General features: G+C 43.4%; 2 protein-coding genes across 2 annotated transcripts; one reads left to right on the top strand and one right to left on the bottom strand.

The window, feature by feature from the left end:
- The first annotated feature begins 12,170 nt into the window (after positions 1-12,170).
- Positions 12,171-20,386, top strand: pole4 (polymerase (DNA-directed), epsilon 4, accessory subunit). Its single transcript, XM_039767033.1, has 4 exons — positions 12,171-12,531; positions 18,137-18,221; positions 18,312-18,353; positions 19,696-20,386. Exons 1-4 carry the CDS (start codon positions 12,268-12,270, stop codon positions 19,707-19,709), a joined length of 405 nt encoding a protein of 134 aa, XP_039622967.1. The 5' UTR covers positions 12,171-12,267; the 3' UTR covers positions 19,710-20,386.
- Positions 20,387-25,355: 4,969 nt separating this feature from the next.
- On the bottom strand, positions 25,356-69,670 carry LOC120538274 (growth hormone receptor-like). Its single transcript, XM_039767736.1, has 9 exons — positions 69,626-69,670; positions 66,151-66,249; positions 56,910-57,039; positions 52,001-52,173; positions 44,480-44,658; positions 36,279-36,444; positions 34,378-34,462; positions 26,974-27,043; positions 25,356-26,039 (listed from the first exon to the last, which is right to left on the bottom strand). The coding sequence occupies exons 2-9, from the start codon at positions 66,221-66,223 to the stop codon at positions 25,356-25,358; spliced, it is 1,560 nt and encodes a 519-aa protein (XP_039623670.1). The 5' UTR covers positions 66,224-66,249; positions 69,626-69,670.
- Between the last annotated feature and the right edge of the window lie 2,419 nt (positions 69,671-72,089).

The following is a 72,089-nucleotide window of genomic DNA, read 5'->3' as shown; positions in this document are numbered from 1 at the left end:
TGCAGGAAAGCCGGGCGGTGCTGGCACTCTTATCAAATAGTAGGCTAATCCTCCACAGAGACGGCTCACTGACAGGGTTGGAGTTAAAACGACAAGGATTACTTTTCAGACAGTAACCTTTTGTCTCTAACAGACTGGCACAATGAGATTACCGTGACATCTTACCTAAAGACACTTACCTAAGCAGCTGATGTTAAGCCTACTGGAAAACCTGAAGCGAAAGCACAGGCTGAGGAAGAGGAGGAGAGAGACAGCACACACTTGTTATACCCTTCTGGCACATCAGGATTCTGAGTTTTAAATGCACCACAAGTCCTGGAGGACACAAGAAAACAAACACGTCTGTTAGAGAAAGTCAAACAAAGCAAACATTTACAATCAGTTTTAATTACTGTTCCAAATCTAGCAGCAGGGGCAGTGCATTAAATAATACGGACAGAGGAAAGGAACATTTTTGCCTTATCTTACATCTTTACTATGCATGAGTTAAAACACTTTAGATTTAGATTAGATCTTAACTGTCACATACATTGCAAGAGCTTAGGGAAATTCTTGGGCCACAGTTCCTGGGTGGGCATGCAGGGAAGTATAGACGGGCAATAAGACAATAAGATTATGTATGGGAAAATACAGCGCCCTCCATGATGTTTGGGACAAAGAGACATTTTTCTAGATTTCCCCCCTCTGCTCCACAGCTTCAAATCAGAAATCACACAATTCAGACATCATGATTTAAAGTGCACATCACAGACTTTTATTGAGGGGGATTTGCAGATATTTTGGTCACACCAGAAATGACAACATTTCAGGGCACCACAATGCTTGGGCCATAGCAGTGGCAGGTCTATTAAAGTTGTCATATTTAGGACTTTGCCGCATATCCCTCACATGCAACGATTGCTTGAAGTCTCTAATTCACTGACATCACCAGGTGTTGAGGGTCTTGTCTGGCGATGCTCTGCCAAGCCTCTCATGCAGCCATCTTCAGCTCCTGCTTGTGTTGGGGGGACTTGTCCTCTTATTCTTTCTCTTCAGCATTTGGAAGGCCTGCTCAACTGGATTTAAAACAAGTGACTGGCTTGACCATTCAATAATTTTCCATTTTTTAGCTTTGTTAAACACCTCGGCAGTATTTTTGGATCATTATCTCTTTGTAGGATCAAGTGTCATCCAGTGAGTTTGGAGGCCTTTTCTGGAACTTGAGCAGATCAGATGTTTCTGTACACTTCAGAATTCATTGAATCACTGCCATCAGCAGTTCCATCACCAATAAAGAGAAATGTGCCAGGACCTGTGGCAGCTATACAGTATATGCCCAAGCCTAGCACCCCCCTCAACCATGTTTAACAGATGAGGTGGTCTGCTTTGAATCTTGGACAGTTCTTTTTTGTCTCCACACTATGTTCTTGCCATCACTCTGATCAGGTTCATCTTTGTCTCATCTGTCCACAAGACCTTTTCTATTGTTTTATTCATGTTAAATCATCCATTTAGTTATTATGAATATTATTCATTAGTGTGGCAGATGGCTGGGGCCCCTGACTGGCTGGGACGCCCCCATGCTGGAAGGACCAGGGGATCTAGCGTGGCCAGAATGTTACCTCCCCCGGATCGCTAGATGGCAGCCCCTCAGGTTGCAGCGGTGCCTGGGACTCCCACAGGGCTCCATGGGAGTTGGAGTTTGATACAGCCCTGTCGGGGTCCGTGGGTGCCGCCAGAGGGTGCTGCAGTGGCTGCTGAGACCTGAAGAGCAGCTCTTCCGTCACACCCAAAAGTGCTCCTGGAAGTAGGGCAACGAGTACCAGAAGCACTCCCGGGTAACATAAAATGGAACCAACTGACACTACTCAGGAGCGGGAGGGGGGAGACAAAGCTTGCTGAGGAAGAGGGGAGGAGGAAAAGAAAGAGAAAGAGAGAGGAAAAGTATTGTATTGTGTGGGCTTGTACTTCTGGACTGTGTTTAACTTGTGGGAACGGGGAAGGCATTGCCCACAAGAGAGAAAAGAAAATAAAAAATCACGTGTGCTTTTATAAGTGTGCCTCTTGCGTCTGTCTGTGTTGGGTTGGGGTGGTATGCCCACTACTGGTGTCACATTAGTTGTTATTATTTATTACATGTTCATAAATCTATTAATGGTTTCTTTTATTTACAAAGTTATGTATTGTTATAGGGCAGCACGGTGGCACAGTAGTATTGAGACCTGGGTTCATTTCCCGGGTCCTCCCTGCATGGAGTTTGCCTTTTCACCCCGTGTCTGCGTGGGTTTCCTCCGGGTGCTCTCGTTTCCTCCCACAGTTCAAAGGCATGCAGGTTAGGTGGATTGGCGATTCTAAAAAATTGGCCCTAGTGTGTGCTTGGTGTGTGTGTGTGTGTGTGTCCTGCGGTGGGTTGGCGCTCTGCCCGGGATTGACTCCTGCCTTGTGCCCTGTGTTGGCTGGGATTGGTTCCAGCAGACCCCCGTGACCCTGTAGTTAGGATTCAGTGGGCTGGAAAATGGATGGATGGATGGATGTATTGTTATTGTCCCTTTATAAGTGTCTCAAGGAGCTGAGCACCTAAGCATGTCACTGCATATTGTACTGTGTGTATAAATTGTATGTGACAAAGAAAGTTGGATTTGATGATACTGTGGTCCCTTGTGCCTCCTCCAGACCGCGAGGGGGCATCCGTCCTGGTTATGTTGGGCCCCCATGCTCTCCCAATCTGTCTACTGACTTCATAGAAAGAGTCACCAGAGACATGAATGTTACTGCTGAGGTAAGTAAACCTCTCAACAATTTCGACACTCTCTCCGCAGACACACACCCTGCTGATGGCTGTGCCTAAGAGGTCATTAAAGGCCTGGCTCTTGGACACTCACAAGCCCAGACACTCAGACTCCTTGCTCAGTCTCTTGAGAGCCCCGATCAGAGCCTCCATTGACTCTGAGAACATCACAGCATCATGGGCAAAGTCAGGATCAGTGAATCTTTCTTCACCAACAGATGCCCCACACCTGCTGGACCCCATTACCCTGCCCAACACCCAGTCCATACAAGTATTGAACAGAGTAGGAGCAAAAACAGACCCCTGATGAACCCTAGAATCAACTGGGAATAACAGAGAGGGTCTGCCTCCACTCTACACAGCACTCACAGTACCAGTGTACAGGCCAGTCATGATTTCCAGCAATCTTGAAGGGATCTTGAAAAGTCTCAGTATGTCCCACAGGGCAGCTTGATCAACTGAGTCGAATGTTTTTCAAAAATCGACAAAGGCTGCAAAGAAACTTTGCTGATATTTGTGTTTGTGCTCCATGAGAACCCTCAGTGCCAGGATACTGCCAATTAAGGATGACCCTAGCGAAGACCTTACCCGGCACTGACATCAGTGTTATCCCCCTCCTGTAGATGCCACAATCCAGGCGATCACCCTTACTTTCATAGATAGGGATGGCAAGACCCATTTTCCAGTCAGTTGGGATGATGCCCATCTCCCATTGCAAAGTTTGCTTGCACTGCCAGAATGACAGCCTGATGACCAGCCTGGAGAAGTTCACCCCGGAGACTACAGATCCCTGCAGTCTTCCTCACCATATATATATATATATATATATTTCTATATATTTATATATACATATTGTCGCATGCGGCTGGGGGTGGAGCCCAGCTGGGACGCCCAGGAGGACCAGAGGAGGGCTTGTGCCTCCTCCAGACCGCGAGGGGGCGTCCGTCCTGGTTATGTTGGGGGCCACGGGTAGAGGGCTTGGAAGCCCAACCCTGTAGGGGCCCGTGGCCACTGCCAGGCGGCGCTTAGGTGCCTGACGAACCCTGGAGCCCAGCACTTCCGCCACACCAGGAAGTGCTGGGGGGAAGACGACAGAGGACACCCGGATGGCTTCCGGGTGCGCAGCCGGCACTTCCGCCACACTGGGGTGTGGCTAAGACTGATTGCTGGGAAGCAGCTGGAGCCCATCCGGGTTCCTATAAGAGGGGCCGCCTCCCTCCAGTCATTGGTGGATGTCGGGCGGTAGTAGACAGAGCTGGAGAGAGGACTGGAGGCGGCCAGGAGAACGGCACAAGGACTGTGAGGCCTGGACTTTTGGGGGAACGGTGCAGAAGGCACTGGGTAGTGCACTGAAAATATAATTGTAAATATTGTAAATAAAAGTGTGTTGGGTGAACTTACGATGTCCGTCTGTCTGTGTCCGGGCCAGCGTTCACAATACATAAAACTATTTTATGATGTCCTGCCCTACCCCCTTGTACAGATGTACACTGTGCTGAAAATGTTCTGTTTTTGTGCTCCAAAAAAAACGTACTTTTTTTCCGAAGTTTACAGTATAAAGCATGACTTGAAACCCCCATGCAGTTAATGGTGTGACATGTCCTCTAGGCATTGTCACTTTTCTTGCTGCCTAGACTAATCACCCAATAAGAGTTATGAAAACAAAAGCTTGGCCAGGCTGACCAATCCAATAAGCCGATTGGCATTGGCTCAGGGAAAGCAGTTCACCTGATAAGCTTGCCAGTCCTGCTGAGTCTGCTGCCCTGTGTCCGGCAAAAGATCCAATCAGAAAGGTAATGAGCGTGCGTGGAGCTTCTCAAGCGACTCTTTAATAACGAACACGATGGACTGAATGATCCGCTTTCTTCTGTCAAACTTATTTTCTCATAAAATCCCTACTGTGCACTTTATCAATCATACCGTATATGAGATGTTTCCTTACACTTAGAGTGAATTCTTTAAAACTCATTTTAAAACTCCTCCACAGATTTTATACTATAAAACTATAGTAGTGGTGTTTTGTACCATGTTAACCATTATGAATGTAGTGAAAAGTCAAGCAAAATGACACCTTTTATTGGCTAACTAAAAATTTACAATATGGAAGCTTTCGAGGCAACTCAGGCCCCTTCTTCAGGCAAGAAGAAGAAGGGGAAAGCTTGCATATTGTAATCTTTTTAGTTAGCCAATAAAAGGTGTCATTTTGCTTGACTTGTCACTACTATAAAACTATACATTTGGCATAATATTTAAGACATCTGCTTTGTGTAGGGACAAAAGTATTTTATTTTTCAACAGTGTTCACAGACAGAGTAATTCACTTTGTAGGCTTATGTTACCCCAACCTGAGTAGAGTTGATAAAGGAAGGATAGATGGATGGATGGATGGAAGGAAGACTGCATCCTAGTCAGTTTGGTCTTGTTTGTTGCTCACTGTAAATATATTATATTCTCAAGAAGTGGACTTGGTGCTCCAATACTGGTGGTGCGATCCCATCCTCGTGGGCAGACGCTGGAGCAGATGTGGCCTCAGGGGTGGGTAGGGGCCTAGGGCTGACCAACCCCACATGGGGTCATACGTCAAACGGTGTTACCAGTATGTGTGGACTGTATAAACTTGTGCGCTGTGAATGCCAGGGGTCACTGTTGCCTCATTAAACCCAACAGACAAATATGCAGACAGAAGGTAAAAGCACGAAGAAGCTCTTTAATTTATTTTTCCTTCTTCAAAGTGCCTTTTAAGCACTACAGCCACCATAAACAAGTAAACAAATAATACATCTACACATTACTCTTACCTCCACACCTCCCAGCAAGTTCTGTCTGGCTCACTTGCTGGGTCTCCAGTAGTCCTTTTTATAGTCCTTGACCTGTAAATGCTTCTGTCCCTGTGACTATGAAGTACTTCTGGGATATGTAAACAGTAGGGAATCCCCAATCTCCTTGCAGTGTCTCCTGGAGGCACCCACAGTATCTAGCAGGGCTCTGTTGCAGAAGTCCCATAGTGCCCTGCAGACATCCGGGGCACTGTTGCAGTCCAGAGAAACTGCCATCTATCATCCTTGATAAGCTGCCTTCCCCCATCCTTCCATTACAGGGGCATTCCGGCCGGGATAAACTGCCGGCCGTTCCTTACAGCGCAAATTTAATAAAAATAATGTTAACATATACCGGATTTTCTCATTACAGTATTCAGACTTTATCAAAATATAACGATATCTCTCTATTATAATCTTGGGAAGAGAGACGAGATGCGATTTTCTCAGAGAGACACTTTCACGTCCCGCAAGACAAGACTTTGTGGCAAGAGATTTAACCACACCTGGGGACGGAAATAAAAGACAAAGAGTAGATGACAAAGTAGAACGTCGTAAAGAATTCAAAAATGTTGTTGTGATACACATGCAGAGAAGGTTAGAGAATGGAAGTACGAAAATTCAAAGTCTCAAAAAATGATGACATTAGTGCAAACAAATGGAAATTATTACTGGGTGAAATAACGGAACAGCAAAAAGAGATCGAAAATATTGTTCGGATTTAAACTTTAAGTCGGAGACTTGCAGATTGTCGAATTCATGTTGCCATTAGGGAAAAGCAGTGTTTCTTTCCAATGAAGAGGCGTATCCACGAGAATTAAAAGATTTGTTGTTTGTTGAAAGTGAAATCATGAGAGATGAAATTTCAAGCCCCGTGAGAAAAGACTTTATGTAAAGTGATTGGAAAAGTCCTGCCCACATCTAAAACATTTACAACCATGCACACGTTTCAATCATTTCTCATTTGTGTGACTGCTATTGTCAGACACATTTCTTGTAGAGAGAAATTCACTCACGGGCAGTTATACGTTGTGTTGTCACGATGTAATTCCACACACGGAGTCAACATTCAATGCTGACATTTGACGAAAAGGTAAAAGCGAAAAGAGATCGAATATATGGACATAGGTGATATGACAGAAGTATGTAGATATTGTTCGGATTTAAACTTGAAGTCAGAGACTTGTAGATCATCTAATTCATGTTGCCATCATTGTAAAGTAGTGTTTCTTCCCAATGAAGAGGCAAATCTGAGATAATTAAATTATTTGTTGTATGGTGAAAGTGAAATCCACATACGCGAGTGGCAGAGACGTGAAGTTGCTGGCGCGTAGCCCAGGCATGGGGGGTTGGCAAGCGAAGCGAGCAGGAGCAAAGCCCCCTAGTACTCTATTAAAAAAGTGCAATTCATAATTCATGACAATACCACGATAGTGCGAAATGTGATCCGGTGTTGCATGGAAATTAGCAGGGCCTCTTCTAGAAAATACCCAAATTGCAAGTATACTCTTGAGTGTCGATATGCAGGATGTCATAGTCATAACTCACGATGATGTCATGTCAGCCGGTTATCATGTTTTTATGCATTAATATTTGGACTATGGAATGTTTTCAAAGACGTCCATGTACGGAATTTGACCTTGAAGAGAGTTTAAAAAGGTTCCTCTTAGAAGCATCTCAAATATATATATATATATATATATATATATATATTGTCAAGTTATATTCTCCAATATACAGTATATATATATATATATATATATATATATATTGTCAAGTTGTATTCTCCAATATACAGTATATATATATATATATATATATATATATATATATATATATATATATACTGTATACTGTATATTGGAGAATACAACTTGACAAATCTGCTCCAATGGGACACGTGGACCTCAAACTACAGAATCTAAAGAAGTGCCCAGTTTGTGAATTCCGACCACAGACTTGTTGTTGCTACTCTGAAGATCTAGTTTAGGTCCAGTGACCAACCACTTACTAGGAAAACGAGACTGGACCTGACGAGACTTCAAGATCAGGCTATTTCTAATGAGATTGCGCGCTGTTTGTGTGAGGAACGCATGGATTTGGGAGCGACTGCTGATCCTAGTGTGATGTGGGAGACCTTATGTGACAAGACACGGAAAATTCTTGAGGGTTATGTTGGTGTTACCATTGTTCCCAGAAGGAAGCGTTTCATCTTGGAAGGCACCCTGGATATCATCTCAGCACATGGCTTGATGGCAACTCTGGTTTGTACTGGGAACTGACAAGGATGGCAGCAAGGGCTCTGAGGGCAGATAAGGAGGCGTTTGTTAGAGGAATCTGTTAGCAGGTGACACACCATCTATGGTCTAGTGACTCACATCCTGTGTACAGAGGAATCGAAGCATTACTCACATTCAAATCTGTTCTTTGAGAGTCACAGTCAGGGCGGGTGATGGAATGGTCCTTATGGATAACACTGAAGTTGTGTCCCACTGGGTTGGATACTTTGAGCAGTTGTTCAATGCTGATCCTGCAGTTAGAATGTTGGATCCACGGTTCTTGAGGCTGATCCTCCAATTAGGTGTGAACCATGCAAATCTCACTGAGAGTGCACAGGTGGTGAGAAAATATATATATATTTATATACAGTATATATATAGTGGAACTGGACCCAGACACAGACAGGCGGACATTGTTTCTTCACCCAACACACATTTTATTTACAACTCTATTTACAAGTGGTAAAAGTTCACAACCCAGTGCCGCAGCACCAATCACCCCTTAAAGTCCTGGCCGCACAACAATGCCTTGCTCAGTCCTCAGACCGCCTCCACTCCTCTCCTCTGAGCTCCATCCTCTTCCACCCAACTCTTGCTACTGAATGAAGGGAGGCGCCCCTTATATAGGAACCCAGATGGGCTCCAGCTGCTTCCCGGCAATCTTCTGCGGACACACCCCCGTGTGGCGGAAGTGCCGGCTGCGCACCCGGAAGCCCTCCGGGTGTCCCTGCTCCTCTTCCCCCCAGCACTTCCTGGTGTGGCAGAAGTGCTGGGCTCCAGGTTTCTTCAGGCACCGGGGCGCCGCCTGGCGGTGGCCACGGGCCCCTACAGGGTTGGGCTACCAAGCCCTCTACCCGTGGCCCCCAACACAACCAGGGCGGTCGCCCCCTTGCGGTCTGGAGGAGGCAGAAGCCCTCCTCCGGTCCTCCTGGGCGTCCCAGCTGGGCTCCACCCCCAGCCGCATGCGACAATATGTATATATAATATATATATATATATATATATATATATATATATATATATATATATATATATATATATATATATATATATATATATATATATATATATATATATATATATATGGTGAGGAAGACTGCAGGGATCTGTGGTCTCCGGGGTGAACTTCTCCAGGTTGGTCATCAGGCTGTCATTCTGGCAGTGCAAGCAAACTTTGCAATGGGAGATGGGCATCATCCCAACTGACTGGAAAATGGGTCTTGCCATCCCTATCTATGAAAGTAAGGGTGATCGCCTGGATTGCGGCATCTACAGGAGGGGGATAACACTGCTGTCAGTGCCGGGTAAGGTCCTCGCTAGGGTCATCCTTAATTGGCAGTATCCTGGCACTGAGGGTTCTCATGGAGCGCAAACACAAATATCAGCAGAGTTTCTTTGCAGCCTTTGTCGATTTTTGAAAAACATTCGACTCAGTTGATCAAGCTGTCCTGTGGGACATACCGAGACTTTGCAAGATCCCTTCAAGATTGCTGGAAATCATGGCTGGCCTATACACTGGTACTGTGAGTGCTGTGTAGAGTGGAGGCAGACCTTCTCTGTTATTCCCAGTTGATTCTAGGGTTCATCAGGGGTCTGTTTTTGCTCCTACTCTGTTCAATATTGTATGGACTGGGTGTTGGGCAGGGTCATGGGGTCCAGCAGGTGTGGGGCATCTGTTGGTGAAGAAAGATTCACTGATCCTGACTTTGCCCATGATGCTGTGATGTTCTCAGAGTCAATGGAGGCTCTGATCGGGGCTCTCAAGAGACTGAGCAAGGAGTCTGAGTGTCTGGGCTTGTGAGTGTCCAAGAGCCAGGCCTTTAATGACCTCTTAGGCACAGCCATCAGCAGGGTGTGTGTCTGCGGAGAGAGTGTCGAAATTGTTGAGAGGTTTACTTACCTCAGCAGTAACATTCATGTCTCTGGTGACTCTTTCTATGAAGTCAGTAGACAGATTGGGAGAGCATGGGGGGTGGGGTGGGGGTCATGATGTCACTGGAAAGGGGTGTGTGGCGCTCCCGATATCTATGCAAAAGGATGAACGTCCAGGTCTTTAAAGTCATGGTACTTCCTGTTTTGCTATATGGTTGCGAGACATGGACGCTATCCAGTGACCTGAGATGAAGACTGGACTCCTTCAATACTTTGTGTCAAATGAGCAGTTGCTCATGGAGTCCCGAATGAGGCACGTTACCTGCATTTTGATGTAGTGTCAGTTTCGGCACTACAGCCATGTGGAGTAATTCCCTGAGTGTAATCAGGCTCGCAGGATCCTCATTGTTGAGGACCTCAGCAGCTGGACCAGGACAAATGGACACCTGATTGCGACAGATAGAGGGTCATTTTAGGGGGGTAGGACTGGACTGCATGTCTGCCTGGGGGGTTGCCAACCAGGATCCCGAACTGTTTCGTCGTGAGGCCGGTGCGGCACCATGCTATACCAGTGCAGGCTCCCCAACCTTACCTGACCTGACCTCAACAAGGGAGACAAAGAATTTTTTAGATTTGTTGCTTTTCTTTCAAAGGAATAGATAGATAGATAGATAGATAGATAGATAGATAGATAGATAGATAGATAGATAGATAGATAGATAGATAGATAGATAGATAGATAGATAGATAGATAGATAGATAGATAGATGTGAAAGGGTCCATCTATGTGCAATCAAAGTGTCACATGATGTCTGTATACACAGACCTCTTCCGAAAAAGCCCATGAACCTGCAACACCGCTAAGCAAGCAACATGAAGTCCAAGGAGCACTCCAAACAGGTCAGAGACAAAATTGTGGAGAAGCATAGATCAGGGTTATAACAAACAAAGAATATCTCAAAGAATAGCTCAAACTTTGAATATCCCACAAAGCATCATTAAATCCATTATAACAAAGACTCCAAGGATAACACTGAAGGAGCTGCAAAGAGCCACGGAGGAGATAGGAGCATCTGTCCATAGGATCACTTTAAGTCATACACTCCACAGAGCGGGGCTTTATGGAAGAGTGGCCAGAAAAAAGTCATCACTAAAAAAAAAAAGTAAACATGCTTGGAGTTTGTCCAGCCGCATGTGGTACCCCTCCCACAAAAAAATATACACATAGAAGAAAGTTCTCTGGCCAGATGAAACTAAAATTTAACTTTTGGCCATCATGGGAAACATCACCCCGAGAACACCACTACCACAGCGAAGCATGGTGTTGGCACTAAATACGGGGCAGTTCTTGAGTAATACCTGTTTCACTCTGCCAGAGATTTGAGACTTTGATGAAGGTTCACCTTTTTGGCAGGACAATGACAGACTGCTAAAGCTACACTGGAGTGGCTCAAAGAGAAACTCATGAAAGCTCGTAGCTCAATCCAATGGATAATCTCTGGCAGCACTTGGAGATGGCTGGACACCAATGCAACCCATCAAACCTGCAGGAGCAGTTTTGTCTTGCAAAATGGGAAAAATTCCAGTGGGTAATAGAGATGTTCAACAAGAGACTTCCATCCTTCCATTTTCTAACCCGCTGAATCCGAATAGGGTCACGGGGGTCTGCTGGAGCCAATCCCAGCCAACACAGGGCACAAGGCAGGAACCAATCCTGGGCAGGGTGCCAACCCACCGCAGTCAACAAGAGACTTGCAGCTCGAATTGTGAATACCTATGCACCCTTCTTCTTTTTTTGTCTTATAGTTTTTCCCAATCGGTTTGACTCATTTTTACTCACAGCACAAACGCCGTTCTCACAACTGTTCACCAAATCCTCACAGCAACAATGTATGTGGTCACGGCCCACTTATTTTTCTCTCTCTGTTTTTTTTTTCAAACTGGGCACACACTGGCCAACTCTAAACGCATTCTTCACTCGACCTTCTAAGAAATTTATCATAACGGTTAGAACATTCATCAGTCAACTCAAAAACTGTCACACTGAAATAGGAACTCATTGCTATGAATGCTATACGTATATATTTATGAAATTAATGTACTAGTTACTGAATTATGTATCCATCCATCCATCCATTTTCTAACCCGCTGAATCCGAGTGGATTAGAGTGGATTGTAAATTAATCAAATGAATCAAAACAGTTGATTCACTTAAATGGGTTTATTCGAAAGAACCGATTTAGTAACTGGAACCGAAATGCCCAACAGAAGTGTTGCTTAGGCGCGCTTCCGAAAAACGGAGCGAGTGGTCCTGTTCGTCAATCCTATTGGACAACCCACTAGGGGTGTTCCCGTCTTTCCCCGCCCCACTTTTGACTCTTTCGTCGCGCGACTATGGCGGGAAAGAAGAAAAAGCGATTGGTATTCTTTAATGCGGCGTGCGCAACATGCGTAGCGCTGGCCTATGAACCTAGCCGGGTGTATGATGGGACTACTCACATAAACATTTAAGTCCTCTACTCCACCAGTCAGCATGGCGGCGGCAGTAGTAGCAGCTGTAACTACTTCGGTCTCGCCGACAGACGCAGAAGCGGAGCGCAGCGGGACGGAGGATGAGCTCAGAGATGTGGTGGCCGAGGAACTGGCGGCTGCGGCGGTGGCGGTAGCAGCAGCAGCAGCGGGACCGCCAAACCGGCTGGTGAAGTTGCCGTTGGCGCGTATTAAGGCCCTTATGAAGGCTGATCCTGATGTTGCTCTGGCGAGCCAGGAATCCGTGTTTGTCATCGCCAAAGCCACCGTACGTGTCACAGTGAGAGTGAATTTAAGTGGCGCTGGGGTGTGTTAGTTTCTGCATGCCTTGTTATGATGAGCAGCGTGTGACACGGCTAGTTAATTGTAAAAGTTACGCATCGTTGTACTGTATACGCCTCTCTAATCTTATCATTTTACAGATCGGTTTGCGTATTTCTTTAATTCTTTACATCGGTTTGCACATTTCTTAATCTGGCACATTTTTACTGCTTTAGCAAAAAGAGAAAGTCAGAATGCGCCTCATGTGGTGCAAGTAATGCCAAGTGTGTACTGTATTTTAGTTAACTTAGCGGAGTAAAAGTAACAACACCCGCATGAAGTTAAATTTGACGAAGGTCGGGAGAATAACACTTCTATACAAGTGTGCAATAGCGAAGATCACTTTTCAGTGTATTGTTTGTTGTCATTGTACTTTCGTCCAAAGAAATTCAGATGACATCTTTTCATGTGCAGAAAATAAAAAAAGATACCAATGAAACATAACAATAAGACAGTTATACAAGTTATAAGAAAATGAAGAATAGGTAATGAAGGAGAACAATGAGGAAAGCAGCATGTATTCAATTACTATATGCAATGTGGCATTTATTATGCTCAGCTTTTAAAAATGCTTTATTTGTGTACCTTCATTTATAGCCCCGTTACCATGTTGCACTATTTCAATACAATATTGATGTGGAGTGATCCGTAAATTAGTTATATGTACTGTAAATGACACTATAGTGTTGCTGCAGTGAATCATTCAACAGAAGATTTTAGGATAATATGCAGCCGTTTGTACTGTACAATAATAGTGCATTAACATATATAATATTATGTATAATGTAGAGTAAAATGAACAGGAAATTGAATCACTTGAAAAATTTAATTTTAATTTGAAGCTAAATTAAGTAGACAAGCTGCAGTGATAGACTGGTACAGTGATGGCGTAATGTGTCAGTTTGCGTTGATCTTTACAGATCTCTTGTAGTGTTTATGTGTTCATTTCTTTCTTTTCATCATCAAGTACATCGTTTGGTAGGGCAAAAGCGGTGTCAAAAATCTTTACTGTAGTTTCTTTGAGCGGGTGTGTACTTGCATATTTAAGTAAAATTATCTATTTCCAAATCTACTTTAGCAAAAATTTTGCAAATCAATAGGCCTGAACCCATGACCAGACTGCAGAAATCCTAGTTAAACGAAACAATTTGGACAGTGGGTATCATTGGCCACGTGTCAAACTGACTTTGAAGGATTTTGGGGGAGAAGTACTGGAAAAAAATGGGATCAGAAAAAAATAGGCCTGGAGCTTGTATCAAAGGAAGAGCGGTGCAATTTGTTTGAACAAAATCAGCCCCTTTATTTTGTTAGAAGTTATCATTGTACATAACGCCTTGGTATTCAGAGTGGCTCTCTTGGAAAACGCTTGTTTTCTTTGTGTTTGGATGTATTCAACCAGGAGTTCTTCTACATAATGCAAACAACTGCATAATTCTACATGCAAAAAATGGTCATTTTAAGGCATGAAAATCAGTTTTGATTTTCACAGACACACATAGGCTAAAATCAGCTTTTCTTGATGTTTTGAACACCGCAAATTAAATTTTAATTTCAGTCAATAGCGAAATTTATGACCTCATCAATAAAAATCCATTTACACGGAAGTAAAAAATGGTAAGTTTCTTATTGTGTTTGTGCTGGGGTGCTTATTTTGGTACATTCAATGAACAGTAAATACTACACATAATGTTCACCAAGCTGCATGGGTCCAAATTCCTGGTTTTGAAGTGACTAGCTGTGTCGCGTGCTGGTTAAGGCTTTGGACTTTAGACTCTCAGGTTGTGGGTTCAAATCCCACTTCTGACACTATTGGCGCTTTTCCACTGCATAGTACGGCACAGCACGGTTCAGTACAGCTCACCTTGGTTCAGCTCGGTTTACGTTTCGACTGCAGTTTAGTACCGCTTTAGAGTGGGCGGGATTATTCACATGTCGTTATGATTGCGCCGCCTCTACTGCCGTGACATTATCGTAAACGCGCCACAAATACTCCTGTAGTCGCTCTTCATTTTTTTTAACTTGTCCCTACACTGTTTGTAAGTCCGATGGTAGCCGTGTGCGCCCAAGAGCTTGGCGACCTACTGGAAAACTTTTTCATTCCGCGTCGCCCCATCCAGCTCTCGCTGGATCCGCTCCTCGGCTACCAACGAGAGGAACGTCTGTACTTCCTCAATAGACTACGAAACAGCCATTTTTGGTTAAAACAAAATGGTGCGTCCGAACCTTCGCTGGCTGTGCTAAAAATCTAGCGGGTCTGTTGTGTCTCATGTCGCAAGTTCAGTGACGCAGTAATGACGATTTTCTCCGGCCAATCAGTGACCAGCAGAGTTTACACGTCACGCTTTGGTAACGGTTCGGTGCGCTTGGAACCTCGGCTAAGGTGGTACTAAAAAAAGGACCAGGTACTGTTCCCAGTGGAAAACACCCCAAAAGTGAGCTGAACTGAACCGTGTCGTGCCGTACTATGCAGTGGAAAAGCGCCATTTGTGACCATGAGCGAGTCACTTCACCTGCCCGTGTTCCAATTGAAGAACAAACAAAATGCAACCCAATTTATATATTTCCTGGATAAAGGCGGTAACCAAATAAATAAATGTAAGTGTAATAGGCATAGGCCTTGTCACTGCCAATGTGGAGTTTGCGTGATTTTCTTTAGGCTCCTGTTATCCTTCCACATGCAAAAAAAAAAAAAGGATGACTTAGTTACGTTAAATTATTTACAAATGAGTAAATGAGGACGTATGCTGTTGTGTGTCCTGTCCAGGGTTGGTGGTCCCAGGTCACGTGTAGGTTGGTAATGAATGGCCTGCTCAAGTTGTGAAGGCCTAAGAAGCAGCACATTTTTATTCATGCAAATTTCCCAGTTTTTTTTTCTTAATTATTTGCGCTTGTTGCTTAGTTTGTCGGCCTACCTTCCGTTTGGCCCTGCAAACTCAGGAAGTAATAAAACTGGCATGTCTGGTACGTTTTTCATTTGCAATTTAGAACGATGTTAATTTTTCCACGCAGGAGATGCACATGAGTCTCTTTTTGTTACACTCTCTTTGTAAGTATGTGATTATTAACCTACAGTTTCTTTACAGTAAGGGACAAAAAAAAAAAAATAGTGGGAGCAATCTAGTTATTGAACCAGGTACGCCCCCCATTCCTTACAAAGCAGTTGTTTTAGTAAAGAAATAGCAGATGAATCCCCACCAACTTAATCCAAGTCAAGGTTGTGTGAGACTGGAGCCAGTTTTTTCTTTCTTCTTCTTTCTCAGTGCTGGAAAATGGTGCCTGACTTGGCACACGTCCATTACAGTTCCATTTAGATGCGGGTGATTTGGAATTGACAGTTCGGCTAACACACTTGGGGTTTGGTATCTAGGAGGAAAGAAACCAACTTGACCAGACTGCACACAAACAATAGTGAGGTGCTTGATTTGCACTCTGGATGTGGGATCTTATAAGGCAGTAGCTGTAACTGCTCCAGCATAGAGCCGTCCACCTGGCAGTGTTACAGTAAAACAAAATGAAAGATTTCTGAATGTGCCATTGCAGGGGTGCCCAACTCCAGTCCTGGAGGGCTGCAGTGGCTGCAGGTCTTCATTCTAACCCTTTTCTTAATTAGTGACCTGTTTTTGCTGCTAATTAACTTGTTTTTAATTCATTTTATTTGAATTGCTCTTGAAGACCCTTTAATTGTTTCTTTTTCCTTAATTAGCAGCCATACAATAAAGAGATCCAAAATGAGCCAAAACAGGACCAGCAAACTGTGACCATCATACAATGTCTCAATGTAAAGAAAGATGAAGATCTCAGGAATGCTGATCTGCTCTTAGAAAAGAGAAAATCCACAATTTCGGAAATGTCTGCTTTTGCATAATGAGAGCAGCAAAAAGCCATGGAATTAAAGAACGGGTTTAATTAACGACCAGACTCAGCGCCTCATTAAGCAACTGGTTGGAGTTTGAGGCCCTGACTTAGGTGATCTTTTGTTGGCTCACTCGTTTCACATTTCTTTTCTGTTTGGGTGCCATTTAAGGAAAGAAATGAAGCAAAGGAACGATGAAGAAATTCAGGGCAACATTTCTTAAAAACCAAGTCAATTAAAAAGAAGTTAATTAGCAGCAAAAACCGATCACTGATTAAGAAATGGGTTAGAATGAAAACCTGCAGCCACTGTGGCCCTCCGGGACTGGAGTTGGGCACCCCTGTGCTATTGCAACTTATTCATCATTGACCTTGTATTTGGAGGGGAATGGTATTGCTGTGTCACACTCTTAGGCATACAGCTGCTATTTGTGAACGGCTTTGTTGTGCAAAGGATAGTGTGACAAGTGTAAAGGGCATGGCAGCCACTCAACCCGACACAGACAGACGCAGGAGGCACTTATAAAAACACAAATGTCTTTTATTTTTTTCACCTCATGGGAAAAACCTTCCCATTTTGCACAGGCACAACACAGTCCCACTAAGCACAAACGCACACGATACTTTTCTTTTTCTTCTCTCTCTTTCTCTTCCACTTCTCCTCGGCATGCTTTGTCTCCCTCCTTCAACTCGGGTGTCTGGTGGCCCCTTTTATAATGCCCCCGGAAGTGGTTCAGGTGCTTGATGTACCGTATTTACTCGCATATAAGTCGGGACTTGAAACCATCAAAATCAATCATAAAATCAGATCCCGACTTGTACGCCCATTCAAAAATACATCATCTTTCCTCCTCCAATCTCGCACCAGTTTCTCAGATGCATCGAATTTTGTTGCAGCAGCGCACTTACCAATTTCTTTCGCCATTCAGTGACGTTTAATTTAAAACCAGCTTCATATTTTCTTCTGATCGAACGCTCCAACGTAGATAAGGCATGCTCTTACGATAAAGGTGTATGAGGATGTGAGATACATAAAAAAACAAAACAGTGCAAACTTTGCTTAGGAATAGTTTGGGTATTACTGTGTGGTCATGTAGGCAGGATACATAGAAAAAAAAAGGCAGCGTCCGCTCTGGTTACTCTCACAGGTGGGTGTTAGCGTATCATAATCTATTGGACCAATAGCGTGAGTTTTCCACATTTGACTTATACGACCGACGTTATAAACTATTGGAAATTATACGGTAAAATCAAGTCCCGACTTATCCACGGGAGAACTTAAACTCGAGTATATGCGGTATTTCGGGCAGCACTTCTGGGTGTGGCGGAAAAACCTCCCATAAGGGTCAAGCAGTTGCTGCAGCACCCCCTGGTGGCACCCACAGATTCCAACAGGGTTGCACCAAGCTACAACCCAGGGGGGCTGCCATCTAGCGCTCCAGGGGATGTAATGCTCTGGTCATGGTTGCTCCTCCGGTCCTTCCAGCTTGGAGGCGTCATGGCCAGACAAGGGCCCCAGCCACAACAGACAAGATAAATGTTGATCTCAATGTTTAGGCAATTGGGAACAAGGCAGAGACGAACCCTGGGGAGTGTGTTGGTTTATTGCAGTTCTTTATTCTAAAAATGATTTTTTTTCTTTATCTTACCATGCTTTTCAAACCATGTATTGCACATTAAATATGTTGCTTCCTTTGCAGGAGCTGTTTGTTGAAACAATAGCCAAAGATGCCTTTGTTTATGCACAGCAAGGAAAAAGAAAAACGCTGCAAAGAAAAGATCTAGGTAAGGCTTTTTATTACAACATACTGTGTTTGCAAGCTCCAAACATACTGTGGTACACTAACTTTTTTGTTTTTTTTTTGTTTAATTTAGACAGTGCAATAGAAGCAATCGATGAGTTTGCCTTTCTTGAAGGTAATATCTATATTTCTTAAGATAGATACTTTATTAATCCCAAGGGGAAATTCACATAATCCAGCAGCAGTATACTGATACAAAGAAACAATATTAAATTAAATAGTAATAAAAATGAAAAGAATTAAAATAAAATTAATGTTCGCATTTACTCCCCCGGGTGGAATTGAAGAGTCGCATAGTGTGGGGGAGGAACGATCTCCTCAGTCTGTCAGTGGAGCAGGACGGTGATAAAAGTCTGTCACTGAAGCTACTCCTCTGTCTGGAGATGACACTGTTCAGTGGATGCAGTGGATTCGTCATGATTGACAGGAGTTTGCTTAGTGCCCGTCGCTCTGCCACAGATGTTAAACTGTCCAACTTTAATCCTACAATGGAGCCTGCCTTCTTAACAAGTTTGTCCAGGCGTGAGGCGTCTTTCATCTTTATGCTGCCACCCCAGCACACTTAAGTGTGGTGTACTGATGTTAAATCAAGTTTGTTCTGTGATATGTAGATGAGCAATTGTGTCTAACATAGAAAGTCTCAAACTAGTTTATCAGGGTCATGTAGATCACCAGCTTGTCCCAGCAGCTCAAAGCAGAGAATGAACCTGAGCAGGACACCAGTGTGTAATAGCATATACTGTATAAAACACTATTAAAAAAAACCCACAGTAAATTCTTAAATGAGTTTTCAAGAACATGTGCTTAATGGGCCAATTGCAGGAAAAGAAAATGTCCTAAAGGAGCAGTCTACATAAAAATGATATGTATATATTTTTTTAGTATGTTTCTTAGCCCCTGCAATTTCCAGTAAAGGCTCAAAAAGGTTATCATCTCATTTTTATTTGCAGAATAGATACTGTATATAATGTTTGATGGTGAGGAGTACGGTACAACGGCAAATGAAGTGAAAAACGTACAAGTATTTGCTAATGCAAGTCATATGAGATTGACTTCTTTAATTTGAATCTAAGACTCTTGACCAGTGAAAGGGGGAAGAAGCGCACATTAAATTCAATTCTTAGATAGATATATAGATTTAGATATATATACTGTATATACACACTGCAGTGGGCTGGTGCCCTGCCTTGCACCCTGTGTTGGCTGGCATTGGCTCCTGCAGACCCCTGTGACCCTGTAGTTCAGATATAGTGGGTTGGATGATGGATATATATAGATATAGAGATAGATAGATAGATTGAGATATATATATGTGTATATATAGATATATAGAGATATAGATATACTGTATAAGGAACTCGTTTCTGCCATACAAAATGATATTGATCAGAAAGAAATGTATAATTTGCTACGAAGAGTCTGTGTTAATTGTTTTTCTTCTTATTTTTTTTATTTAGGGACTTTGGATTGAGTTAAGATATTTGCCAGGACATCATCATACTTTTGTAAGGTCTATGCTCTGGAGTTGTATTTCATTTTTGTAAAATATTTGTACAGCTGTGCATAGTTTTCCTTGTAAATATACATTTATACATTTTTTTTTTTGAGTGTATTAATTGGTTTTATCGGACAGCTTTCAATGTGATATGGCACAGCTCTTTCTCATTTGGTTTTATAAACACTGAGCTGATACTATCTATATCTCTTGGGCCCACAATGTGGAGTAAAGACTACCCCTTTACCATAAAGCAGAAAGTGTGTAAAGTGTTAAAAAATGCAGATCATCTATTTTTCCCAGTGTGATGATGGGGTCATACAGTGCATGAGGATAATATGGCTTTTTTTAGCTCGTTTCAGGTCAAAATGCCACTGATTTATTTTGTGGTAATAGTGAGCAAGTAGAAGTCCAACTTGGGTGCCTCTAAGAGGTTTAGCATTGAATAAGATGGACGTCTGCCAAGAACTTTTGGCTGCTGGCAGAGTGTGATGCTGTGTTACTGTTATGTAGGGGGAAACTTGTAAATATGATTTGTCATTAATGACATTTAAATTCTAAACGTTCAACTAACTGCGTTAACATTATAACCGATTCGTACAAACAAACTGTTCTTTAAATCTTATTAAAATAATCTGTTGCTTTTCTTACAACTGCTTACTTCTTTGCTTGTGTGGGTGTTGGACGTACATGCTAGAGGTTTAAGGATGATGCCTAGGACCCCATATAGTTAATAAGTCATTTAGTCCTTCAATTTGATTTACTGTTGGTTTCCATCAAGTCCCTAATGCAGCACACACTGTAGGTTTAAGATGCACGTTAGCTGCCTGCCGAACAGGAATTTTGCTTTTTAACGTTTTTTTTCCCCCCAACACAAACATTCTGTGTTCTGGTTTTGAGTAATTATTTTCCTTATGTGGACTTAATGAATATAGAATTTAGAACAAAATACATACAAATGTGGGCTGCATGGTGGCTCAGCGGGTTGCACTATTGCATTACTGTTACAGCAGTCTGGGTTTAAACCCTGCTTTTGCCAATGCATGGGAAACAATATTAGAGAACAAAAGAAAAGCTCACCTTCCTATCTTTGCCTTTCCTACAACTACATTACGGCCAACAAGATGAGCCTGATCAGAGGCAAACTGTTTTATGAAAGAAAACCCGCATGGGCACTGGAAAAATGTGTAGACTGCACACAGACAGTAACTGGGCTGGGATTTAAACCAAAGACTCTGCAGCACTAAATACTGTGCCACTTTAAATTTTTTATTCATTATCCAGTTGCTTATGGAAGCCTATGGGATGTTTTGAGGACAGCATTTAGTCCTCTGCAGTGATTAACTTGTAAATAAGGTGACTGGCCGGGGCAAAATGGGGAATTGGAAACGGTGGCAATTTGGACACCGGAGCTCAAAAAGGTTAATATTGAATTACGTAATACGAATTTCACTTGGATTTCTTCCAATCTTAAATTGTTCTGTTATCCACACTCTGTGTTGTACATTTAGACTGCAGTTTTTGCATTCCTCAACCTCTTGTGATGTGCCTTAGTCTTCATTGCCTCGGGTTGGGACCTCAATTGTGTTTTTTTTTTGGTTTTTTTTTAGTATATTTATAGAATATATACACATAAAGTGCATACTTTAGAACAATCTAGACAAGGACAGGTTATTCAGCCCAGCTAAGTTTGCCAGATATATCTCCTTAATTCTTTTTAAATAACGTTGAGTTTTGAAGGTCCCTTAAATCACTTATTCCATGTGTCTGTGGTTCTCTGTGTGAAGAAAAACATCTTAAATGTTTGTGTGAAATTCACCCTTGACAAGTTGCCATCTGAGTCCACATTCTTGTTGAGCTAATTTTAAAGTCACAGTCTTGATCCACTGACTAACTCCCATTATAATTTTAAACACTTCAGTCAGATTTTCTCTTAATGTTCTTTAGCCTAAACTGAAGAGGCTCATTTTTTTTCAATCTTTCCTCAAAACTCAACCCCTGTAGCCCTGAGTCAGCCTTGTCACTCTCTTCTGGACCTTTTCTAGCACTGCTGTGTCCTTTTTGTAGTTTGGAGACCAAAACTGCACACAGGACTCCAGATGAGGCTTCGCCAATGTGTTATAAAGCTTGAGCAGAACCTCCAGTGACTTATACTCCACACATCAAGGCGCTATATAACCTCACAGTCTGTTAGCCTTCTTAATGGCTTCTGAACACTGTTGTAAATGGCCACAGAATGCCCAGTTTCTGGTCAAGATTGTTGTAATCCATAGATGTTGCCCCCACTTGTGTTGTATCTCTGATTGTCTCATTTCTAATTCTGTCCTTTATTGTAAGTCCATACATCCATCTCAACATTCTCATTTCTACCACATCTAACTTCTTCTCCTGCCCTTGTCTCGTCTCCATATATCACGGCTGGTCTTACTGCTGTCTTAAAAACCTCACCTTAATTCTTCGATCACACAGTACTCGTAATACCTTCTTCCAGTTGTTCCATCAACACTGTGCTCTGTGTGTTAACTCTGCATCTAATATTCCATCTTGAGTTTCCATTAATCCTAGATATTTAGATTTCTCTATTATTTTCAATGGAAATCCCTGCAGGCTAACTTCTGAATCCTGATTATCATTAAACCTCAGATATTATGTCTTCCTCTTCCTATTTATCTTCAACTCTCCATCTTCCAAAGCCCTTCTCTATCCTTCCAGCTTTGCCTCCAGTTCTCTTCCTCTTTTCTGGTGCTAAACAACACACAAGCCTGGATAAGTAGAAAGGGTTGGTGTCAGGGAGGGCATCCGGCTGTAAAACATAACCAAACACTTAATAATAGAAAGAGTGCATCTGCTTTAACCTCTTGAGGTCCCTGCCTGTACGAATTGTGTGTGTGGTTAACATAATTAGGCTCACAAATCATAATATCAAATACAGTGATCCCTCGCTATATCGCACTTCGACTTTCGCGGCTTCACTCTATCGCGGATTTTAAATGTAAGCGTATCTAAATATATATCACAGATTTTTTGCTGGTTCGTGGATTTCTGCGGACAATGGGTCTTTTAATTTATGGTACATGCTTCCTCAGTTGTTTTGCCCAGTTGATTTCATACAAGGGACGCTATTGCAAGATGGCTGAGAAGCTACCCAATCAGAGCATGTATTACGTATTAAATAAAACTCCTCAATGATCTACAATATGCTTCCCGTGCGGCGCTTCACATACTTGAAAGCCCAAACAGCACATATTGATTTTTGATTGTTTGCTTGTCTCTCTCTCTCTCTCTCTCTCTTTCTCTCTGACATTCTCTGCTCCTGACGGAGGGGGTGTGAGCAGAGGGGCTGTTTGCACAGCGGCTGTTTGCCTAGAGGATACAGACGCTCCTCTAAAAAATGCTGAAAGACTACCTTCACATTGCTGCCTTCCTTGTAGCTGCTTTGTCTGGCGGTGCCTCGCATACTTAAAAGCCCAAAAAGCCCTATTGATTTTTGATTGTTTACTTTTCTCTCTGACATTCTCTGCTCCTGACACACACTTTGAAGAGGAAGATATGTTTGCATTCTTTTAATTGTGAGACGGAACTGTCATCTCTGTCTTGTCATGGAGCACAGTTTAAACTTTTGACTAAAGGGTGTTATTTCATGTCTAGAGGGCTCTAATGTTAGAAAATGTATTTAGAAGGCCGTAAACCGGTTTTCTATGCTCTAACTGTGAAAATATTCGATTTATAAATAAAGAATCCTACTTCGCGGAAATTAATTTATCGCGGCAGAGTCTGGAACGGATTAACCGCAATAAACGAGGGTTGACTGTAGTTCTTTTTCAATTCTGTAAATGCCTTGTGCCCTGATTGCTATGATAGGCTGCAGCTTCCCGGTGGCCCGCCCTGGATACGCTGGTTAAAAAAAGGGATGGATGGATGGCTGTTAGGCCGTGCCCTCCATAATGTCTGGGACAAAGACACAGTTTTAAAATTACAAATCAAAACAATTCGGACATCGTGATTAAACTGCACATTGCAGGCTTTGATTAAAGGGGATTTGTGTACATTTCGGTATCGCCATGTAGAAATGGAAATACTTTTCTTACAGGTGATGTTTGTGATGCGCCATCTATTGGAATGACAGGAACATAGCAACTCAGTAGACACACAGATACACAAACACACATCATTAAGGTGAATAGGTACTGTTTAAACCATAGGTGCCTAACCTTTTTTGGGTCAGAGCCCACTTTTTCAAAGAGTGATTCGATAGCGGCCCCCCTTGGGTGAACTCTTCTATACTATGTATTGAAAAACAAGCACAGATTTTTATTAGAAGATATTTTACAATATTAGGGTATTGCTCAAAGTAAGATTAAAAATATATATATTATTAAAAAAAATTAATATATTATTAGTGAGAGGGCTGAGCTTGGTGTGATGACACAAATTTTTTGATGTTTGGTGCCATTTTTGTCATCAGCAATCTTAAATTGCCACATTCCACGTTTGGCAATCTGTTTCTTTTCTTTGTTAATAGATTGTTGACCATGCTAAATATGATGATGGGAGACTTTTAGATCATCTAATTCGTGTTGCCATCAAGGAAAATGAGTGTTTCTTCCCAATGATTTGGCCAATACGCGAGAATTAAAAGATTTGTTGTTTGAAGGTGAAATCCACATACGTGAGCGACAGAGACGCAAAGTGGCTGGCGCGTAGTGCAGGTTTGCCGAGCGAAGCCCCCTAGTTTTTAATAAGTGGGTCCACGTAAGTTTTTCTTTGAATGTGATCTGCAGGTACTGCACTGTAATTTTAGGTTTACACTTGAACTGAAGGAATTCCAAAAAATGTCTTATGTATTTATAGTAATGTTCAATGAACCTGCATAGATTCGGTCCTCTGCACGTGCGTTAATCTCGCAAGGACTTGTATGCTCTGAGAATGCATGACTTGTGTAAACTTGTAAATATAATGTACCAATGCCTACTATTTAATACGGACGGGTCTTTCTCAGTGGACATTTAGAATAATTGGTTGAAACATGCGTTTAATGATTTTTAGTATTAATCAGCACGTTCTTGCGAGTATTGCCCAAGGGGCAGCGGCTGGTCCTCAACGCCCCCTTAATATGTCTTAGACCAGAAATGCCCCCTTAGGTTTCTTCAGGGCCCATTGGTGGGCGGTACCGCCCCTGTTGGGAACCTTAGGTTTAAACAAAGACCACAAATGCAAAAAAAAGAATAAAGATCACATGGGGTACTTCCTTTTGTCACATGACTGTTTATACATTGTACAATTATATACAAGATCACCATTTATTTTGTAACCATACTGACAAGACTGCATTTCAAGACAACATGTAGCACTTGACAACAAATCCAACAAAAAAAACACAACACGAAGCTCAGAGTCCCATTTCGCTTCTTAAAGAATTATTAGAAAAAATGCGAGATGTCCTCAGTGGTCTCAGGATGCAGAGATTGCTGGTGAGCCTTCTTGACAACAGCCAAGATAAGTTGTTGCCCACCACATTGAATTGTATTTAGGGTCAAAGTCAAGTGTGCCCCCTCTTTATTGAAGTCAGTGTTACTGCTCCTTCTCAAAGCTGTCATTCAAACATTGGCCAACCTCTTGGGCCTACAGGGTGACGTAGAAGCTCATGTCAGTGCTCTCTGGTCTCATTATGCTTTCAGGCTGTAGCTGCTTCGAGCAGATGCTGGTGGTGTGGCAGGGACCTCTAAGTCCCAGCAGCAGATTACCCTGAATGTAATCACTGGAGACGGTGGAGGTCATTCTGTGCTGGTGCAGATTGTGCGTTGCCTGGATGTAAAACCCTGTGCTCCGCTCAATGCTCTTTCTGCGATCGTGAAGCAGAAGTTGGTTAATTCGGCGTCTTTTGGGTAGCAGTGAAAGGACAGATGGACAGAAGCTCTGATACTTAACAAGTGGCACCTTGTTGTCATTTTCCTTTTGAGACTTGGCATTTGCAGTGTGCAGTGCAGCAGGAGTGACATCGTGCTCCAAAGAGAGCCCACGGGGGAGACTGTGGGCAGCAGGAGATGAGGAGTGGCAGCTCGCCGAATTCTTCTCATCCTGGTCACTGAGGGACTCCACCTCGGCGCTGTTGATGCTGTCGCAGCCCGAGTCGCTGGTGTCCGCCAGGCCTGGAGAGGCTGCTGCTGCCACATGTTTACTGTTACTGCTGCTGGTGACATCCGGGCTCACCTCCATGAAATCTTCCCAGTTTTCTTCTGAAAGGCCCCGGCCACTGATCTCGTTCCAGTAGTCAAATGTGATGCCAAAGTCGGGTGAGCCACCATTCTGTGTGGAACAAAATTTAAGTTATGTGCCTCTGTGTGTTTGTGTAACGTGTGAGGAAAAAATCTAATAAGGCAAGAAGCGCGTCGTCACAAACCATCAAGAAGAGTCTGGACAAAAGGAAAAGACCGTGGAGCTCTGCATAATACCAAACTCAAAAAAGTGGTTAGGTGAATAAGTTAAGTGTGCCTGGAATAAGAAAATATTACAAAAGTACTTGACAATTAAAAATTATAAATCGAAAAAAAAGATAGATGTGTAAGGCAATATATAACATATAGATGTGAAGGGTGCTGTATAAGAAAAAAATGGATATGAAAGACTGTGTGTATTATATTTAGAGAAATGTGAAAGGCACTGTATAATATATAGGTAACTGAAAGGCACTATAGTATAAATAAACAGATTTGAAAGGCACTATGTTATAGATAGACAGATGTGAAAGGCACTATATAATATATAGATAACTGAAAGGCACTATATAAAGATAGATGGACAGATGTGAAAGGCACCATAATATAGATAGACATGTGAAAGTCACTATATAATATATAGATAACTGAAAGGCACTATATTATAGATAGACAGATGTGAAAGGCACTGTATTATATATATAGGTAACTGAAAGGCACTATATTATTGATAGGCAGATTTGAATGGCACTATATAATACATAGATAACTGAAAGGCACAATATTATAGATAGACAGATGTGAAAGGCACTATATAATATATAGATACATGATAAAGGTATTATTATAACAGAAATATATACTGTATGTGAAAGGCCCGATATGATGATGGTACCACTGAACCTTCTTTATGACAGTTAGGAGGGAGGGGGGGGTGTCTGCACCCCTTTAGTATGGTGTTGGTCCTGAGACTTGCATTCCACCTCCAGTGTGCCTGCTATAGCTGGCCAAGTCATATACAGTACCTGTAGAGAGTCCATGTTAATCCCCACTATCTTCGGCACAGGAACGTTTGGCAGGATCTTTTCTTTCACCCTGAAACACACACAGTGCAGTAGCAGCAACGTGAGACTTGTGGGTAAGCACAGACAACTCTTCACACTCCACTGGCTTTCAAAAGCGATTAAAAAACCTTACCTCCCGTACTTGGAAAGAAGGGAAAGCACCGATCACAACCAGAGTTGGCCTTCATTTTTAGTTAGCATGGCATAAAGAAAGCCAAGCAGAGGCCATTCATTAAAGGGAGTCTGAGTGAGGCATGTGGGGTGTGGACCACAAGGACGTGGGAGACCTCAAAACCTCCAGCTGTAGCGTGACTGTGGCCTATTGGGTTAACAGACAGCTCTATTGTGTCGTCCCTGAGGAAGTGAGTGTGTGTCCCGCAATGGACTGGTGCCATGGTCAGATGAAACCAAACCTGAGGGGTATCAAATGGTAAGGGGACTGCAGAAACATCTTCAAAACATCCAGAAAAATCCTTGAATACTGAAAAAACACTTGATGATCCAACCTATGAGCCTAGCAACCAGGAGGAAACTGACAGTGAAGAGAACCACACACATAATGAAACAAAGTGACATTGAGGTGGAGAATAAAGATGGGATAATTATGATGGAGTACTCGCAGGAGGATGTGCTGAACAGTGGCAGTCCTGATAACAATGAAGACCAGCCAGATCTAAGACTGCCATTTCCACCCCAGGTGCCTAAGATTTGAGGGTTGCAAAGAAAAATCTACAGGACGGTAGTGAGACCAGCTATGTTATAGGGGCTGGAGACGGTGGCACTGACCAGACATCAGGAGACAGAGCTGGAGGTGGCAGAGTTAAAGATGCTAAGATTTGCATTGGGTGTGACGAGGATGGACAGGATTAGAAATGAGGACATTAGAGGGTCAACTCAGGTTGAGAGACAAAGTCAGAGAAGTGAGGTTGTGTTGGTTTGGTCATGTGCAGAGGAGAGATGCTGGGTATATTGGGAGAAGGATGCTAAGGATAGAGCTGTCAGGGAAGAGGAAAAGAGGAAGGCCTAAGAGAAGGTTTATTGATGTGGTGAGAGAAGACATGCAGGTGATGGGTGTGACAGAACAAGATAGATAGACGGATAAATCTTTATTGTAATCGTCACTTTTACAAAGGAACAAGGAAATTAAAAGTACTGTCAACTCAGTGTGAGGCATAAAATTTAAAAAAAAAAACAAGAAAAGGAATACAGTAGTAATAAAAGTATGTTACAAATATATACAAATTCCACTGGTTGACGAGGTCTATATTAAACATTTAGAGAATGATATGGAGCAGTTTTATTGACTTCAGGGAAGAGATGGAACAAGATGATCTGCTGTGGCAACCCCTAACTGGAGTAGCCGAAAGAAGAAGAAGAAAGAAAACTCTGTACTATGTTTGGTACCTGGAGGAGTACTAGTCTTGCACTAAATGCCTTTTTGTGTGTGCGTGTTTTTTGGGGCAGCACGGTGGTGCAGTGGGTAGCGCTGCTGCCTTGCAGTAACAGTAAAGAGACCTGGGTTCACTTCCCGGGTCCTCCCTGTGTGGAGTTTGCATGTTCTCCCCGTGTCTGCGTGGGTTTCCTCCCACAGTCCAAAGACATGCAGGTTAGGTGCATTGCCGATTCTAAATTGTCCCATGTGTGGGTGAGTGTCTGTGTCCTGTGGTGGGCTGGCGCCCTGCCCAGGGTTTGTTCCTGCCTTGCACCCTGTGTTGCCTGGGATTGGCTCCAGCAAACCCTCGTGACCCTGTGTTAGGATATAGTGGGTTGGACAATGACTGACTGACTGACAACTAAATATGAAGGGTTTTATAATAGACAACATGGGAATATATGATAGCTTTATTTTTCATTTAAGTCTAACCAAATTAATACTTTGGTCACATTGGTTGATTGTCTGTCTCAGGTTAACGACTGGCTCAGTAGTAATTACCTGCAGTTGAATTCAGGAAAAACTGAGGTACTAATTGTTGCTCCTCCTGTTCTTCATTCTGAGATCAGTTTAAAATGATCTTCTGTGTCTACTGTTATTAAGTCAAGTCTACATAACCTTGGGGTTATTTTTGACCAGTCCCTGACACTTGATGAATATGTAAGGTCAGCCAGCCGCTCGTGTTTCTTTCATTTACGAAATCTCTCAAAACTAAGAAATGTTGTTTCAAAGTCAGAATTGGAGATGCTTGTTCATTCTGTTATTTCCTCACGGCTTGATTACTGTGATGCTCTCTTTAGAGGTTCGAGCAAGTCCTCTCTCTCACGTCTTCAGCTAGTCCAAAATGCAGCTGCCAGGCTCCTAACTCGCGCTAGCTAGCCGGAGTGATCCTATCGCCCCCATTTTGCACACACTGCACTGGCTCCCAGTGTTTTATAGAATTCATTTTAAAGTTTTGATACTTACTTTCAGAGCTTTGCATGGACAAGCTCCTGAGTACCTAACCAGCCTGCTCCAATGCCATACAGCTTGTCGGACTCTCAGATTTGGGCAACAGGGCCGTCTCGTTGTCCCACGCACTCGGCTAAAAACCCGTGGGGATCGTGCCCTCCAGTCTGTGGCACCAAGGCTATGGAATAGCCTGCCATGTGGTCTGCGTGGAGTCGAGTCTGTTGATTCTTTTAAAAAACAACTGAAAACATTTCTTTTTAAACTGGCTTTTAATCAGTTCCAGTTTGTTTATTTATTGTTTTTATTGGTTTTTTTTATGTTTTGTTTTAACTGTTGTATTTGTACTGTATTTGCTGTTTAGCGCTCTGTGTCCTTTTGTCTGTGAGGGATGCTATATAAATAAATTACTACTATGATGGATAGATAGATAGACACATAAGAGGAGGTTAGGAGCCGCATTGCCGCACCCGCCACATCACAAACCACCTCAGGACCCCAGATTAGGACCCGAGAGCAGCCTTGCGACAGCTGACACCTCAGCACCACACCAGTTTAGATAGAATGGAACACTGGGAGGTTTTTAATGGTGGCTTGTGGTGTTATGGGTCCACAGCTTGTTGAGCAAAGGCCATTCATTTTAAATAAATAATCACCGCACCCGAGGCAGCTTCGTGAGGGGGGCGTTGTTGTAGCGAGCCGCGGGGCAGTTGGCGATGTGGGCGTTTCTCACGTAGTGCACAGGTGAGGAACTGCCCACATCCGTGATTGCATTTTAAAAAGAAGCGCGAGTCGGTTGTGAGGTATGGAAAAATGAAAAAAAAGAAACGAAAGAAAGAGGACGGAGGTTTCCGGGAGCAGGAGAGGAAGCAGGTCGGTGAAAAGGGAGAGAGAGCGAGCGAACGAGCGCTCACGGACAGCTGCGAGGGCCCTGGGGTGTTGGGCCTACACCCAGGCGTGTGAGTTAGATGTCGCTCCCGCTGAGCGATTATGTAGCGGGAGTGACCAAGGGAAGGCGACTGGCCGCAGAGAGGCCGTGGAAAGGTAGCGGAAGTCGGGAGGCTTGGTGGTTGGAGTCCCCCCAATGTGTACGTCCTGGCCATTGGGGTAATCAAGTCTCCGAGGCTGGGATGAGTGCCATACCGGAGCCAGGGATCGGGAGGTCTCCAGTCTCGAGTGTGTAGAGGAGGGCAGCTGCAGAGAGCGTCTTGCCTGCTGCTAAGCCCAAACGGGATAAGCAGGTGAGACGCTAACAGAAACGATGCACTGGATTTGTTGTTTTAAAGACTGCTTCCATGAGAAGATTTTAACCTCTGGATTTTAAGGATTGTGTTTTTTTCTATTTATTGGTTTTACCTCCACGTTTTTTTATTGGATTATTTATTGAACTTTGAGAACTGCACTATTTATTTGAACACCTGTTTTGTTGGATTTTTAATAAAAGCACTGTTTCACTTTTAACCATCCCCTTGCTCAGATGCTCAATTATTGCCTTCACTGACTAGCTCACCCGGTTTCATTATCGACGGTGTTGGGTTCAAGTGCTTCCAAACAGCAATGGGAGTGAGGAGCCCGAACCCACATCGTCACATGGCTGCAGTGCCAATTCTGCCAACATCCCTCCCAAGTTTTCCCTGCAGGATCTCCTTGCAGGGCTGGCTGCAGATTAACGTCATACCCAGGTGAAGCCATTGCAGGTTAAGGGTTTTGCTCAAGGGCCCTGTTGTGATGTGAGATTTTTTGCATATACTGTAAGTTGATAAATATTTTGTATGTCTTTATTTGTAATTTAGGCAAAGCAATGTGATATTAGTGTTACATTAGTGAGGTGCATTCATGTTTACCCCTGCCTTTTAGGAATGAGTCTCTTTGAATTTTATGACAGGATTTGGGGAAAGTACCTTAAACCAGTTTGGCAAGTGTTTCTCTGCTAAAGTCTCTCTCTCAAGAAAGTCAGGCTGCCTAACTGCCAAGCTTTACCTTAACATATGGTTTTGGGGGATGGCAGGTGTGAAGATGTTCTATTCCCCTATTGGTCTGAGGTATGGCTGTTTGGAACTGGCTTGTATCAGAAGCCTTTAAGTACCATGATGTCCTATTGGCTCTAGGGGTTGGACAGAACATCTATAAATTTGCTCACTCCCTCACTCTCTCTGTCTCTTACCAAACTGATAAAGGAGCATCTCACACACCATGAACTGAAAAGAACAACACAATGAAGAGCACAGCTTGGCAGCCGTATTGAGACAGGCATGCAGCCTGTTCTGAAGAAAGCTGACCACAACTGATGCCTTAACTAGAGACATTTTTAAGTAACTAACAAGTCTGTGTGCCGCCTGAAACTACACATTTACAGTGCATCCGGAAAGTATTCACAGCGCATCACTTTTTCCACATTTTGTTATGTTGCAGCCTTATTCCAAAATGGATTAAATTAATTTTTTTCCTCAGAATTCTACACACAACACCCCATAATGACAACATGAAAAAGTTTACTTGAGGTTTTTGCAAATTTATTAAAAATAAAAACTGAGAAATCCCATGTACATAAGTATTCACAGCCTTTGCTCAATACTTTGTCGATGCACCTTTGGCAGCAATTACGGCCTCAAGTCTTTTTGAATATGATGCCACAAGCTTGGCACACCTATCCTTGGCCAGTTTCGCCCATTCCTCTTTACAGCACCTCTCAAGCTCCATCAGGTTGGATGGGAAGCGTCGGTGCACAGCCATTTTAAGATCTCACTAGAGATGTTCAATCAGATTCAAGTCTGGGCTCTGGCTGAGCCACTCAAGGACATTCACAGAGTCGTCCTGAAGCCACTCCTTTGATATCTTGGCTGTGTGCTTAGGGTCGTCGTCCTGCTGAAAGATGAACCGTCGCCCCAGTCTGAGGTCAAGAGCGCTCTGGAGCAGGTTTTCATCCAGGATGTCTCTGTACATTGCTGCAGTCATCTTTCCCTTTATCCTGACTAGTCTCCCAGTTCCATCCCCACAGCATGATGCTGCCACCACCATGCTTCACTGTAGGGATGGTATTGGCCTGGTGATGAGCGGTGCCTGGTTTCCTCCAAACATGACGCCTGGCATTCACACCAAAGAGTTCAATCTTTGTCTCATCAGACCAGAGAATTTTGTTTCTCATGGTCTGAGAGTCCTTCAGGTGCCTTTTGGCAAACTCCAGGTGGGCTGCCATGTGCCTTTTACTAAGGAGTAGCTTCTGTCTGGCCACTCTACCATACAGGCCTGATTGGTGGATTGCTGCAGAGATGGTTGTCCTTCTGGAAGGTTCTCCTCTCTCCACAGAGGACCTCTGGAGCTCTGACAGAGTGACCATCAGGTTCTTGGTCACCTCCCTGACTAAGGCCCTTCTCCCCCAATCGCTCAGTTTAGATGGCCGGCCAGCTCTAGGAAGAGTCCTGGTGGTTTTGAACTTCTTCCACTTACGGATGATGGAGGCCACTGTGCTCATTGGGACCTTCAAAGCAGCAGAAATGTTTCTGTAACCTTCCCCAGATTTGTGCCTCGAGACAATCCTGACTCGGAGGTCTACAGACAATTCCTTTGACTTCATGCTTGGTTTGTGCTCTGACATGAACTGTCAACTGTGGGACCTTATATAGTGTGGCGGCCGGCTGGCGTCCATGCCCAGCCGGGATGCCCCTGCACGCTATATTCAGGGGGAGCAGCCCTGGACAGTGCAATACCTCCCCCTGGATGCTAGATGGCCACCCCCCTGGGCTGGAGTGGTGCCTTGGTTTCTCACAGGGCTCCCTGGGAATTAGAGTTGGGGGCAGCCCTGTCGGGTCCCGCAGGTACCGAAAGGGGGTGCTGTGTTTAGGACTCCTGAGCCTGTGTGGGCAACTGATTCATCACACCTGGAAGTGCCACCGGAACCCGGTGATCAAACACCTGGTTCACTTCCAGGTGACCTATAAAAGAAGCCAGCGAACCACCACTCATCGGCCAGAGTCGGGTGGAGGAGGACAAAGTTGCTAGGGAGGAGTGGTGGTGCCAAAGGAAGAGAAAGGTGCTTGTGCTGTACTGGTGATTACTGGTGTTGTGACTGGGGGGATTACGGGGAAGACGTGCCCTCCAGCTGAAGCGAAATAAAAGTCTTTTTATTTTACACGTGCCTCCCGTGTCCAATGTATGTTGGGTCAGGCGCTATATAGCGTCTTTCTTACAATAGACAGGTGTGTGCCTTTCCAAATCAGGTCCAATCAACTGAATTTACCACAGGTGGACTCCAATGAAGCTGCAGAAACATCTCAAGGATGATCAGAGGAAACAGGACGCACCTGAGCTCAATTTGGCACTTCATGGCAAAGGCTGTGAATACTTATGTACATGTGCTTTCTCAGTTTTTAAATTTTTAATAAGTTTACAAAAACCTCAAGTAAACTGTTTTCACGTTGCCATTATGGGGTGTTGTGTGTAGAATTCTGAGGAAAAAAATGAATTTAATCCATTTTGGAATAGGGCTGTAACATAACAAAAAGTGGAAAAAGTGATGCGCTGTGAATACTTTCCGGATGCACTGTATCGGGTTGTATGGTTGTCAGTATTGAAATGTACTTTGCATATTGTTATTATTTATGAATATTACCAGAAATACATTGTTTAAATTGTAACTTTATAGATGTAGAAGGGAAGGTGGGGAGAAGTTGTATGGTACGATACCTTATAAACAGTGGTAAGTCTGTGAGATATGAGGCATTCTGACAAAGGCTACTTATTAATAACACAAAAGGGGAAAGTAGAGCAATATATTACTCTACCAAGACAAAACTGGCCCGATGGAGTAGAGTCACTTCTGGTTTTATGGGATTCAAACATGCAACCTTCTGATTGCCAGTGCAGATCTCAGGGGCACCACTCTGCCCATAGACACATAGAAAAAATATTACATAAAATAAAGAATGAGTCAGATAAGTAATAACTTCAAACGGTGGTTTTATACATGGTGACCTCATTGCACTCACCTATCCAAGTGGCACAACAGAAAAATGAAAAGAACAACACACATGAGCGTTGCAGCCATTGTTACAGCAGCAAATGCCAGAGGACCTGAAAGAGAAGAACAGCAGAAATATTTGCGTTAAGTGGCATTCATTTGTTGAAGTCTCACGCCATTCATTCTGCCAGTGTTTACTCCCATCTTGGGCACTCGCCTTAATTATTCTCTGAGGGAGCTTGTGCATGAGGCAATGAGAGCTGCTAGTGGCATCACTCGAAGACACCATCAGTTGGGCCGCAGAAGAGACAGAAGACAGGAGTGGAGACACAGATCAGTAGAACAAGTGGTCAAGAAAGAGAAACCATGGAATACGGTGGTCAGAACCGTTTTGGCACAAATTGAGTCAAAAACAATAGGAATTTGGTAACGTAAAATGAAAATGATGTTTGTATGCCAATCACATGAAAGAATTAAAGGAAATGAAGGGTTGAGAACACCAGAGATATGACCCTAAGCAAGGAGTTTGATATCTCAGGATGTTTCCAGGCTGGTAGGATGATGAGGTAGGACTTTGAGATGGCGCTAGAAAGATAGACAGTGGGAGAAGATGAGTCCAGCCATATGTCAGAGACTATGAATAATGATTCAGTGCCCTCGGCCAATAGGAACCCTGCAATCTGGCACACCAAGGCCTAAAACCCAATCAGCAGAGGCTAAGTTGCATAGCTACCAGAGCTTCTTAGGACCGTCCGAAGGGGAAAGATATCACACAACAGAGAACAAGACTTCATCAAGACTTCATCAAGTCCAAGGAGGTTATTACAAGTCCAAGGAGGTTATGCTCAACCTTTATAATGCACTGGTGAGGCCTCATCTTGAGTACTGTGTGCAGTTTTGGTCTCCAGGCTACAAAAGGACATAGCAGCACTAGAAAAGGTCCAGAGAAGAGCGACTAGGCTGATTCAGGGCTACAGGGGTTAAATTATGAGGAAAGATTAAAAGAGCTGAGCCTTTACAGTTTAAGCAAAAGAAGATTAAGAGGTGACACGACTGAAGTGTTTAAAATTATAAAGGGAATTAGTCCAGTGGATCGAGACTTGTATTTTAAAATGAGCTCATCAAGAACACAGGGACACAGTTGGAAACTTGTTAAGGGGAAATTTCGCACAAACATTAGGAAGTTTTTCTTTACATCATGAACGATAGACACTTGGAATAAGCTACCAAGTAGTGTGGTAGACAGTAAGACGTTAGGGACTTTCAAAACTTGACTTGATGTTTTCTTGGAGGAAATAAGTGGATAAGACTGGCGAGCTTTGTTGGGCTGAATGGCCTGTTCTCGTCTAGATTGTTCTAATGTTCATATCAATAGTCTTTGTGGCTCATCTCCTCATGCTTTAGCATCAGACACGTCCAACAATCACACTAGAAAGATGAATAATGGAAGAAGATGAAGGTCCAGCCATACATCTAAACATAAGGGAAATAAATCAAGGCTCTCAGCCAATTGGAAGCCCAGAATCTGACCCATCAAGACCTAAGAACCAATCAGCTGATGCCAAGTTGCATAGCTCCCAAAGCTACATTGAAAAGAGTAGAGCCGCTGATCTCCTCATCGAGAGGTGCCAATTGAGGTGGTTCTGTCATCTAACCCTCCTGGACGCCTCACTGTGGAGGTTTTATGGACACAACCAGCTGGGAGGAGACCCCAGAACTCAATGGAAGGATTATATCTCCAAGATTGTGTGGGAACACCTTGGGATCCCACAGTATGAGTTGGCAAGTGTGGTTGAGGAAAGAGACTTAGGGGTCTCACTGCTTAAGACTGTTTCCCCCACGACCCTGTTATGGTGGAAAATCAATGAATGAATAAATTAAATGAATGAAGGACATTGAGGATTAGTGCAAGTGCCATTTTGTGCTTACCATCCAGGAATGAGGAGTCTGTCCTGCTGACCAGGTCGAAGGTCAGGGAGTCCGAGAAAGAGCTGAACTGCCCCTCAGCCAGGGGTTTGCACCTCACTTGCACCTCATAACGTTGGCAGAATTCCAGGGCATAGAGCGGCATTGCAGTCTGATGGATCAGTGGACCCTGAGGATGAAAAAAGAAGGACAACAGATTCCACTGGCAGTTTGGGGCCTAGTTGGTCCAGAGATCTCTCAGTTTGTGGGCTTAATGCCAACCACTGACTTGCCAGGCTGCCATTAGATCGGTTCACATGACGTGCTTTAAATTGGGCTTTATTGTGAAATGCACTATAAAAACAAATCAAAATCAAAAATTAGCAACTTCCACTCCAGTAACCTGATAATTGCTTCCAACTCCACTCCTGCAAGTAAATGGCGTGAAGGACTGGAGCAGATGTATCCTGGGGGCATTACCCAAAAAAAAATGGGTACAGCCTATGAACTGCACAAATTAGAGGACGAGAGAGGGCTGATTTCACGTCTCTTTACTGATTCAATTATAGAAATCTGTGCCATATGTACTAATGTAAATTGCTCCTGAAAAGGTGCTCACTATTGGAAGGCACTATATAAAATTGAAATATATTTGATTTAACCCTTTAACTGCCTCACTAAGTGACCCTGATTCAGTTCTTTCAAGCAGTAATTGATCTGATTTGTCAAGAATGGGATTTCAAGAGGTGGCGCAGTGGTAGCGCTGCTGCCTTGCACTTAGGGGACCCGGTTCGCTTCCCCAGTCCTCACTGCATGGAGTTTGCATGTTCTCCCCATGTCTGCGTGGGTTTCCTCAGGTTTCTCCCATTTCCTCCCACAGTCCAAAGACATGCAGGTTAGGTGCATTGGCAATCCTAAATTGTCCCGTGTGTGCTTGATGTGTGTGTGTGTGCCCTGTGGTGGGTTGGCGCCCTGCCCGGGGTTTGTTTCCTGCCTTGCGCCATGTGCTGGCTGGGATTGGCTCCATCAGACCCCCGTGACCCTGTAGTTAGGATATAGTGGGTTGGATAATGGATGGCTGGATGGGATTTCAAGAGCATGCAGGTGTGATAATACTGGATGCCATCATTCAAGGCTTACGATTTGCAAACTCGGTTAGCAGAAGAATATCAAGCTGGTGAAGAATTCCAACTGTATATCAACAGGGACAGATAAAAGTGATGGTGATGGGCAACGGCAATGCAGCACATGCGTCCTTCAACACCAAGTACTTGGATGTGGAGAGAAGTTCACCAACTTGGGAAGTTTGATAACCAGAAACAAAGGAATACACAGGAGACAGAAAATAGTAATTTTGAGATTCTGGACTCAATATGAAGAGCAAGAGCAATAACCTAACAACCATCAAATGAGCACAGGATGCTTGTGTGTTTTCCATTTTGTTAAGCGCATGTGGATCATGGACTTTGAATGCTGTTGAAGTGGTGTGTTTATAGGAAGATCATGAGAACAACAAGAAGGTGAGCAACAAAGAGATTTGTGAAGATCTGAACAGAGGACCAATGGGTGTTGACATGACTTAAGGAATGAAGCGGCAGTTGTTTGGGTAGACGCGCAAAATGGGAGATGACGGGTCAATAAAGACAGTGATGCTTGGGAGGGTGGAATGGGTAAGAAAAAGAGAACAAGATGGCTGGGTGATACCAAGCAATGGACCGACGTGGACATTCAAAAAGCATTTAATACGACTCAAGAAAATAAAGGAGTTTGAACAGGAAAGAAAGTTACAACTGATGGCCTCAAAGGTCTGGAGGAGACCCAGGGTGGCAGGGACGGTTTATGGAAAAGTTGCCCCTCACATTTCACCTTCCACAATTTGTCCCCATGCAGATAATGAGTAGGTTACATAAATATAAATAATGCGCCTATTTTTTTTTTATATCTTGTAATTTATTTTGGTTTAATAAATGCACATGTTAAAATTGCTGAAAAATTAAACACGCCTTTTGCAGGTGGAACGTTTTTCACATCCCCAGATACCATGTTGTTCATCTACCGTTCTCTTTGAAAACACGTAAATCATCATCTACTAATTTTCTTTTGCCTCTTTTTGACGGAATTCTTTTTTGCCATTGTAAATTTTTATAATATTATACAGTGCAGTCCGTGGCGTGGCGTGGCGGCATATATATTGATGCTAGCCCACACCCCTCGGCTTCGCCCGCGTATCAGTGAAACAGGACAGTGAGGAGGGCCCCACCCAGCTCTCTACTCCTGATGTCACTCTTCCCCCACCCCTCTGTATGCCTCTCAGATTACCGTGAATATATCGCTTCTGCAAGCGAACTCTGATTCTCAGTGCGATGAGAGAAGATGCAAAATCAGCCGGAATGTTCAAGCAAATAATAGAAGAAAACCCGATCTAAATCCGTGAAGTAGTTCTGTCGTTCGCTAGGTAAGTGAAGGTAAGGTATACACCGAGGCTAGAGCGTGAGTGAGTGAGGAGGGCCCCGCTGCGTGTCTCTTAGATTTGCACAAATAAATCGGTACCACAAGAGAACTATGATACATAGCGAAATGAGAGAAGTCGCAAAATCAACCGGAATGTTTAAGCAAATTATAGAAGAAAACCCGATCTAAATCCGTGAAGTAGTTCTGTCGTTCGCTAGGTAAGCAGAGGTAAGGTATACACCGAGGCTAGAGCGTGAGTGAGTGAGGAGGGCCCTGCAGCCCAATGAGTCTCTCTCAGATTCATGTTAATAAATCGGTACTACAAGCGAACTATGATACTTGGAACAATGAGAAAGTCACAAAATCAATTGGAATGTTCAAGCAAATTATATAAAAAAAAAAGATCTAAATCCGATAAGTAGTTCTCTTGTTCGCTAACTAAACGGAGTTAAGGTTATGCCCCGAGGCAGGCACATGAGTGAGGAGGGCCCCGTCCCCCTCCCCATTATCCGATGAGTCTCTCTCAAATTCGTGCTAAGAAATCGGTACCACAAGTGAACTATGATACTTAGTGTAATGAGAGAAGTTGCAAAATCAACTGGAATGTTCAAGCAAATTGTAGAAAAAAAAAAAAGATCTAAATCCGTGAAGTAGTTCTCTCATTCGCTAGGTAAGCAGAGGTAAGGTATACACCGAGGCTAGAGCGTGAGTGAGTGAGGAGGGCCCTGCAGCCTGATGAGTCTCTCTCAAATTCGTGCCAAGAAATCGGTACCACAAGTGAACTATGATACTTAGTGTAATGAGAGAAGTCGCAAAATCAACTGGAATGTTCAAGCAAATTGTAGAAAAAAAAAGATCTAAATCCGTGAAGTAGTTCTCTCATTCGCTAGGTAAGCAGAGGTAAGGTATACACCGAGGCTAGAGCGTGAGTGAGTGAGGAGGGCCCTGCAGCCTGATGAGTCTCTCTCAGATTTGTGCTAAGAAATCGGTACCACAAGCGAACTATGATACTTAGTGTAATGAGAGAAGTCGCAAAATCAACCGAAGTGTTCAAGCAAATTGTAGGAAAAAACCCGATCTGAATCTGTTAAGTAGTTCTCTCGTGAAAAGCGGACAGACATACAAACGGGTCTAAAAAAACTATAAGAAATTTTGCGCTTGGACCACAAAATTTTTAAAACCATTTCTTAGTGAGCACCTAATGGCCAAGCGTAACCTACATTCCAAACTCCTCATGGTTCAGGAGATTTTGTGATGAGTGAGCCAGTGGTATTTGGCTTTTATATACTGTATCTACTATATCGATTGCACCGTCTGCAACATGCTGCTTGTTCGCTGATAGTCAACGTGCTCTGCATAACGGCCACAGTGTGTTCGGACACATTCAATTGAGTAACGGCGCTGACGAAAAAAACACGTGAAATCCAGTAACTCTTATTCTATGGAACGCTATTTTCGATATCTCTTTATTATAATAAAAAAAATCTTGGGATGAGATGTGACTGTCTGAAGAGACTTTTTGGAATGAATTCCCATGAGATGGAGACTTTTAACATGAGATTCTTTCAAGTCACGTCATACTTACAACCTTTGGAAGGAAGTCCCGGTCATCTAACCTTTCAGTCGTATGAATGCTTTTGGCAGACACACTTCCTGTGCTCGCAGCTCATATAAATTTTATCAGGACAATTACACGTCAACGACTAAGCGGAGAAGAACAAGCAGCACGTCGCAAAGAGACCTAAAAGTGTTGGAAAGTAAAGAATGCAAAAAAGAACAATAATAATCTATGTGCAAATTCAGAAAATAAGAAAAGTAATAATCACCCCGGACCAAGTGGAATTGAAAACCTCGCAGGTCCAATCTAGGGCCGGAAATAAAAGACAAAGAGTAGAAGACAAAGTAGAACTTCATAAAGACATTCAAAAAACGTTTGGCGCGATACAATAGCTTTTGCTATGACAATTAACAAATCACAGGGACAAACATTCAAAAAAGTCGGTTTATTTATTAAATTCACTCACGGGCAGGTATACGTTGCGTTGTCACGATGTAACTCCAAACACGGAGTCAAAATTCAGTGCGATATTGATGATAAGTTAAATCCAGATGTTGTTTTTACTGAAGTTTTAAAGTAAAAGTGAAAATAATGCATATGTAACAATACCCACGAAAATAACAATTTCTTTAAATTGTATATCTGGGTAACCAAACCCGGGGGTTGGCGGGCGAAGCAAGTACGGGGCGGAGTTTAAAATAAAATCACAATACAGGTAATAATCATTTTTTTTTAAAGTTAAATGATCCTGGTAGGTGAAAGGAAAAATATCAGGGGCAAAGTGTGAGGATTCCTCAAAATAAACGACACAATCTCTTACTCAGAAAAGCAGATTTTTCAGTTTGGTAATCTTTTCCGCATAAGGAGCTCCTCCTGTCCTTGAACGCCGCAGTGCCATTTCTCTCTCAAATGAATAAACAGAAGCGGCCCCTGACGTAAAGACCTGAGCTCAAGTATGTATGGCGGGGCAGCGTGGCTCAAACAAATGGAGCCGCAGGCCGTGACGCCCGTTGCCATGTTCCTAATGGACTCTTCAGGTAGTGAAATTGGGGTTTCGGGCAGATTCGGCGGATCGCACATTTTATAAGAGCTGCTCTCAAGCCACTCTCATTTGCGAGATGCTTTCACGACGCCCCTCTAATTGCTTAGCTCAGACGCTAATGGCAAAGAGCACTTCTACCACCGCAGCCTCATCTCACTTAAACAAAAGCGGCGAGGCAAACAACAGAAAATGGAAGCCGGGGCCACTGCCGTCACTGTACAGAAAAGGCTAAAAGTGCAAAAGGACAGCCAGGCCTTGAGACGTCCACATCCAATGGCCACTGTGGATTTGCTTCTTGCTATTGTAAGCAATATCACGATACTCTTTAAACTTCATGGAGGGGCCTCAATGACCCCTGGACAGGACACCAGTCCATCACAAGGCCCATTAATACAGAGTCCATTCGGAATCGACCGAATTAAACTAAAATCCGCCTCCTGTAAAAGGTACCGGCCCATCAAAGGACACATAACAGGCCAGGTAAGGGTGGTCTATTCAGTGTAGTAGTGCACACGTCCTGAAAAGGGGGGGGAGGGGGGCACAAATCCATCACAGGTCCCCACTCACACACATATCAGGCCAGTTAAGAGATAACAACTAACCGAACGGACACATCCCATTGGACGGCAGTCCATCAAAAGGCCCATTTAGGGGGACACCCACCTCATAGGGGTCCATTTAGTGTTAACAAATGAATGCACAGATGCCAGGGGGGGCAGCCCCTTAGAACAGTGCTTCCAAATTGTTGCTCCACAGAATATTAGCTTCTGAAATGCAAAGGGTGGCCCGCTGCATTGTAATTTAAATAATAAATGTGGACACTTGAATCTCTAAGGGTGACTTCCTACAGCTCTGTTATCCCATATTAGTGAATCTGCACACTCAAAACTCCACGAGTGACTACCCAGCGCTCTCTAGTCTAATATTAGTAAATCAGGACACTCTGAAAAACTCCATGAGTGACCTCCTCCGCTCTAAGACCCAAAATTAGTAAATCTGGAAGGGAGGTTCCCCCACTCTCCGATCCAATATAATAACTGGGAACGTTTGAAACTCACAGAGTGACACAAACAAAAATCACACACACTCTCTCTCTCTCTCTCTAATGTTAATTAATCTGGTCAGTCCAAACTCCAAGAGTGACCCCCTTTGCTCTAAGACCCGATATTAGTAAATCTGAAAGGGAGGTCCCCCCACTCTCCGATCCAATATTAATAACTGTGAACGTTTGAAATTCACAGAGTGACATAAACCCCTCCAACACACATACACTCTCTCTAATCTAATATTAATCAATCTGGTCAGTCCAAAGTCCAAGGGTGACCCTCCCTGTGCTCTCCAATCTAAAATTAGTAAATCTAGACACTCAAAATCAGTGACCCCCTCCACTCTTAAGGCCCAATATTAGTAAATCTGGACATACAAAACTCCAACTCTCTGATCCAATATTAATAACTGGGAACATTTGAAACTGAAAGAGTGACACGGACCCCCCAACACATTAATAAATTAAATAAAATAATAAATAACACACACACACACATACACTCTCTCTTATCTAACATTAATCAATCTGGTCAGTCCAAACTCCAAGGGACACACAAACAGGTGTCACCTATGCTGGGCCAGTTAACAGTCGCCGTTCACCTAATGCACACCCTGCAGCTCTCCTGTCTCTCAATCTTGTCCCACATGGACTACTTTGCACTAAACTACACATAAAAATTTCCCAAGTTTTTCTTCAGCTCTAAAGATTTTCTGAATGGATGTCACTATTAGAAATGCTGCTGGTGCCTTATCAGTATTTATCCATCCGTTTCTTTCCTGTCGGCCACCGTCTGCTCAGTCACCCCACAGCCCTGCAGCTTCATGCAGTGAGCGGACGTTGTAATGTGTTTCAATTGGCGTCAGCCTCGTGTTGTGCATCTCAAGTAAAACGACAATTAAAGGCCGAATTCAAAAAGTCAAGTGGACGAGGAATTTAAATGGAGCGGCGGCAGGCCGAGTGGGTACTGGTGTGCCTTTGATAGCCCGAGGTTAGGTAGAAGGAAAGATGGGGAAGGAAATGGGCCTGCATTTAGAGCCTTAAAAAGAGCAAAATAAAGCAATTAAGAGGGCAGGTTACTGTTCAAGTACTGAAAGGAGTACCGCTCAAGCAATTACATGACAAGGGGGCAGAGCCATTAGAAGGGGGAGAGATGGTTACACAAAAACAAAAAAAGAGAGGGAGAAATGAAATGAAAGAAAGAAAGAAAGAAAGAAAGGGCACTATGTAATAAATAGATAGATGCTGTAGATAGATGTAAAAGGCACTATATTATAGATAGATAGATAGATAGATAGATACTATAAGTCACTATAAGATAGATAGATAGATACTATAAGTCACTATAAGATAGATAGATAGATAGATAGATAGATAGATAGATAGATAGATAGATAGATAGATAGATAGATACTATAAGTCACTATAATATAGATAGATAGATAGATACTCTACTATAATAAAGATAGATAGATAGATAGATAGATAGATAGATAGATAGATAGATAGATAGATAGATACTATACTATAATATAGATAGATAGATAGATAGATACTATAAGTCACTATAAGATATTATAGATAGATACTATACTATAATATAGATAGATAGATAGATAGATAGATAGATAGATAGATAGATAGATAGATAGATAGATAGATAGATAGATAGATAGATAGATAGATGTGAAAGTCTCTATATAATAGATAGATAATCGTCGAGTACTTGTGTGCTCAGACTGTTGTTTTCTATGCGTTTGACTCAAGTGCGCCCCCTACCGTCCAAACTGCACTATGACATGTCCATAATGAGTCCTGTGACAGGGCCAGTGAGTGTCCTCAGGGCAAAGCCAGTAAGTCACAGGCACAACATCGTGAATTCAATGAGTTTTTCTTTCTCCCAGACATTTCCTTGACTGAGCTACGCCTGTTTTTTTGTCAGACGAGTGACCGCATAGATTAAAGGTGGAGAGAATTCCCCTGTTGGGAGATTTCGTGTTAATAAAGGGTGACCTGGGCTACGGTACAACATGCTTTGTCGGTTTGTGTTTAGCCGTCAGTGGCCCATTGAGAGGCCATCTTGAGACACACACAGGGCAGAAGAGCACAAAGAGTAAAAATGACCCAACCAGTTTCCACTTGGGCCATGCGGTGGATCTGTAGCGGAGCTGGTACTGCAGTGATATCCAGCCAGAAGCCACGTCAGCAGATGGTGGAGGCATCCAGCTTATCATGACGTCGGCGTAGTGCTCAGAGTTGGTGTTGTTCAGGAGAAACCAGGCCAATTCCACTGGAGGGTCCGGTTGTACTGTGAAATATAAAAGCAGGAGGAGAGTTCAATAAAAGTGTACAGTGGTGTCATGTCCGTTCAACTTTGGCTGTTTACCTTCCTGGCTAATTGCTTGATCTCCTGCCTCCTCAATGAAAAGGCCAGTGCTGACCCCTAGTGGCTATAGCCCTGCACTGTAAACACTTCAATTGACATTTTTAATCCACTTGAGCTTCAGGGGAGGTCGCAGTCTATCCCAACAGCATCAGACATGAGGTAGGAAATAAAGGTGGAGAAACCCACCCCCCCACAGTCACTCACACTGGGACAAGACACACATGAGAGGACAACCAGAGCACCGACCTAAGCAGAACACAAAACCTCCACACAGACAACAATGGGACACAGAGTTTGAATCCAGAATGTTAACCACTGCACCACCATTCTACCCTCCTATATGTTCAGATTCAAACCTTGGGGTGGACCAGGTCCACATACATCAATGTAGTACTATAGCTCTATGGAAAGGTGCTATATAAAATTAGAATATATTTGATTTATCCCCATCACTGCCTCAATTAGTGACACGGATTGAGTAGTTTAACCTGCCACTGATTCAGTTACAGAAATCTGTACCTTATGTGCTAATGTAAATTGCCTCTGAAAAGGTGCTCACTATGGAAAGGCTCTATATAACATTAAAATATATTTGATTTCACCCATTTACTGCCTCACTAAGTGACCCTGATTCAGTTCTTTCAAACAATAATTGATCCTATTGTCCAAATGTACTTTATGCTGTTCATGTAAAGTCCCTTTCACTATGGAAAGGCGCTATATACAATTAAAACATATCTGATTATCCCCATCACTACCTTGCTAAGCGACCATGACTGAGGTTTTTAACCTGCCACAGATCCAACTGTAGAAATGTTTGCCACATATGCTATACATGCCAACCACCTCCATGAAGGTGCTGACTATGTAAAGGCGCTATATATACTGTATATTTGACTTACTCTCATCACTGCCTCATTAAGTGACGCATATTGAACCCTTTCAACTGCCAGTGATCCAGAAATACACGTTATGTGTGCTGTTCATGAAAAAGACGCTATATAAAATTAAACTGTCTTCAGTCTGCTCGCCAGAACTGTCTGCCTGTGTGATTCAGTTTACTGTCAGCTGTTCAATTTCTAAATTATGCAAAAATGTAATTATTTAACTGTAGCATTTTGGAGAGGTTGTTCACCTTGGGAGGGGGCTATATAAGATTACACTCTATTGGAATCATCTCCACCCTGAATTCACTTGTTCAGCCTGCTGCTGATCCAACTGTAGTAATTTGTATCATGGGGACCACCTCTAGAAATGTGTTAAATATGAAAAGGTGCTATAAAACAGTAAAACGCTCAGAACTGCAGTGGCCCTGTATGAGTCGCCTCATTCTTCTCTGCCTCAACAGTAAGTATATTTATATATAATATTAATAATTTGAATAATCTATTGGGAGGATCTCACTTTGGAAAGATGGATATAGATACTGTAAAGATGATTTTTTACTTGTACCCAAGTGGAAGTTAAATGCTATATAAAATGACGAGGCTACCAGTTAACTCCCACCATTGCTTATGTATAGATGTATCTTGATGTGTTTTATTGTTTTCGTTGTCTTTGTATTGTTATTTTTCATATTTGTTGTGTCACACACGTGCACATGGGAGGCAGCTAAAAGGTCCAAATGAGAGTAATTCCACGCAGACTACGGGGTGGCGGAGTGAGCTGACCCTTTTTATCACTTTCCTGCAGACCGTTCATGGGAAATCACGCCTGGCCCTTCTGAAGACGTCACTTCCGGTTCCGGGGCCTTCTGATGTTGTCACTTCCAGTGAGGAACCTATGAACGAAGAGCCTTCCGGTTCCGATCCTTCTGATGACGTCACGTCCGGGTCTGAGCCAATGGAAGAGTACCCTTTGGCTCCCGCCGTGAATGACCTCACTTCCCTTGCTGGCCTTTAAAGCCGCCATATTTACTCTAACTTGTCAGTTCTGCTTTGGACTCCATTCTGAGCACATCAATGTGAACATCTTATCCTTTTGCAGCCAGGGAATATTACACCGGTGGCTGCCCCAAACCTTTTTATGACTGTTGCGTCTCTCTTTTGTGACAGTTGTTACTTCTGTCAACGTCGTTTGATATTGATTAATTGTGTGCTGTCTCTGTAAACTTACTTGCTCTTAATCCTCGCTGTTTGTTGGTGGAGCCCCAGAAGGCGGGTCCTCCCTCCTGCTAATTAAGTCAGCTGAGAAGGCTCAGGGGCAGGAGATCATTCATTCTTTGTGGAGGCCAGTGAGTAGAGCTGTGTTTGATTGGAGTGACTGTTTTTTGTGAAGTTCTTGCCTTCTGTTCTGTTCTGCTAAGTGATTATTTTGGGACTTGTTTGTTTGTGGATTCCTTTTAATTGAAATCTTTTTGTCTTTTTTTTTTGCTCTATTGTGCAGTTTTTTCTTCATTTTTGTTAATAAATCCTACGTTTCTAAAGATCCCTTTTTGCTCTTTTTGTTCATGGTTATCCTCTTTCCTCTTATGGGACTTTTTGATAGATTTGGGGACATTTCGGGTTGTTTTTTGGCAGCTTCCCATTTTTGGGGCCTGAAGCCAGCAGGTTGTCTTTGGGGCCTGGCTGAGTTTAGGAGAGCCCTTTCTGGGCAGATTTGTTTTTCTTGACCTCTTTTTAGAGACCTAACCCCCATTCTGACTTCATTAAGACTCCATTTCATAACAGAGGTAAAAAGACAACCAAAAACAATGAAACAGCATAAAAATGTATAAATACATAAAACCATTGAGCTGCTGTGGGACCCCAACAGAAGCCTCAACTGTCCTGAAAATGTCTGATTTCAGAGGAGCTTTGGGTAAAAATTCAGCTTAACAAATAACCAGCGGGGAAGCCTCCAGGAGTTTCTGGATGAATGGGTAATCTTCTCAGAGAATGAAATATGGGACTTGAACCCAGGCGAAAAAAGAAGAGCATCCAAATAATTAAAAAGACTTTATGACCAACGCCCTCCGAAACCCACCTTACTAATCCACCCCTTACAACCCCCCTACCCTTCACCCCCTATATATTGCCTTTGATTCCTGTATGTCCAATCATTCTCCCCTGATGATGACACCTGGCAGGTTGTTGAAGGCTTAGGAATAAAAAAAATATTTTAAGGTAGCTTTTCTCCCTTTGTGGATCTTTAGCTAAAAATATGCAAACTGTATCTCAGACCTTCGCTTTCATTCATATATATATTGTCACGCACGTGTGGGTAGGAGACCGCGGATGGACCTTAACACGCTTGGGAAGACATTCGGCGGCAGGGAGTGGCGGGGTACTAACCTTTCTTCTTTGCTTTCTTACAGAAAAAACGACGTTCCGCCACCATAAGCCTCATTTTCCCGCAGCACGTTACTTCCGCCCTTCCTCCTCCATTGTTCCTGATGTCATCGATCCCATCTTCCCCCACGGTTCCTTCCCAGCATTCCTCCACTTCCGGCTCCTCCTTCATAAAATGGCCGCCGACACCATTTTCGGCGTCATGCATATGTTTTTGTTTTGATTTATGTATTGACCTGGAATTTTTGTTTACTGTGGAGAATAATTCAGTATACGGGGCCGGAAACCCCAAACCTTTATGCTGTCTTCTTATTAATTTTTTACTATATATATATACTCAGCAAAAAAAGAAACGTCCTCTGGCTTTCAACTGTTTTTACTTTCAGTAAACTTAATGTGTAAATATTTGTATGAACACTAAAAGAGTCAACACCATAAGACATAAACTAAAAATGTTTCACAATGTGTCCCTGAATGAAGGGAGGCTCAAAATCAAAAGTTCCAGTCAGTATCTGGTGTGGCCACCAGCTGCTTGAAGTACTGCAGTGCATCTCCTCCTCATGGACTGGACCAGATTTGTCAGTTCTTGCTGTGAGATGTTACCCCACTCTTCCACCAAGGCACCTGCAAGTTCCTGGACATTTCTGGGGAATGGCCCTAGCCCTCACCCTGAGATCCAACAGGTCCCAGACGTGCTCAATGGGATTGAGATCCGGGCTCTTCCACTGCGAGGATGATCAGCTGTCCTTCCTGTCTCCCTGTAGCGCTGTCTTAGGCGTCTCACAGTGCGGACATGGCAATTTATTGTCCTAGCCACATCAGCAGTCCTCATGCCTCCCTGCAGCATGCCTAATGCACGTTCACGCAGATGAGCAGGGACCCTGGGCATCTTTCTTTGGGTGTTTTTCACAGTCGGTAGACAAGTCTCTTTAGTGTCCTGCGTTTTTAGAACTGTGACCTTAAATGTCTACTTTCTGTAAGCTGTTAAGGTCTTAACGACCATTCCACAGGTGCATGTTAATTAATTGATTATGGTTAATTGAACATGCATGGAAAACATTGTTTAAACCCTTTACAATGAAGATCTGTAAAGTTATTTGGACTTTTAAAACATTATTGTTGAAATACACAGTCCTGAAAAAGGAACGTTTTTTTTTTTGCTGAGTATATATATATATATACACACACACACACACATATACTAGCTGTCCCACGTGACTCTGCCTGCATAGTAGTGAAACAGGAAAAACTTTAAAAATCAATAAAATTTTGTTTGTAAAAAAGTAATCATTTGTATTGTGAAGAATTTATATTGATAGCTTTCATATCCGAGGGCCTCTTGATATACCGAATTTTTGGTTTTGCTATCAGGGGGCAGAATGTAGCTGTGACCTCTTTGCCAAAAATGTAAAAAGCTGGCAAAGTGTCTTTGGCCAAGCAAAAGGTAGGTACACTCCAACATCAAACGCTGCCACTGTATATCTGATCGTGCTCAGCTCTGACTGGAGAGTGTCCTCCAAGTGGCGAGAAAAGCACGTGGCTGTGATATCTCTGGCAATCAGCAGCTACCCTCTAAAACACAAGGCGCTCTGATCTCTCTCTCAAAAACATCAAACGTTACTCCTTAACAATCTCTAGATGATAATGTCTGCTGAACAAACAGGTACCGCTAGCTAAACGGAGGCAAGGTATACTCCCAACATGTGGCGAGAGGTAGAGCGACTTGAATGGAAGCTGACGCGCAAGTAAGGAGCGCCTCACCCAGATCCCTACTCCTGACATCACACTTCTCCCTCCCCTCAGCCCACAGCTTCTCTCTAGGATTTCTGCAAATAAATCATTGCCTCAAGTGAACTATGATAAACAGCGTGATGAGAGAAGTCGCAGAATCAACCAGAATGCTCAAGCAAATTCTAGAAAAAAACCCAATCTAAATCCGTTAAGTAGTTCTCTCGTGAAAAGCAGACAGACAGATGTAGGATTTTATATATATAGAGATATACATAGTACTAGCTACGCCGCATAATTATCAATGTCTCAAGTCTATCTGTGTGTGTGTGTGTGTGTGTGTGTGTTTCTGTCTCTCTCGCGGGCCTGTGTGTGTCTTAATTAATGAAAACATTCTTGGCATTTGCTTTCACTCTCACTCGAATTGTTGGTGGACGGGGCTCTGTCGTGCATACCCCATGGTCTGTCTTGCATGCCATGGTCGGCCGCTTAGTGAATTGTTAGTTGGCGAGGCTCTGTCTTGCGTGCGTCTTGCTTGCCATGACTTGGCGTGCATGTGTGTGTGTGTGTGTGCGAGTCTCTCTCGCACACACCTGTGTGTGTGTGTCTCTCTCTCGTGCCCGCCTGTGTGTGTGTGTCTCTCTCGCCCGCCTTTATACATGTGTGTCTCGCGCCCGCCTGTGTGTGTGTCTTGATTAATGAAAACATTCTTGGCATTTGCTTTCACTCTCACTCGAATTGTTGGTGGACGGGGCTCTGTCGTGCATACCCCATGGTCTGTCTTGCATGCCATGGTCGGCCGCTTAGTGAATTGTTAGTTGGCGAGGCTCTGTCTTGCGTGCGTCTTGCTTGCCATGACTTGGCGTGCATGTGTGTGTGTGTGTGTGCGAGTCTCTCTCGCACACGCCTGCCTATGTGTGTGTGTGTGTCTCTCTCGCCCCTGTGTGTGTGTGTCTCTCTCCCCTTTATACATGTGTGTCTCTCGCGCCCGCCTGTCTGTGTCTTGATTAATGAAAACATTCTTGGCATATGCTTTCACTCTCACTCGAATTGTTCGTGGACGGGGCTCCGTCGTGCATACCCTATGGTCTGTCTTGCATGCCATGGTCGGCCGCTTAGTGAATTGTTAGTGGGCGCGGCTCTGTTTTGCGTGCGTCTTGCTTACCATGACTTACGTGTGTCTTGCTTGCCATGGACTTTCTGAATTATATATATAGATTGTTGCAGTTTCAGGAGTAGGGAGCCTGGCGGGGCCCTCCTCACTCACACGCCTGCCTCAGTGCAAGTCACTCTGCCTCTCGCCACGTGTTGCCTCCGCTTAGCTAGCGGTACCTATTTGTTCAGCAGACATCATCATCTAGAGATTGTTAAGGAGTAACGTTTGATGTTTTTGAGAGAGAGATCAGAGCTCCGTGTGTTTTAGAGGGTATCTACTGATTGCCAGAGATATTACGGCCACGTGCTTTTCTCCCCATGTGGAGGAGAGCTGAACACGATCAGATATACAGTGCCAACGTTTGACGTTAGAGCGTACCTACCTTCTGCTTGGTCAGAATTAGTTTTTTTTTTAATTAATTTTAATATATATACGTATTGTCACACACGCACGAGTAGTGGACAGCCAACGGGCCAATAACCAGGGGGATTTGATGTTTAGCGCTAATGCCTCTCTCTCTTGTTCTCCAGGAAAAACAAAGTTTAGAAGACGTACCTTTCGGAACTCCAGTAAAAATCCATCCACCACTTAGTCCTCTTCCGAGAATCAAAGATACAAAGTCACTCCTTGATCTCACTTCCGGCGCCCACCAGATGACATCACTTCCGCCCTCATCCCACCTTGTTCCCTCTGGTTCAGCCATTATATTTCAATCATCTCTGTCATTTCCGGCCCGTCCCTTATAAAAATCCTCTGTAACACTTCAGATGTTGTCTGATGGAAGTCTTTGTCACTGCTACAAGATAAACTCCTTATGACCTTCAGTACACGGGACGAGGTCCCAAACCTTTATGTGTTTCTCTGAGTTTTCTGTCTTCACAATATATATATGGGAAGATGTTGGTGACCTCATTTGACCCCTCTGGGTATCCAATTACTAAACTTCTCCACTCTCTCAATAAAAAAGCTTTACAAAGCTTGCCAGGATGACGTGCCCAGATACTTTGCTTAACATTCCCACCACCCTCTTATTTTAACCTTCTTGTGTTATTTTATTATCATTAATGGATATAAAGCTGAAAACTGCATGGCCAATCATTTGGATACTCACAAATGTCAAGAAAATTGAAGTAGTACGGCTCAGAAGTGATGGAGCCCTGCTCTGTGTCCACCTGAATCTTGAGGCAGTACCAGGTCCAGACCGACGTGTAGGTCTCATTAAAGTAGCAGCTGTCTTCTCCAGAGGTGACGTAATCTGGGCACAACATCAGCTCCTGGCATCCACTGGCAAACATAAGTAAAGAAATATTTAAAAGCTATGGATGTCACTCTTTGCTTTATCGCTTCTTCTTCTTTTTCTCTTAAAACAGTAACCTCAGTGATGAGTAAACCCCACCGAATTAGCTTCTCATCAAGTTCAGTGAAAACACGGAGATGTATGGAGATTATTGGAAACTGGTTTGAAGTCATTGAGTGGATTACAATGGTGTGATGCTCTTTTACACACAGATACGCAGACGCTTATCCTTTTAGACAGACAGACAGACAGAGAAAAGATAGATAGATAGATAGATAGATAGATAGATAGATAGATAGATAGATAGATAGATAGATAGATAGATAGATAGATAGATAGATAGATAGATAGATAGATAGATAGATAGATAAATGTCTAACAATATGCATGTTTAATTAATTATCTCTATTTTTAAAGTGCACAGAAGTGGAATAAGCCAGTTGTTGCAGAGGGAGTGCAGGGACACTTTTGATTTTATGAGCCATCCCCTTGCAGGATGAGAGACGAGTTTTAGATTTAGACTCCAGCAGATGTGGCTGTGAACAATGGCCACTGAGAAGAGCGCTGTATAAAGTCAGATGAGGAGTTGGTTAAGAGGAGAGCAGACCAGATGAAGACCTGAAGAGAGCAGAGTAGACGTGTGCTGACCCGAGAGACTCGAGTGTAACTACAAGTTTATGTGCTGTAGGTTGTACGGTTCGCCAAGCCACATTCAATTTGTTTTTGACTGTGGCACTAGTTATAAAATGTACTAACTATAACGCATGAATTTGTAAGTGTGTAACGTTTTCTCCTGCCTGTTGTGGTGTTTAACTGAATTGATTGGGATTATAGAATGTAAAAGAAAGGGGGACGTGATGAACTGCAGCAGCAATCAGCCCTGACAGTGTGGTAAGAGTCTGGGATTTGGGGCTTTCTGTTAAGGTCTACATAATTAAGAGTATAAAGAAGAGGATGAGATTTCTGATGGTGGTTTGTTGTTTTTTTTTCCGCAGATCAGGCATGTAGCGCAGATCTAGGAGATCAGACTTTAACCAGAGCTACCAAGAACAATATGACAAGGTGACACTCTTGAGTCATAGGAAAGCAAAGTCAAAACCAAGACCCAGTCCTGCCGCTAGTGTATTGACCGGACGAGGTGACAGCAGTAAGTATGTAAGTGTTCATGTAACTGACCAGCGGGATGCTACATCCAGTTATCGTATGGTGTGGTTGTACATACATAAAACATAACAGGGTTTTACCACCATAAAAATTCAGTTTGCTCTTGTAACGTAATCAGAGCACTTGACTACACTCACATTGCAGTAAGGGCTCCTAGCTAGAATGACGCTGCTTTTGTTAATTGTGAGCAATGACAGTCCATTAAAGCACAAGTCATCTGTGATGACAAGATGAGACCGACAAAAGTCGTGGCTCAGTGGCCTGGGTCAGCCCATGATGGAGCTGTGCGAGGTGAATGGCTTGCTGGTAAGGTAGCTGGATAAACGCAGGGCTGTCTTAATGTATGGGCACAATGGGCACTGGGCTGGGGGCTCCAGAAGCATGGGGACCCACAATGTTTCCAGTGCGTATGTATGCTTCTGTTTTTTCCCAGTGCACTATTTTACCTGGGGGTCTATGATGCTGTTATGATGCCCCTAGGTAAACCCCGAGTGTTCCTCCCTGCCTGTACTATTCATTGTAACAGCAATAATATCATTACATGTGCCAGGCGATAGAAACAACCTGCTCAGTCGCTGGCGCCTTATGCCCTTCTCGACCCCCCAGAACACAGAGGAGAGGCGCTATAAGCTGCACATGACCTTGTGCTCTCAGTGGCGGAGTGCAGCCTGATACTTTTGAATGCTGGGGGCGGGGTCTCCATAAGTCAGATGGCAGGCTGCTCTACCAGCCAATGTAGTTCTGCAGCACCACCATTGCATATGCATGAGGCTGATTAGCATGCACCATATATGGATGTTGCAAGGCGGAGTTTGAGGTGCATTCACGTACTCATTTACAAGTCGATTGTGACTTATAAGCGTAAAGTAAATAAAATTAGATTTTATTAACTTGCACATTTTCTCGCTTGTGTTCAGTGTGCACACATTTTCACACTTGAATCCACCAAGAGTTTTATAAACAAGTGACAAAGTGACGGGGTCAAAAGTTCAGAATGTCAACATCATTTTCTTTTTTCATGATGCCATGCACCCGAACAAGGCTCCCTGTGCCTGAGGCTGCAAAACAGCCCCACAGCATGATGCTCCCACCACCATGTTTAACTGTGGCAACTGTGTTCCTAGGGTTGAAGGCCTGTCCCTTTCTTCGCCAAACATAAGCAACATCCATGTGCCCAAACATTTCCATTTTAGTCTCATCAGACCAAAGCACAGACTTCCAAAAATTATCTTTACATTTCAAATGTTCACGGGCAAACCTCAGTCGGGCTGTGATGTGCCGCTCTTTGAGTAAAGGGGTTCTTCTGGGACGATGGCCGTGAAGCCCACCACGGTGAAGAGCCCTCACAACTGTGTTCCTTGAAACATCAACTCCAGAAGAGGCCAGGTCAGCAACAATCATCTTGGCAGATGTCCGGGGTTCCTTGCTGACATCTCTAACTATTTTTCTCTCCAGAGTTCTTGAAATCTTGAGCTTACGGCCACGGCCAGGTTTGTCTCCTTGTACTTGGCAATGATGCAACATACAGCAGTTCTAGACAGTGTGAATCGCTTGGAAATGGCAGTGTAGCCTTGCCCCTTATCATGAGCCTCTACTATCTTCTTTCTGAGCTCCAGACTGCTGTCCTTTGTCTTTGGCATGGTCAGTAACAGTAGTGCCTCTCATGTGTTCAAGAGCCCTGTTCCTTGGGAGTCTTTTTATGCTGATTGAGTGTTGTTAGGAAGCCAATCGATTGCACAGGTGTGGTTTCAAAGCTGATTGGTTAATTAGTGTAGGCGTGTTTTGAAAGCAAACATTAACATGGGGCTAATATTTTTGACCACCCCATTTTTACTATATTTGATATAAAGCAAGACTAAAAATATATTTTATATTACAAAATGTATCAAAAGCTAGTAAATAGCACTGGTGGATGTTTGATTATATCAAGTTTCGTCAATGTTGCAAACTTTGGGAAGAAGTTTAGGAAAATGTTCCATGATTCCAGGGGGGCTAATAATTTTGGCCTCAACTGTATATACTTCCGGGCTGAAGAAAATTACAGTTCTCCATCTGACCCGGAACTGCTGATGAGTCACGTGGATTGAAGGACAGAAGCATTTCCGGGTCGATGACAATATGAAGGACTGGTGGAGACCCAGCAAGAGAGCCGGAGTTGGGAGGTAGAGGACAGAGCTTGCTGGGAGGTGTGGAGGAGTATTGTGATTTATTAGTGATTATTATTGTAGTTATTTGCCTGTTTATCAGTGGCGATGGTACTGCAAGAGCACTGTCTTCTTCTTCTTCTTTCGGCTGCTCCCGTTAGGGGTTGCCACAGCAGATCATCTTCTTCCATATCTTTATGTCCTCTGCATCTTGTTCTGTCACACCCATCACCTGCATGTCGCCTCTCACCACATCCAGAAATCTTTGCTTAGGCCTTCCTCTCTTCCCCTTGCCTGACAGCTCTATCCTTAACATCCTTCTCCCAATATACCCAGCATCTCTCGTCTGCACATGTCCAAACCAACACAATCTCGCCTCTCTGACTTTGTCTCCCAACCATCCAACTTGAGCTGACCCTCTAATGTCCTCATTTCTAATCCTGTCCATCCTCGTCACACCCAATGCAAATCTTAGCATCTTTAACTCTGTCACCTGCTTTCTGGTCAGTGCCATCGTCTCCAGCCCATATAACATAGCTGGTCTCACTACTGTCCTGTAGACCTTCCCTTCCACTCTTGCTGATACCCGTCTGTCACAAATTACTCCTGACACTGTTCTCTACCCACTCCACCCTGCCTGCACTCTCTTTTTCACCCTTCTCTTCCACAATCCCCATTACTCTGTACTGTTGATCCCAAGTATTTAAACTCATCCACCTTCACCGACTCTACTCCTTGTGTCCTCACCATTCCACTGACCTCCCTCTCATTCACACACATGTATTCTGTTGTGGTGATCCTACTGACCTTCATTCCTGTTCTCTCTAGAGCAGATCTCCACCTCTCCAGGGTCTCTGTGTGTTTGGGGTAAGCTCATCCAGCTCCCTACTCAATGATAATAAAAAGTAGATGGGTTGTTATTCCCGCTACAGATCACAATATCATCAGCAAACATCACAGTCCATGTGGACTCCTGTCTAATCTCGTCTGTCAACCTGTCCATCACCATTGCAAATAAGAAAGTGCTCAGAACCGATCTCTGATAAGCACGAAGAAAAATCATTAAGCAACTTCTTGGACACACAACTGTAATCATCAATAGACCCCGACTCTCTTGGTTCACTGACCCCCAATGCCTTACTTGTGTTTTTGAGTGGTAATTTTTACAAACTAAATTCCAAAGTTCTTTTAGCCACCTCATCAAAAAGGTCAAAGAGACACCTGCCACTTTTGTGTGAGCTGCTCTGACAGTCATCTTTATGTCAGGATCAAAGCTCCATCCACACATCCATTTATCTCATTTGTTTGGGGGTTTCTGGGGGCGGGGATTGATGGAACTTTGCAGTCTCTTTGTTCTGTGGCTCTCGGTACCTAATTATGAGATTTCTAGCTCATTGCCATCAAGATTCACTCACGATTTCGAGTAGAAGACCTTGAAGGCTGGGGTCCCACTAAGATTCCCATAGTATCCGGTGTCCCACCAGCACGTGAAGGTCTCTTGCTGTGGAGAACGGCAGCCTGTGAAGAATGGCCTCCCATCTTGACCTGTAAGAAACAAAATGCTAGGCCTGAAACTCCATTCTTAATGTGGATACCACTAATACCATTTCTTTGAATGATCTCACTTTGACTTTGTTTGCTTCTCGTTTTGAACCGTATTCTCACCTGAAAGGTGCTATATACATTTAAGGACTAAATCATGGTTACACCCAGGTGCTGTGCTATAATATGAACGAAAACCAACATGCGTGTTGTGTGAAAGAAAAGGATTTGTTGGTTCACAACAGAGCAGTATGGGGGTACTACTCCCCTCATTCCCTCTGATGGTGGTGGTAATGCTCTTTTTTTGAAGTCAAGTGCTACTGTGCACATGAAGGGACACTGCCATAGGTTGGCACCCCATCTGGGCTCGGTTTGCACCTTGACGCAGGTCTCTCCTTCATGTGCTTTACATTCCGAAAGCCCTTATTAAGCTCTCCAGTGCTGCCCCAAACGTGATTTCAATAGCCGCCCTCCTCGGGGAGCACAGCATATACGTGACTAGGGTCAGGGTTTAACGGTAACGGGATTAAAGAGGACTTGATCGGCCAGTTTAGTGACCTGGAAATTCCTTTAAAACACAAGGAACAAATATTTTTTCACACGTCTCAATGAATTTATGGCTGCTTGTAGCTTATGGGGCTTGTAGCCCAGCTTAGATCGTGCAGAAGGCCATCCGAGCCTGTGATCCTTAACTGGATAAGGAAATGAATGGACGGAAAATTTCACAGAGATGATCTGTGATGTTATATAAAAGTAAATTGAACTGAACTAAAGTATGGAAGGTTATCTGTGCCAAAATTAAATGCAATCCAACGTGTTAACTACATTGCAACGTAGCACATATGCACGAGGTGCATTTCATTTTGCTGCGAGTCATAATTCAAAACACATCAACCATTCATCGATTGCTTTTCATAGTGGTACATAATTTTTGTATCGCTCTAAAATACAATTCATGTCCATTGATCATGTGTTACAAGTAAAAGAAAAGCAGACGTAGTGCATTTCGCTTGGTGGCCGCTCTGCTTGTATTGCATTTCGATACAAGATCACGCGTTAATTATGCCAATGTAATCAAATGACCAATCAGCATCAAGAAGTTTGGAAAGGGGCATCAATAGTTGGGTGAGTGTATTACCAGGGGTAACGCAGGGGATCTGCCGTCTCTTGAACAGGTGGAAGCTAGTGATGTAAATGACAATTTCATTCTCTTTCGTGTTGATGGGTTGCAGGTTAAGGGCTGGTGTAAGAGACGTGGCAACAGGAAAAGACAGCAGCAGTGCTACAGTAGCATCCTAAAGCCGGGTTTATACTTCACGTGACGCGACACATGCTCCAGTGGACGCTACTGCTACACAAGCGTTGTACGGTTTATACTTGCATGAGTACTTTACGTAAATCTGGAAGATTCCACCAGGTGGCAGTGCGAGATGTCATCACGGTGAGAACAGGTTTGGCTTCACTGTGTTGTGAATTGCCTGAAACACCCATTAAGTTGCGAGGACACCTTGCCACAATATCTCTGAAAAGGATGGATGTTTAATGATTCCATCCATTAATCAATCAATCCAGGGATGCCCCCATTTCAGCAAGCATTGGCCGCGAGACAGAAACAAACTCCCTTTAGCTCATCGCAAGCTAAACACAAGCACACACACACACACGTACACAAGAGTCGTTTTAGCATCACCAAACCCCCAAACGTTCATATCTTTGGAAGGAAACCAGAGCACACGATGGAAACCCACCAGGAAAATGTGAAAACTGCAGGCAGGGAACACCAGTGATGTGACTCCCTACGAGACAGCAGCGCTACCCCTCCACCACTGTGCCGCCCTCATATGTTTAATTATTAACAGTGTTCATTATTTAAATGAAGTTAACGACTAATCTGTAAAATGTAGCATACATGCCTTAATGCATTTCATCATGAAAGTGATATCAAGTAGAAATCTAAGGATTGTAAATGTGCAGAGAGCTGGAATATCATAAATGTAACGAGTTCTGTGTGGCGATCGCTGCCTGCCGCTGCTGTCAGGTCAGGAGGGAGCCCCAGAAGTGCGTAGCGATTAACAACTGGGTCGGTTTTAAGATGATGTTTACGACGCTCTACTTTAATGATAAAATAAACTACGAGGTTGAAGTGGACATTTTGAGATTTAAGCCTTTTCATCCATCCATCCATCATCCAGCCCGCTATATCCTAACTACAGGGTCACGGGGGTCTGCTGAAGCCAATCCCAGCCAACACAGGGCACAAGGCAGGAAACAAACCCCGGGCAGGGCACCAGCCCACCGCAGGGCACACACACACAAAGCACACACTAGGTATCTAGGATCGCCAATGCACCTAACCTGCATGTCTTTGGACTGTGGGAGGAAACCGAGCACCGGAGGAAACCCACGCAGACACGGGGAGGACATGCAAACTCCACGCAGGGAGGACCTGGGAAGCGAACTGCGCCACCCTGCCACCCTAAGCCTTTTCACCATGTCCTTAATTTTTTTCTCTTTGGCTCAAATATGCTGCTGAACATTCTGATGTTGTTGTGAAGCCAGCACAGAAGATGGTATGTGAGACTTTTAAAATGTATCGTGTCATTACGATCGGGAATATGTGACGCTTGAATATAAAAGCACCACGGTTGCATTTGTATGTCGGCATTTTGCTTCACCACATCGAACCATTCATCAAACATCGAAGCAGGCTCATTGATCCTGTAGGACCCTCAAAGCAGCTTTCTGTCACATGCTGATAGTAAACAGAGGCCCTGACGTCACGTTCTGACTTTTATCACACTGCAGCCAACTTTTTTTTTTGAACTGCAACTCGCACACGCGTCATGTTAATTTCTGAGGAAGTGCTGAGAGGATGCATCAAATGAACGCTGGGAATGCGTGGCAGCCATGATGTGTGATGCATTCTGAACATGAAGTATAAACCGGCCCTTAGAACACCGTCACACACGTGCGAATAGGAGTCAACCAAAGGGCTTGAATAATGGCAATCCCACGTCCGACCAGGGGGTGGCGGGGTGCACTAACTGTCTCTCTTGATCCCTTGCAGACCATTCTCGGGAAATCCCACAGGGTTCCAGCGCCTCGGATGACGTCACTGCTGTTTCTAGCCCCGCCTCTGATGATGTCACTTCTGGTCCCAGCTCTGATTATGTCATTTCCTCCACTGACTTTAAAGCCACCATTTTGTCTGTAGTCATCAGTTCAATTTTGGACTCAGTCGAGCAAACAATTCTCTGTTCTACTAAAAGCCTTTTGGCAGCCAGAGGAAATTATAAAAGTGGCTTCACCAAACCTTTATGAATGTTTAAGTGTCGTTCTTGTCACAACACATTCAAGAACTAATGCCCAGTAGAGCTGCAGTAAACGATTATGTAGATCATCATCGACAGGGGCGTCCACACTCCAGTATTCCCCTAAGTGTGGTTTGTAAGTACCTGCAGATGGGGATGAGCGCACCGGCCACTACTAAACTTCTGGACTAACAGGTCAGGACTATCAGAAGAAGAATGGAGGAATATGATATAAGGCAAGCCTAACACATTATGTACACAACTTAACATATGGGTGAAGTTCTTAAGGGAGACCTAAAACTGTTATGTTTCAGCCAGTTCCTGCCCTGGTTGGGGTCCATATCCTTTTACGTCTTCTTTGGATTCTTTTTGCTTTGCGCACTCCCCCACCATAAAATATCGTCTTTAGGGGGAAGCGAAAGCCTTCAGACTTGTCAAAAATTCAGTCTCTGGTTTTCGACAGATCCCAATGTTGTAGAGTCCCCTGGTACCGAAAACATCAAGATCTCGATGATGGGTGCGTGTCTGTCTGTGTGTGTTGTAAGTGGCACACGGGATGAACGGGTATCCTTTCCAGGAAACGGGAAGATCCCTTACTCAGACGGGCGGCCCCGAGGGAATGTAAAGGCATCCCAGCCAGGAGAAGAAAGGAGATGGCTCTAATGGGTGGACATACAGTGCATCCGAAAAGTATTCACAGCGCATCACTTTTTCCACATTTTGTTATGTTACAGCCTTATTCCAAAATGGATTAAATTCATTTTTTTCCTCAGAATTCTACACACAACACCCCATAATGACAATGTGAAAAACGTTTACTTGAGATTTTTGCAAATTTATTAAAAATAAAAAAAATTAGAAAGCACATGTACATAAGTATTCACAGCCTTTGCCATGAAGCTCCAAATTGAGCTCAGGTGCATCCTGTTTCCCTGATCATCCTTGAGATGTTTCTGCAGCTTCATTGGAGTCCACCTGTGGTAAATTCAGTTGACTGGACATGATTTGGAAAGGCACACACCTGTCTATAGAAGGTCCCACAGTTGACAGTTCATGTCAGAGCACAAACCAAGCATGAAGTCAAAGGAATTGTCTGTAGACCTCAGAGACAGGATTGTCTCGAGGCACAAATCTGGGGAAGGTTACAGAAAAATTTCTGCTGCTTTGAAGGTCCCAATGAGCACAGTGGCCTCCATCATCCGTTAGTGGAAGAAGTTCGAAACGACCAGGACTCTTCCTAGAGCTGGCCAGCCATTTAAACTGAGTGATCGGGGGAGAAGGGCCTTAGTCAGGGAGGTGACCAAGAACCCGATGGTCACTCTGTCAGAGCTCCAGAGGTCCTCTGTGGAGAGAGGAGAACCTTCTAGAAGGACAACCATCTCTGCAGCAATCCACCAATCAGGCCTGTATGGTAGAGTGGCCAGACGGAAGCCACTCCTTAGTAAAAGGCACATGGCAGCCCGCCTGGAGTTTGTCAAAAGACACCTGAAGGACTCTTAGACCATGAGAAACAAAATTCTCTGGTCTGATGAGACTAAGATTGATCTCTTTGGTGTGAATGCCAGGCGTCACGTTTGGAGGAAACCAAGCACCGCTCATCACCAGGCCAATACCATCCCTACAGTGAAGTAGGGTGGTGGCAGCATCATGCTGTGGGGGGCAGGAACTGGGAGACTAGTCAGGATAAATGGAAAGATGACTGCAGCAATGTACAGAGACATCCTGGATGAAAACCTGCTCCAGAGCGCTCTTGACCTCAGACTGGGGTGACGGTTCATCTTTCAGCAGGACAACAACCCTAAGCACACAGCCAAGATATCAAAGGAGTGGCTTCAGGACAACTCTGTGAATGTCCTTGAGTGGCCCAGCCAGAGCCCAGACTTGAATCTGATTGAACATCTCTGGAGAGATCTTAAAATGGCTGTGCACCGACGCTTCCCATCCAACCTGATGGAGCTTGAGAGGTGCTGCTAAGAGGAATGGGCGAAACTGGCCAAGGATAGGTGTGCCAAGCTTGTGGCATCATATTCAAAAAGACTTGAGGCTGGAATTGCTGCCAAAGGTGCATCGACAAAGTATTGAGCAAAGGCTGTGAATACTTATGTATATGGGATTTCTCAGTTTTTTTATTTTTAATAAATTTGCAAAAACCTCAAGTAAACTTTTTTCACGTTGTCATTATGGGGTGTTGTGTGTAGAATTCTGAGGAAAAAAATGAATTTAATCCATTTTGGAATAAGGCTGTAACATAACAAAATGTGGAAAAAGTGATGTGCTGTGAATACTTTCCGGATGCACTGTACATCCCAAACAGAAGTGAGAGTTCCTTACCTGGGTGGGAAGCCCCAAATAAATGAACAGGCATCCCGACCAGACATAGGCTTAGTAACCTCCCTGGCCATAAGGAAAGAAGAGAACAGGGAAAGACTGTCTCTGAGTTTCTGAGGGATTAGATGACAGCAGCCATACATATCGACACCCACTCAGGGACCAGCAGGGAATGCTGGGAGTTGTAGTTTGGCAGCACAGCTCTGCTAGGCTCCGTGCGAGCTGCAGGGAGATGTGCTCCCCAATTCATGGGACCTCCATATGACCCAGAAGTACTCCCGGGTCCTCACAAAAAGGGACCGCACACCTTTATCCAGGCAAGTCAGAGCTGGGAGGACAGCAACACTCAGCTGGAGGGGGGAATTCTGGAGAGGTGATGTGAAGGGAGAGATTCTGTACTTGTGTCACTTGGAAGAGGTATTTTGGGTTAGTAATCCATTCTTTACTTGACTCTGGGACTCTGTGTGTGTTCGTGTTGGGGTTTGAGGCAGGCTGACAGCCCCGTTCTATCTCATTGTGTGTATGTGTCTCAGTTTCTTGAGGACGGTCTCAAGCTAAAATGACTGAATGGAAAAATACCAAACTCGAAACTTAAAGCCTGTTATGAGATGATGATGTGCTGATTAGTTTTTGAGCCAAATCAAGCAAGAGAAAGAGGCGCTCTAGAAATACCGTAATTCTGCAATGTATTATGAATTCTTCTCATCAATTGCTATCTTAATGACCTGTTTTATGATCAGAAAGGTCAGCATCAGAGCGATAAATAATTACTGAAATGTTAGAGAATAGTTCAGGTAACTTGCTTCCTAGGGTACAAAGCCTACTGGCACTCATGTCCGAATGTTTTGTATTTATGTTTATTTACATTGTTCTTCATATTCGCTTTTGTCTGTGCAACAGCATCTTTACTTTGTGTTTTGTGAGGGGACTATCGGCCCATCACTGTCAGGGACTGCTGTAAGCCCTCTAAAGGTAAGGGTTTCCCACAGTTCCTGGCCGTTCATTCGACTGCACTAGGGAGTATCTGAATGTCTTTTGTGTCTCGGTTTATGCTTATTGTGTTTTCTGGATTGCTGACCTTCTGCTCTGTTTTTCTGCCTTACCTTGGGAAACTGTAGTGGTTAACCTGGGATTGTCTTTGCTGGCAACTCCTTTTTGCCCTTTTGTGCGCCACGCAGTTTCATGTTAGTTCAGATCATATTCGTTAAGAATAAATCTTTATTCTGCGTGGCCCTTTGTATTACTGTCTGGGGTTTTTTGGCAGGATTTCCCCCACAAGAGAAGTATGGTTCAAAAGAAGGGATATACAGTGATCCCTCGCTATATTGCGCTTCGACTTTCACGGCTTCACTCCAACGCGGATTTTAAATGTAAGCATATCTAAATATATATCATGGATTTTTCGCTGGTTCGCGGATTTCTGCGGACAATGGGTCTTTTAATTTATGGTACATGCTTCCTCAGTTTGTTTGCCCAGTTGATTTCATGCAAGGGACGCTATTGGCAGATGGCTGAGAAGCTACCCAATCAGAGCATGGATTACGTATTAACTAAAACTCCTCAATGATATACGATATGCTTCCCGTGCGGTGCTTCGCACACTTCAAAGCTCTAACAGCCCGTATTGATTTTTGATTGTTTGCTTTTCTCTGTCTCTCTCACTCTCTCTGCCTGACGGAATGGGGTGTGAGCAGAGGGGCTGTTCGCACACTGGCCTAGAGAATACAAACGCTCCTCTAAAAAATGCTGAAAGACTACCTTCACATTGCTCCCTTTCTTGCGGCTGCTTTGCCAGGGTGGTGCTTTGCATACTTAAAAGCCCAACAGCATGTATTGATTTTTGATTGTTTGCTTTTCTCTCTCTCTCTCTGATATTCTCTCCTCCTGACGTGGACTCCTGTGAAGAGGAAGATATGTTTGCATTCTTTTAATTGTGAGATGGAACTGTCATCTCTGTCTTATCATGAAGCACAGTTTAAACTTTTGACTAAAGGGTGTTATTTTATGTCTAGAGGGCTCTAATAATGTTAAAAAACGTATTTAGAAGGTCATAAACAGGTTTTCTATGCTCTAACTGCGAAAATATCCATCCATCCATTTTCCAACCCGCCAAATCCGAACACAGGGTCATGGGGGTCTGCTGGAGCCAATCCCAGCCAACACAGGGCACAAGGCAGGAACCAATCCCGGGCAGGGTGCCAACCCACCGCAGTACGAAAATATTCAATTTATAAATAAAGAATACTACTTTGTGGAAATTCATTTATCTGTCTGGAGCGGATTAACCATGATAAACGAGGGTTTACTGTATAACTGTGCGGAGAATATTTATAAACAATGTGGGAGAGTTTCTAAGGGCTTAAAATATATAAAAATAACCAAACAAACATATGGTTTCTACTTTGCGGATTTTCACCTATCGCGGGGGGTTCTGGAACGCAACCCCGATGATCGAGCAGGGATTACTGTATTTAACTTTTGCTCCTAATTCGCATTATATTTGTCAAATACTGACAAAGAGAATCCAATTAAACAGTGCAGTCGTTGTTCAGTTCTTCATTGGGGGCTGCAATTCCATTTCGGTAGAACACAGAGGTAGTTCTTGGCACTGGGGCAACGTCACATCTGTGCCGAAGGGCTTCTGACTTGAACTTGTGCTTGAAACTGTACTTGAAACCTTTTGTGATGTATTGTTATAACAGAAGCTTCTGTTTTGAACCCGTGACTGTGTGTGTCTGTGTGTCAGTTGTATCCAGGGTTTGGGGCTCAGTGGCTCCCTCTGTCGGCCACAGCAGTTAAAAGGCACCGCCATCTAAAGAATTCCATCTTGGACTACCGAAGGAAACCTGAGCCCAGAGGTAAGGAAGACTCTGCAGCTTTGCAGCAAAGGGGGCGTTCCCTTATGCAAATGAACTAACTTTATGCAAATGAGAATTCTGTGCCTTTGTGAGTTTACGGCCCCGCAACAAATAGTTTAATTAATGCTGACAGCTAAAACACTGACTAAATGTATATTTAAATGTATTTATTTAAGATCATTATTTGAACTGTTTATTTTATTACAGTTTTTACAGTGAAAATATACCATTAACGTAATGTGATGTTCCTTAGCCAGCAATTAATTTACGGCCGGCCCCATAAAGACAGCACAAATCAAATTACTTTAAGCCACCACAACCGTTTTTAGTGGGTGGAGGTGTGTCGAGTTGTCGCCCTCCCTTGAAAATTGGGGCTCAGTGGCGCCCCCTGTCGGCCACAGGAGTTGAAAGGCACCACCATCTAAAGAATTCCATCTTGGACTACCGAAGGAGACCTGAGCCCAGAGGTGCAGACCAAACTGGCAGACTTCTGCACAGCAGCATTCACGTAGCCCACCATTAATAGACTTTTACAAAGCAAAGATGAGATCCTGAGGTGAACTATAAGATAATTATTGATGTTTAATAAATAAATAAGGTTGTGGAAAGTTACTTACTGGAGTTACTGGACCCACATTGGTGACCCACAGCTGTAAGCACAGCTGCTGCAAGACAGAGTGACACACCCATGGAGCTGAGCAACTCAGGAGCAGATCCTAAAAAAATGACATACAAAAAAATTAGGAGGAAAACCGTGTGAACATCACATATGGACATCTGGAAGAAGCAACAGATGAATGGGGGCGTATTTAAATCAGAGGAACATCGACGATCAATCCGTTAAAATTGCTTCTTCTGTATAGCGCCTTTCACAACACATATAGCTGTAAGGTGCTTTTCAACACAAAATATAAAATATATATGACAGCAGCAGAGAGCACAGTCCAGCTTCAGGGGCGCGACACGCTGCTTTCAAGGGGGTGTGCCAGATTGTATGGCCCCGCCCATTTAAAATGACTGACAGCTCATCAATTAACCATTAAAAAAGCTGTCAGCGTATGGTTTGTCTCCATAAAATGAAGGCAGTCGATAACTATTAGGGTGCGCTATGCGTGTTCAAATTACCCATAAGCCATTGTGAACGTGTTGTATTGCGTCAGCTTCTACCCATTGCAGTTAATTTTTAAATTGCCTTTACTTTTTGATTCAAAGTAAAGGCAATTTGAAAATTAACTGCAATGGGTAGAAGCTGACGCAATACAACCCGTTCACAATGGCTTATGGGTAATATGAACACGCATAGCGCAGTGCTCTGCTGTTAGTATGATTGAAGCCAAGGTGAGATCGACACAAACGCTCCACTGCGGGATTGCACCATTATTGACCAACGTGCCATGGTGGGATTTTTTGGGCCGGGGTTAGTGACGCCTGTCAGGATAAACTGAAGGATGTTGGCTCAGTGCAGACCAGTAAGCTGTTTGGGTGCCCATCTTGGGCAAATGTATGGTGTAGCCCAAGTCATCAGGCACTATGGCCTGTGCTCATCCATTGCTGATATTCAAATGTGCAGCAACAATGGACAACGTAATCCGTCGGTGTGACGAAGGCATTCGCCATGTTAAGGTGGGCTTGTGTGCTCATTGTTGATGGTCGACCAAGCCTTGTTCTTCCCCTTTTAAACCTTTGCACCCATTCATAAACGTTCCATTGATTCGTGTGCCGTTTTCACTTCCGTATTGAGTCAACATTGCGCTGTGTAACACCAGAAAAGACGAAATGGAGAGGAAGTTGAAAGAATGGAAGACAAGAGAGGGTTGAAGATAAATAGAAAGAAAACCGCATATCTGAGGTTTAATGATGATCAGAATTCAGAAGTTAGCCTGAAGGGTGGGCCACTGAAAAGAGTGGAGAAGTTCAAATATCATGGGTCAAGTGGTAGCCCAAAATGGAGAATTGCATACAGAGATAACCCATAGAGCGCAGCGTGGATGGAACAATTGGAAGAAGGCATCCTATGGCATCACTATGAAGAACCAACCGCTTTGGCACCTTTCTTTATTAGGAGTGTAAGGAGTACCACAGCTTTGCCAGTATTTTGAACATAAATCTGCATAAACCAAAATAAAAGAAAACAAAATTCAAAACACACTGAAGGATTACGTATTTTAATAGCCGTCATTATTTTTTTGTTTCTCACAGTGCAAAAATGTGTGTGGGGGGGAGGTAATAAGGAAGAATCTGCAGCTTTGCAGCAAAGGGGCGTTCCCTTATGCAAATGAACTAACTTTATGCAAATAAGAATTATGTGCCTTTGTGAGTTTATGGCCCGCAACAAATAGTTTTGCACAATTAAACAATTAATTAATGCTGACAGCTAAAACACTGGTTAAACGTACATTTAAATGTATTTATTCAAGATCATTATTTGAACCGTTTATTTTATTACAGTTTTTGCAGTGAAAATATTCCATTAATGTAATGTTTTTTACTGATTTTTTCTTCATTATTATTATTATTATTATTATTATTATTATTATTATTATTTACAGCGTAGCGATGTTCCTTAGCCAGCAATGAATTTACGGCCGGCCCAATAAAGACAACACGAATTACTTTAATCCGCCACGGCCGTATCCTGGGGGGGTAGGGGGAAGTGTGTCGGGTTGTTACCCCCCTTGAAAAGCAGACCACTGTAGACAGTCCGCCGCGACTGGGGGACAGCTGTGGTCCACATGAGCGAGGGTCTTTAAGGGCACCCAGGCAGCACAACGTCTGCATCCCCGCTATTTGCACCCCTGCTTAGTTGGGACGTTTTTGCAGGTCGCATGAGATAATAAATACAACACATAATAAGACTCACTCTTTCTTTCTTTTTCTTTCTTTTTTATAGTACATCTTATATTGAGTGTTGCTTCTTTCTTATATAGTGTTATTTTCACATCGCGTATTATAGTAAAGCGCTTCTATATTTTACAGTATACAGCGCCTTTCAAACTGAGTACTATTATAAATAACTTTTGTTCTTTGTCTTATATATTACATTTCATATTGAACATTGTTATAAAGAGTTTCTTTCTTTCTTAAATAATCGAGATGAATGTCAGATTGGTCATTTCCTCATCGGACAGGACAAGGTGGATATTTATAAATCCAGAAAAGAGAAAGTGAAGTCAAATAAACAACGTGACGTGATCAGAATATTTCATGAACTTGTAAAAGCTGGGGTGTATTTGGAATATCAATTCTTCAGAGTGACTGCAAGCGTGAATTCCAGTGTGTTCGTGAGGCGATCTGTAAACTTGAAGATAGTGAATTGATTGTTCTTTTGACATATGAATTACGTATTGTTGTCTTTTTGGGTTTTTCTTTGTTTGCTTTAATTTCGATATTGTAATTGATTTATTGGGTATCGATTTGTAAAGTCCAATTTAAAATTCAATTCTTTCTTTCTTTCTTTTTTTTTTTTTCTTTCTTTCTTTCCCACGTCTATTGATCGCAGATCAGCGCTTCTCAGGTCCGTTAGTCCTTTAAATATGCGCCATAGCTAAAACCGCTGAATTTGAAGGGGCGCTGTAAATCTGCCCACTGGTCACTTCTCAGTCTAGTGTGTGTGTGTGTGTGTGTGTGTGTGTGTGTGTGTAAGCATGACGCCCCTAAACCCAGCCAAATATGCAATATGAAAAGAACCGAATGAAACTTGAATCGTTCAACAGGCGTCTGTTATGAATTATTGCGCTGCTGGAGCACCCCGTCAGAAAACGAGAGGCTAACTGACCGATGATGACTTGTAAAAAAAAAAACTTAGTCGCCTTGCTTCTTGTAATCGCGATCTGCTGGCCGGGAGTTTAAACGTGTGCATGAGTTCACGTACGGACAGAAGGATATCTGAGAAGAGTAAAAGCTCCGCCGAAGTGCACGGCGCTCACCTCGCCTTACCTTCCGGATCGCCTTCCCCCTGAACAGCACCATGAAGAAAGCGGCACGGTTACACTAAACACCAATCGGCATTAAACACTCAAATGCAGTCGAAGTTAACACACCCGTATAAAATATGTGTTTTGATAGCAGAAGCGCACCCCACGACGCACTCACCTGTTCTCACGTCGTCCTCCCCGAGCGCAGACTTGCTCGCGCGTGCACGGCGAATACAGATGCGCGTTCACGTGACCCGCCTTCTACTCGACCGGCGCGTCTCCTTCTTGTCTTTGTTGAGCTTTCCCGTTAGCCGGGGCGGTGGGGGAGTTTGTGGGGTGTGGCGGGGAGGAATTCGAGTCCTGTTTTTAATCCACAACCTAAAATTCAGCATTCGGTGGTCTAGGCACTGAGGTCAACGAAAAGAAGCGACATAAATAAGTGGATGATTACATGAGTGGAATCTGTCTTAATACTGCTTATCAGACAAGTAATAATAATAATAATAATAATAATAATAAACAGTAAAAAACTAATAAGTGCTAAAAATGAAATGTTTTTGAAGTGGACAGTGGACGGCACGTATGGGGCTCGTGGTAGCTTTACTTGCCTCACACCTCCAGAGTCCTCGTGTGCCTGGCTGACTTTCTCCAAGCACTTTGGTTGTTCTCTCACATCCCAAAGATGTGAGTGTTAGCATCAATAATGTTAAGTAGATTTTGATGGGTCCTAGTGCAAAATAAATAAAAGAATAAATAAACGACCCCCCCCCCATGTGAAATTAAATTATACACGTCAATAAGTTACGTCAATTGTATAAGTGACATAAGATATTAATAGCCGCACTTATGATGTATGGTGTTGTGCGAATGACAATCCCCTTAAAATTAAACCTTTGCTCAGATGTCAAATAGGCAAGCCTGTTAATCATAAAACCTTATGAAACAACATTCATGTAGCCCTGGGGTCCCTCAGCCGCACAGACCCCGGTGCAAGTGCTCTCCCCCCACTGCCGTTGGTTAGGGTAACTGGTCCTCTACCTGGGCTGTCTTTTGATATTTGTCGTTGTTTCATTTCAGTCAGGGTCCCCAACCCCAGGTGGGGTTCGAATTCATATTTTTCGTCTGTTTTGTTCATTTTTGATTCTTTCTAAAAACTGACAGTTCAGCCTGATTTCTACTCTAATGTTCTAATTTTCCCGATTTCTACTTACAACCGGGCGTTTTTTTAGCACTTCCAAAAATGCCCACAAGAGGGGGATACACCGCCAAATCCCGGCGTCATAAAACGGCAAACGCAAAAAATTCGGACGTGAGTGTCAGCAGGCTTTGCGCCTTAGGAACCAAGTTACTGTTCTCTACCATTTTAGTAATTATTTACCGCTCTGATGCTGATCTTTCTGATAATAAAACCGTTCATCACGATAGCAACTGGCTAGAAGATTTCATAATTCATTGCAGAATTGCAGTGTTTCAGGGTTCCTATAGAGCAGGGGTCCCCAACTGCCATCCTGGTGGGCTGCAAGACTGCAGGTTTTCATTTTAACCATCTTCTTCATTAGTGAGCCGTTTTTGCTGCTCATTAATTTGTTTTGCCTTTGTTTTAATTCACTTGACTCAGACCCGTTAGTTGGCTCCTTTTCCTTAATGAGCAGACAAACAATAATGAGACATAAAACAAGCCGCCACAAGAGCAGCTTATCTGTGCTCATCACACAATATCTGAAAATAAAGAAAGGTGAAGGTCTCGTTCATGTTGGTCTGCTCAGGTCACCCAAACATCTTGACGGTGGTCTTATAAAAAACAGAAAATCAACAGAATCAGAGCAGCGACAAGTCCTGATATTCAATAACGGCTTTAATTAACAGCAATAATCGGCTTCTCATTAAGGAACTGGTTGGAATGAAATTGCCTGGAGTTTGATGTTCCAGTTTAGCTGGTCATCTGTTGTTTCGTTTCACGTCTCATTTCTGTTTGGCTGTCATTTAATGAAGAAATGAGCCAATTCAGAGGAATGAATTCTTAAAAACAGGGCTATTAAAATGAAGGGAAAAGAAGTTAATTAGAAGTGAAAACGGGTCACCGATTAGGAAGAGAGTTAGAATGAAAACCTGCAGCCACTGCAGCTCTCCAGGGCCTCATGTATAAACGGTGCGTACGCACAGAAATGTTGCGTAAGAACTTTTCCACGTTCAAATCGCGATGTATAAAACCTACACTTGGCGTAAAGCCACGCACTTTTCCACGGTACCTCATACCTTGTCGTACTCCGCTCGGTTTTGCAGACTGGCGGCACCCAGCGTCAAAGCAGTGCTACTGTTCTTGTGTGATTACTCATTATTTTCATGACGCGGCTTTATAAATACACAGAAACTAACCGCATATTGTTTATTAGTGTAATGCATCTGATTGTAATTAACTTCGTAACAATATAATGGTCCAGGACCAGCCATAGTATTCCAAATACCATAACTGCTTTAGCGTTGTTACTCTCACTTCTTCTTCTTCTTCTTTCAGCTCCTCCTGTTAGGAGTTGCCACAGCGGATCATCTTTTTCCATATTACTCTCACTGCACCACTCGGAGTATTTATATCACTGTATCTGAGTGTGAATCACAGCAGCAGCTGATCGGAAAGAGAATTA

The sequence above is a fragment of the Polypterus senegalus genome, chromosome 10 (assembly GCF_016835505.1).
Source record: "Polypterus senegalus isolate Bchr_013 chromosome 10, ASM1683550v1, whole genome shotgun sequence".
In the NCBI taxonomy this organism is placed as follows: domain Eukaryota; kingdom Metazoa; phylum Chordata; class Cladistia; order Polypteriformes; family Polypteridae; genus Polypterus; species Polypterus senegalus.
The sequence above is the reverse complement of the archived record's forward strand: the minus strand, read 5'-3'. Positions and strand labels throughout refer to the sequence as shown.

What these genes read in the sequence shown, in the direction of transcription:
- pole4 (XM_039767033.1), top strand. Translation starts at nt 12,268, where the DNA reads ATGGCGGCGGCAGTAGTAGCAGCTGTAACTACTTCGGTCTCGCCGACA. An exon ending in TTGTCATCGCCAAAGCCACC is followed by an intron (nt 12,532 to 18,136) that starts GTACGTGTCACA and finishes CTTCCTTTGCAG; the next exon opens with GAGCTGTTTGTTGAAACAAT. An exon ending in GCTGCAAAGAAAAGATCTAG is followed by an intron (nt 18,222 to 18,311) that starts GTAAGGCTTTTT and finishes TGTTTAATTTAG; the next exon opens with ACAGTGCAATAGAAGCAATC.
- LOC120538274 (XM_039767736.1), bottom strand. Translation starts at nt 66,223, where the DNA reads ATGGGTGTGTCACTCTGTCTTGCAGCAGCTGTGCTTACAGCTGTGGGT. An exon ending in AAGGTCTTCTACTCGAAATC is followed by an intron (nt 52,174 to 56,909) that starts GTGAGTGAATCT and finishes TATGTTTGCCAG; the next exon opens with TGGATGCCAGGAGCTGATGT. An exon ending in CTGTTGTGCCACTTGGATAG is followed by an intron (nt 27,044 to 34,377) that starts GTGAGTGCAATG and finishes TGTGTGTTTCAG; the next exon opens with GGTGAAAGAAAAGATCCTGC.